Source organism: Hordeum vulgare, chromosome 3H (genome assembly GCF_904849725.1).
Source record: "Hordeum vulgare subsp. vulgare chromosome 3H, MorexV3_pseudomolecules_assembly, whole genome shotgun sequence".
Lineage (NCBI taxonomy): Eukaryota > Viridiplantae > Streptophyta > Magnoliopsida > Poales > Poaceae > Hordeum > Hordeum vulgare.
Window position 1 is genome coordinate 509,587,272 of NC_058520.1, and position 72,089 is coordinate 509,659,360.

General features: G+C 43.2%; 2 protein-coding genes across 2 annotated transcripts; both read right to left on the reverse strand.

Annotated features, from left to right (window-relative positions):
* Positions 1-7,519: 7,519 nt before the first annotated feature.
* Positions 7,520-17,910, reverse strand: LOC123440332 (expansin-A8-like). The gene is made up of 2 exons (XM_045116904.1): positions 17,734-17,910; positions 7,520-8,136 (listed from the first exon to the last, which is right to left on the reverse strand). Exons 1-2 carry the CDS (start codon positions 17,855-17,857, stop codon positions 7,520-7,522), a joined length of 741 nt encoding a protein of 246 aa, XP_044972839.1. The 5' UTR covers positions 17,858-17,910.
* Positions 17,911-40,159: 22,249 nt separating this feature from the next.
* On the reverse strand, positions 40,160-41,404 carry LOC123440333 (expansin-A8-like). The gene is made up of 2 exons (XM_045116905.1): positions 41,228-41,404; positions 40,160-41,128 (listed from the first exon to the last, which is right to left on the reverse strand). Exons 1-2 carry the CDS (start codon positions 41,349-41,351, stop codon positions 40,503-40,505), a joined length of 750 nt encoding a protein of 249 aa, XP_044972840.1. The 5' UTR covers positions 41,352-41,404; the 3' UTR covers positions 40,160-40,502.
* Between the last annotated feature and the right edge of the window lie 30,685 nt (positions 41,405-72,089).

The window sequence follows — 72,089 nt, forward strand, 5'->3', positions numbered from 1 at the left end:
CTTTGTTTCAAGAGAAATGTCATGGTCTTCCAATGGGCGAGGTAAGTTTTAAGGCTTTTCTTTGATCAAAGGTTATGAAAATTGCATAGGATAGCAATATGTTCCATTTGAATCCTAAAGATCAATTTCTCTTTAGTTGTAGTGAAACAATTTTCCTTGTTGCACATTGGCAAAGCCGTGGGAGAACATATATGTCATAGTTAATTTAGGGTTTCTTGATCAATTCATAGGATACGAAAACTGCATAGGATAGCAATATGTTCCATTTGTGAATCCTATGGGAAATATCAATTCCTCTTTAGTTGTAGGGAAAGAATTTTCCTTGTTGCATATATTTATTCTTTTGATTCATATATGAAAATTGCATAGGATAGCAACATCTAGGGCTTCTTCTGATTCCTCTTTTGTTATAGTGAACGAATTTTCCTTTATAGTTGCATATTATACTTGTGCCAAAATATACTTGTTATGATTCTTAATTATTATACTTCTGTTGAAATATACTTGTTTTGTAGCAGTATGTAACATCTGTTCCATTTTAATTTGTTGATGTTGCAGTAGTGACAAGCACTGTCCAATACTCATGGACTTCCTTCGCAGTGGCATACGTTTTGCTAGCGTTGATATAAGGAATGACAAGCTCAAGATGAGGCACATCTTCGGTATTGAGTGATACGTCTCCAACGTATCTATAATTTTTGATGGTTTCATGCTATTATCTTGTCAAACTTTGGATGTTTTGTATGCCTTTTATATATTTTTTGGGACTAACTTATTAACTCAGTGCCAAGTGCCAGTTCTAGTTTTTTCCGTGTTTTTGACCCCTTTCAGAGGAGGATTTTAAACGGAGTCCAAACGGAACGAAACTGCCAAAAAGATTTTTTCCGAAACAGATAAAGATCGGGAAGCGTGAGAATCAGGGCAGGGGGACTGCAGGGACCCCACAAGCCCCCTAGCCGCGACCAGAGGGGGCCCCGCGCCTCCCAGGCTCGTGGGCTCCCTGGGCCACCTCTGCCCTAGGTCTTTCGCCTATAAAATCCCTAAAATCCTAGATAAAATCAGGAGATCATCGGAAGTACTTTTCCGCCGCCACAAGCTTCTGTCTCCGCAATATCCCATCTGGAGCACGTTCTGGTGCCCTGCTGGAGGGGGATTCGGATACGGAGGGCTTCTTCATCAACACCATGACCTCTCCGATGATGTGTGAGTAGTTCACCATAGACCTACGGGTCCACAGCTAGTAGCTAGATGGCTTCTTCTCTCTCTTGGATCTTCAATACAAAGTTCTCCAGGATCTTCATGGAGATCTATCCGATGTAGTCGTCTTTTGCGGTGTGTTTGTCGAGATCCAATGAATTGTGGATTTATGATCAGACTATCTATGCATCTTATTTGAGTTTCTTCTAATCTCTCTTATGCATGATTTCATATCCTTGTAATTCTCTTCGAGTTGTGGGTTTTGTTTGGCCAACTAGATCTATGATTCTTGCAATGGGAGAAGTGCTTGGTTTTGGGTTCATACCGTGCGGTGACCTCACCTAGTGACAGAAGGGATAGCAAGGCACGCATCGTGTTGTTGCCATCAAGGGTAAAAAGATGGGGTTTTCATCATTGGTTTGAGATTATCCCTCTACATCATGTCATCTTGCTTAAGGTGTTACTCTGTTCGTCATGAACTCAATACACTAGATGCATGCTGGATAGCGGTCCATGTGTGGAGTAATAGTAGTAGATGGAGAAAGTATCGGTCTACTTGTCTCGGACGTGATGCCTATATGTATGATCATTGCCTTAGATATCGTCATGACATTGTGCGGTTCTATCAATTGCTCGACAGTAATTTGTTCACCCACCATAATATTTGCTATTTTGAGAGAAGCCTCTAGTGAACACTACGGCCCCCGGGTATACTCCACACCATATTGCCAGCCTTACTCTTTTCTTTGTTTCACTTTCCGCCTTCAGATCTCACTTTGCAATCAATCTTGAAGGGATTGACAACTCCTTTATAGTGTTGGGTGCAAGCTCTTTGTGTTTGTCCAGGTACTCTGGACTTGACGAGATTCTCCTACTGGATTGATTCCATGGTTCTCAAATTGAGGGAAATACTTACTGCTCCTATGCTGCATCACCCTTTCCTCTTCAAGGGAAAACCAACGCAAGCTCAAGAGACGACAGAAGGTTTCTGTCGACGTAGCATTGAGCTACCAGCTGACTTCCACATTGATATCCAAGACGTATTCAGGCTTCAACAAACGAGGACTTTGATGGCTCATATGGCAGTCGCCATGATCGACGAGGAGTACGCTGGTATGAAGACCAATTTCCCCTGGGATCATCACAAAGAGTGGGAGACGACCCTACTTGACGGTACCAACATTGAGTATCCAGCATAAGATGCGTACGTTGCATACGAGTTGTACCATAGGATTCGAATCATGAACTATGGCAAGCGTCACCTCGTACATCAGGCACCACCATCACCACTACCAATTTGGGGATATTCTGATTTAGACGAGTAGTGTTCGCAATGACGAACACTTCTATTTCTAGCTATTATTATGTACTGCTTGGGGATCTCTAGCTCGGACGAGTATTTTTATTTATGTCCCTGTTTAAATATGATGTGAGCAAGATTTCTGGAGCATTGTGATGTATGATACCATGCCAAGTTTCAATCTTTTTGGAGTTCATTTGTAGTGCTTTTTAATTTCAGGGTCATTTACCTAAAAAATATATCATTAAATGCATGAAAAATAGCAACTGAAGTTAGAAACTGTTCAAATTTGAGGATGTGGCTTGGAATGGTGCATATTGAAAGCATAAAAAGTCTGGAGTTGAAACAAGTTAACAAAAATGAAATGCCCGTGTAACATAAATTTCAAATAATTTAAATTTGAAAACTACTCGCACTAAAAGAAAGTTTATATTTTTTTACGTAAAACAAAAATATTCAAAAAGAAACTCTAAATATAGCAAAAAAACAGCTCAGAAACAAAAGAAAATAAAAAAGCAGAAAAAATGAAAAATAAATTAAAAAACCCCTCCTACTCGGCCACAACGACGTGCATACGACTAGAAACCTAACCTGTAGTTGGGCGAGGATGCAGGCCCACAAGGCCGAGTACGCCCACCACGTAGAAGAAGTGAGGTAGGCCCAAAGGCATGCATTAGAGAGGAGCTCAATGCATTGCCGCCGCCGGGGCTTATAAACAGGTGCCGACTCGCCTCAACTAGCGAGGTGGGACTAAACATCCCCCGCGCCCCTCGCCAACCCCCGCCACCCCTTTAGTACCGGTTGGAGCCACCAACCGGGACTAAAGGGGTGGCGGGGGCTGGAGGTTTCGCGCCCTTTGGGCTCACCAAATTTACCTTTTGACCCGGTTGGTGGCTCCAACCGGGACTAAAGGGCTGGGCTATATAAGAGTGCCCTTCTTCCTCCCCGAACTTCTCCGTTTTCGATCTCGCGCGATGACGCACGCTGCCCCGACGCCCCGATGCCGAACATGCCACCGCCAGGCTGCCGCGCGCAACGCCCTCCGACGCCCTCGCTGACACCCTCCTCCCCCCACCGCGGCGTCCCCCATCCCCGCGGCGCCACTCCCTTCCCCACCGCGGCGCCCTGCATCCCCGTGGCGCCACCCCGGTGCCACTCCCCTTTCCCCACCGCCGACGCCACTCCTTCCCCACCGCGGCGCCACCCCCCTTCCCCGCCGTAGAGCCCCCAATCCCCACGGTGCCACCCCTTCCCCACCGCCGGCGCCTCCTCTAGTACTGTGAGTTCTTTTTTTTGCTTTTTTCATTTTATTGCATCCATTAGGTTAATTAAGTTAGTTTAGGGCTCTGTTACTGTTACTTTAGGTCAGAGTTAGTGTCAAATAGGTTATTGTTAGTTTAGGTTAAGTAGGTTATTAGTGCAAAAAAACAAGAATTTGGTTTAGGTTTTTATTTGACATATAAGTGATTTAGGTTTTAGAGTTGATTTGCTTTTCTGTTTTGTTGCAATTTTATGCATCCAAGTATGTTAGTGTGATATATGGAATTGGGGTAGAATAACCCAAGGAATCCAATGGTGGAATTAGATTTCACTTTTGTGCAAGTTCCTAAAAATGTCATTTTCTGATGAGGTGGCATTTTGTCATTTTCGTAGGAATTATTCTGTGTATGCTTTGAAGTTTGTGTCAACATGAAAGTTGTAGATTTTTCTAAAGTCTAAGGTCTGGTATTTTTGTTGGGCATGGTACTCCAGTAGATAAGTGGATACCTTGCTGATAACATGTGTAGAAAATATTGTTGTTTGCATAGCTAGAAATATTTCTAAGTGTTGGAACAATTGTTTCCACGGATGTGTTGCTCTTTGGTGGTTGCACCAATGGCATGAATTGTAGTGGTTGAACTCCTCTACAACTTGGTGCCACAAGTTTGTTCATAGGACTTTTCATCATAGTTTTATTCTTTGTCAAAGTTGTTATTCTGTTGGAAATGACAGCAAGTGAAATTCTGTTATTATTTTCTTGTCCTGTTATTTTCATGCTAGTAAGTTTTTTGTGGGGATTTAGCCCAAGCTATGAACTAACGATAGAGACTACACAATCGTGACGGGTCTGGTCGACAGGTAATTTCGATCGTTATCGAACTATATGTCAGCCTCTTTAGTTAATTTCCTGATATCAACTAATTAATAACTCCGTTATTCATTTTCTTTGCCGGCGGGCAGGGCTTGGGAAAAGTTCATCAAACAGGTTGAAGGCCAATGGAAACAAAAACTAAAATGGGTGCGACCCAGGGTAATTAATTAAGTACTAATAATATATATACACACAACTAATATATTCATATTGATCTTCTTTTTTAATAAAGATGAAAGGCATGCAGGATCAGCTCCAACCAACGGATCGCGTACAAGCAATTCAAGATGAAATAGCGAGATTTTATCTCGACCAGGTCATAGATCCCAAAGGAGAATACCATTACAAGCTGTAATGCCTCCATGTAATGATCTGCAAATTGTAGGAGAATTTGTATATATACATGTGTATGTGTGAATGGTCGTGCGAGAAATTCGATGATATATATATGATCGGTCCTATGAGAAATTCTATTTTTATATATGCATAACGTGTACAGTATGTAGAAGCGTAAAATATGTTTGAAATGAAAAAGAATTAAATGGAAAACACAAAATTAAAAGGAAAAAATAATCTAGAAGCCCAAAACCAACCGGGACTAAAGGCCCCAAGACCCCTGGCGCTGGCTCGTGCCACGTGGTGGGCATTGGATCCCGGTTCGTGATGAACCGACACTAAGGGGGGTGGGGGCTTTAGTTCCCACCCTTTAGTGTCGGTTGCAGAACCACCACTAAAGGTCCTTACGAACCGGAATTATTGCCTGATTCTACACTAGTGTAATCATCGTTCCCCCATCAATATAATCAAGTAGGACGTAGGGTTTTACTTCCTCAAGAGGGCCCAAACCTGGGTAAATATTGTCTCCCCTTTTCTCCTGCAATCCATCGATCCAAGGTCCATAGTTTGGGACTCCCTACCCGAGATCTGCCAGTTTTGACACCGACAAACACAACCATCACGCTAGACGTGGATGTGACGGAGCAGAAGGCGCTGCTCGACTACCATCGCTTTGCCCGCGACATCTGTCGCGCCCTGACCGCTGGCGGTACTGCATCTGTCAGGCAGAATTATAGGAAGCCTACATGAAGGTTGATAAGGAGGCGGATGAGATGTTTGGCAAGAGCGACTACAAGGAGAACATCGTCAGCTCCGCCACGGCCATGCCGCGCCGTCACGACCACGAAGCTAACACGTCAGTGTACGTCGCCGAAAGCGACAAAGAGTAGTGCATGTTAGGTCATTGTCGCTCGAGTCCTAAGAAGGCCAACACTCCATACCTCCTGCTAAAGCTAAGCCTAGCAAACGGATCATCGTCAGCCGATTAGCAACTGGTGGCGGAGGCTACGGAGTTAGAGGTGGAGAGCATCGACGTGGAACTGGAGAAGGTGAAGGCAAGAGCCGGAGGCTTCACTTCTCGAGGCTCATGACCGTAAATGCGAACGTGCACTAACGAACATTTAGAATAGGATTAGATTACGGTTCAGTAAAAGATTGTCCAAAATGTAATGAATTTCGTCCGGTTTATTGAAAATCAGCCGGTTTACATGAATTTCTTGTCGCCGTTGATCACCACTGGTTCTATCTAACTTCCCCATTACTTATTTCTATAGTATTTCTTGTCGTGAGTTTTCTATCTGAGCTGTGAGAGTTATATTTCACAGAAATATGCTTTCTGTTCTATCATGTTTTCTTTTCATAGTTTTTCTTTCATAGAATTACGTATGTCTAGTTTTATTTTCCCTTTGTTGTGTTGGGAATATTTAAGTCTTTGGAAAAAATTAATCTCCAATTCACCCTCCTCTGGTCAATATACTCCGGTCCTACACTAATAATCTAATATCCGTACTGTATAACCATGCGTCTATAGTTGAAGTTATAGGATACAAACATGCATATAATGCTCCTTTATTTCGAGATTGGCAGCAACATGCTAACTTCGAATAGCTTCCCATACGGGGCCTTAGATGGCGTCCCTTTTTTCCGAGAATCAATGGTGTCCCTTCTAAAATATGTGGATGATGCACATGGCACATGATTCAAAAAAAGTTGCAAGTATGAAGCTTATGTTTGTTATTTTTCAGTAAGTCACAAATGGGATGTGATTTTGACGAAACATGAAATCAGAAAACAAAGTCGAGTCATGTGCATGAAAGTTTTGTATGGATTTTTTAGATGTCAGAAAATAGATTTTTGGATATCATTGACACACCTGACTACGATATCACTTGTTAGAATAGGAAGCACGTGCTGATTTTTGAGAATAGGTGAAGCAACCACACGATTTGTTTACCGGTTCAACTAACAAGCATGACTATGGTTCTCCTAATCGGCATTGCTACCACCACAACACTGGGCCACCGAGCATCCGCTCCCCCTTAACGGTTTCAGGTGTATGTAGTTCGGGGAGGTCGCCGTCCATATAACCATGGCAGAGTTTAGAGAGATCGCTAGAGGCGGCAACACATGCACGATAGCATCATCAACCAAGGTTAGCAGGTACATGCGGTTGGTTGGCAATACATACAAGTGGGTATTTTGTTAGAGAAGGAAGAAGCCGGAGGAGGAAGATGTCCCAACCGTTGTATTTCAAAGCAAAAGCAAAGAAAATCAACTGAAATTCAGGCACAAATAGGCGATCCCATGTTAAACACTAGAGATTTGATGGAAGATAAGTTACTCTTCCAATGTTGGGCACACATATATAATCTTATGATCTTATGCCACAAGATAGTTAATGGAAGCTAGGTACATAAACTTGGACAAGCAAAAGAGAGATACAAATATATAAAGAAACAAAAGAGGAGATACAGCCTCGGACGAAATCATCGGGCATGCCTATTTGAGTACCCTCAGATGAGTACCTACATCAACCTCACAAGATGTTAGAACTGCTACCACGAAGTGTAGGTGCCACCGAACCACCAGCTGTACGGCGCGACATTGTCGGCCGTGATGACCCGACCGTCGTCGGTTTGTACCTTGAAGGACAAGCTCTGGCCATTGAGGTAGGCATTGCTCTGCCAGCTAGCGCCCCAGTTCCTACTCATTGCCATCCAGTCGGTCTTGGACCCCTTGATCCACATTTGGGACACCACACCGCTGCCGCCGACATTTGCCACCGTCACAAGCTCAAAGTAGTCGTTCCCGTTGATGGTGAACCTCATGCCCCCACTCCTCTGGCACGGAACCCTCTTGTAGTTGACGGGCACAATACCGGCTTGGTAGATGGCGATGGTCTCCCATGCAGGCTGCGACATGTCGAAGTGCTGCCGCGGCGGGTTGCACCATCCGCCGTTGTCGCTGGCCAGGGCGTAGTTGGGCGGCCAGTAGTTGGTCGCCGTGATGGTGATGGACGTGCCCTGTTGGCATGACTGTGTCTTGCTTGCGTCGCAGGTGATAGTGAAGCACATGCCGCACGACGCACCGTTGTTGAAGAGCGCCGTGCTCAACGCAGCCGAATTAACCCCGTACCCTGTGTTGTACAAGTTCCCATACCCGCATGCACCACCTGCATTTTTGTGTAAGTTGCGTCGTGCTTAGTAAAAGAAGATCCAAGATGTGCGGCATCTGAATAATGGATGCAGCTCAAGCATAAAACACTAGTAGAAAAAGGGCCTTTTGTCCCGGTTCGTAAGGGCCTTCTGTCCCGGTTTCGGAACCGGGACTAAAAGGTCGTTACTAATGCCCTTGGCCTTTAGTCCCGGTTCTTACACGAACCGGGACAGATGGGCCTCCACATGGCCGGTGCGGCGAGCCCGGGAAGGGGGGCCTTTAGTCCCGGTTGGTGACACCAATCGGGACCAAAAGGCATCCACGCGTGAGCATTTCAGGTGATGGGTTTTTTTTGAAAGGGGGGGGGTTAGGGGGTTTTGAGGGGTTAATTTAGGTGTTTCATATATTGTGTTAGCTAGCTAATGAATAGAGAGAAGTGTCCTCTCTTATCTCCGTGCTTGGTCGACGCTGCATACTATACGTATAGAGAGGACTAGACACGCTAGCTAGTAAGCAAATGAAGGAAACAGAAGATCGTCCTGAACATATGCATACAAAGAGAAGTGATATCGACCACCTCTCCTTCTCTGAGATATTGGTCGAACAACAAGTTCTCGTATATCTATCCGACGCTACTGGCTACATATATACAATATAATTATCTCTTACTATATAATCTTCTAATTAAAATTCAACTCATTAGGGTTCACATGGTATTCTCGGTGTTTAGCGATCACGTGGTCAAGAAAGAATGCCGCCAATTCCTCTTGAATTCCTCACATACGATCTGCTGGTAGGAGTTCATTCCGCATCCGATATATCTAATTTTAAGAAGGGGGTCAATACATATATATGAATAAATGAAACTGAACACAAATGATGGTAATAAAATAAAATTGTGAATATTATTGTTTACGCATGTCATATTGTTTGTCAGAGTAGCCCCGCTCACAGGTCACGTGGCGAATGGACTCGCAAATGTAGTATCCACAATAATCATTCCCTGGTTCCTACCAAAACCACTTTACAAGAAATAGAGGTCAATCAAACTGATAGTTAGCAAGCATGCTAAATGGTATTGATGAAACTAGCGCTTGAATCACTAGGAGATGCGTAGAACATGCTACTATAGTACTTACTTTTGGGTGTCTAAATTGCAGCTTCTTCGGCAGTCCCGGAGTTTTTGCGGTGAATTTTTTCCAAACCCTGTCAGACAAACAAAACAATTACTTGATATCAGGAAACGAACAAAGTTGCCGATATGGTGCGATAATGATCGATTTAACTTACTTCTCTAGAATTTCAGTCATGTCCGCATACTCGTTGGGATCTTTTCGTCTCGAGTCTAAGACGGTTACTAGTCCCTGCTCAAGCTTAATCTCTAGGAGAATATAGTGGAAGCTGCGCACGCATGCATAACTCATCAAATATATTACTATAACCTTGACTAATAAGGGAAACCGAATATGCACACGACAGTAACACTCACTGGAATTCGTAAGGGAAGAGTATTATAGCTTTGTTTTGATTCAATACAAATGATTGTAGCATGTTGGCCTCGGTATCTTTGGCCTGAGATTTAATCATAAATGCATCTACGAGATTTGTGTTAATGAACCCAATATCACCGATTTGTCTTTTCTTCAAGTCGACGATCTTCAATCTGCATATAATATAGTGAGGATAATTAAAAATACATGCAATGAAAGAGTTGACCTATATATAGAGACTTAATGACAGAAGTAGTACTACTTACAGGAAGTAGAGCAAGTGATCATTAATTTATCGAGGGCATTTAGATTGAAAAACGGGAAGAACTCCTCAAATGGAACCATCACCAGTTCAAGTCCAACGAGGTCATGCTCCTTTCTAACTCCCAGCGCCAAAATATTACTCCCCCAGACTCTTTGCAAGTTTTCATGTACCAATCATGGAATCTTCGCATAAACGTTGTTAGAGATCTTTCATCTTTGACGAGAGGCTTCCCGTACATGTATTTGTGTTCGTCCACCTCCAATAAATCAAAATGTGCATCATCGGGCAGGTAATCTGCAAGATTGGTACCGGGCAACAAGATCCCCGGATGATTAGCGACGATATCGCTAGACACCTTGAGTGGGGGGAACGATTGGTTCGCTTGTTCGCCGAGCTGGGCAACTTTTTTCCCAGCTCGTCGTTGTGCTAACCTTTGATCACTGACAGTACTTCCCGAGTGCTGCGCTTCGATAAATGACTTTGTAATAATGCGCTCATAGTTGCCTTTCGTCGGAGACTTTGGTGGTTTCTTCAGGGCAGCGAGAGTACGCTTGGCTTTTACCGGATCTATCTTCTCCTCCGGAGGTGGATGTTTTTTTGCTTTCACCCCTTCAAAGAAATTATTCACTTCGGCTTCCACGATCTTCTCGTTTTCCTTCGGGCTCCTCTCGTATGGTAACTTCTCTAGAGGCTTCAGAGAAGGACCGTATTTGTATTGCCTGCCTCTTGTTGTACTGCTACACGTCAGAGCAGACGGAGCGGCTGCGACTGTCTTTCCTTTCTTACCAGGCGGAGGAGAAGGACTACGCGCCGGAGGAGCCGGAGCGGTGGCGGGTCTCTTCAGCCCTTGTTGACGAGGCAAAGAAGGAGGAGGCAGCTGGCTGCTCATGCGCGCCGACGCAGGCGGAGAAGGAGGCGGAGTGCCGTCACGCGCCGGAGAAGGAGGCTGAGTGCCCTGATCACTCACCGGAGGAGGCGGAGGAGGAGGCGAGCCCTGACTCGCCGGAGGAGGAGGAGGCGGCGGAGGCGTCCACTTCACAAGGTGGATGAGCTCCTTCCGCCATAGGCATGGAGTCTTGAGAGAAGAACCCAGCCGAATCTCCCCTTCACCCGTAGGGTGGTCAAGCTCAAGGTCCTCAAATCCTTCCGTTATTTGATCCACCATCACCCTAGCATATCCTTCTGGAATCGGCTGGCCGTGGTAGGTTGAGCCAGGTTCATTAGGTATAACAGAGCCAACAGCCGCCTTGACTTTGAATGTCATCCATTGCGTCATAAGGTAGCAATGGTGAGACTCTGTGATAGCATCCATGGGGTAGCACGTGAAGACAGGCTCCAGCTGCTGAGTCTGCTCGGTGGAAGCCACGCTGCTTCTCCGCTGAGATGGCGGGGTAGCTTCAGGGGAAGCTTCGGCAGGTCGTTTGCTGCGATCTGCTTCTCGTTCCTCTAGCCCTTGTACCCTTTCATGCAGCTCCTGCAGTTGGCTATGCTCCGCTTTCTTCCTCCTCTCCTGGGTTTTGTAACCCCCTGCGTCCGGAAACCCAGCCTTCCACGGAAGGGAGCCTGGCGTGCCTCGTGTCCGTCGAGGGTGCTCAGGATTCCCGAGGGCCATTGTGAGCTCGTCATTCTCTCTGTGTGGAATGAACGCCCCTTCCTGTGCTGCGGCGATATAGTGCTGAAGCTTCCTGACGGGTATTCGCAGTTGCTCTTCCGTCCAAACGCACTCCCCTGATACAGGGTCCAAGGTTCCGCCAACCCTGAAGAACCAAGTCCGGCAAAGGTCTGGCCATCTCAATGTCTCTGGTTCGACCCCTTTAGCAATCAGGTCATTCTCAGCCTTGTCCCACAAAGGTCGGGCTTTGAGGTAACCACCTGACCCCGTGCGATGGTGATGCTTCTTCTTCGCAGCATTTTTCTTGTTTGTCGCTGACATCTTCTTACTCTTTTCCGATGTCTTGTGGGCCACAAATGCGGGCCATTGATCTCTGATCTTCTCAAACCGGTCGGTGAATTCTGGTGTCTCTTCTTTGTCGGCAAACGTTTTCAACTCATTCTTCCACCTCCTGAATAGTTCTGCCATCTTCTTAAGAGCATGAGACTTGATCAATTCCTCTTTAACTGGCTTCTCTGGATCCTCCTCTGGCGGTAGGGTGAAATTTTCCTTAAGCGTTGTCCAAAGATCTTCTTTCCGTTTATCGGAGACATAAGACGTCGGCACCTCAGGGTCTTCCTTCTTTGGCTTTAACCATTGCTGGATACTGATCGGGATCTTGTCCCTAACAAGAATCCTACACTGAGCACGAAATGCATCCTTGTCCGGATGGGTTCAATCGGCTTGCCATCGCGCGCGATTGCTGTGATCTCAAACCTTTCATCCGAGCGCAAATTTTTCTTCGGGCCTCGTTTCTTTACCGAAGTTGAGGTCGATCCGGAGGGCTAGAGAAAAAATAAGAAAGACGAGAGTTAATTAATATGTGTACATATGAAAACAATGAATGCATCAATTAACTCGTCAGCACGGGCTTAACTAATATATATATATACCAGGTCGGACTCGGTTCGGTCAACGGAGCCGTCATGAACGCCCTCTTCTTCACCCGGTCCTTCCAGATCATCATGAACGCCCTCTTCTTCACCCGGTCCTTCCAGATCATCATGAACATAGCCCTCTTCTTCACCTGGTCCTTCCATACCATTGGTGTCTCTGAGAAATGATGCAATGACATCACTTCCTTGTGCGATTATCTCCCCCAACACCGCTTCTTCCTCTTCGTCTCGGGAGTGATCCATAGTTTCTGCAAATATTTACAACATGTCAATTATTATTCAAACATGGCACAGATGGATATATATTAGTGGAAAACGTAGAACTAGCTAGCTAATCACAATAAGGAATCATGTTAGTGACCTCGACGCTGCTTCTGTAGGGTTTGGGGTGGCCTAGACAACGCTTCAAGGGTTTGGGGTGGCCTCGACACAACGCTTCAAGGGTTTGGGGTGGCCTCGACGACAACGCTTTTTTAACTTGGTGAATTTGGGTGGCCTCGAGAGAGTTTGTCGGGTAGGGGCGCGGCGGGAGGGGGTAGGAGACCAACATCGTTTTTTCTCTAGGGTTTGGGTGTCCTCGAGAGTTTTGGTCGAGCGAGAGGGCCGAGGGGGGTGCTCCCGTGGTATAAGTTATCACGGTCGAGAGTGGGTATATATATCGACCGCCCCTCATGTCGAAGTTATCCGGGAGGGGGTTATATCGACAACGACGCGACATAAATATACATGGGAAAATAATGTTATCGGGGAGGGGGTATATCGACAACGACATACCCGATAAAAAATAAGAAGACAAAAGAAGAAATAAAAAGAGGAGAAGAAGAAAGGAATAGAAGAGAAGCAATCAAATAAAAAAACAAGAAGAAAAGGAGAAGAAGAAAGGACTACAGGAGAAAGAAGAAAAAAATAATTTCTATTTTTTTCTTCTTTCTCCACTATTCCTTTCTTCTTCTCCTCTTTTTTTCTTCTTTTTTCCTCTTCTTATTTATTTCTCCTCTTCTTCCTCTCCTCTTCTTCTCCTTTCTTCCTCTTCTTATTTTCCTTTTTCTCCTCTCATTCTTTTTCTTCTTCTTCGTTATCTTCCTAGCTATATATAATACTTTTCTTAACTTTTGCATATATAAAACTTTTTCTTCTTCTTCCTTCTTCCTTCTTCCTTCTCTTCCTTATTTTCCTAAATATATAAAACTTTTCAAAAAATGAAACTAACTTAAAATGTACTAAATCAGAGAACATATATAGATAAAACTAACCTAAAATGTACCCAAATGTACTAAAAATCTAACTTTTATATGCACAGAGAACATACATACATATATACATTTTTATAAAAATACAAAAAACAAATCATCATTTATATGAACAAAGGAGAGGACAGGGTGGGCGGCGCCGGCCTGACCAAGGAGAGGCACGGCGCCGGCGTCGGTGTAGAGGGCGGCAATGGCGGCGTGGTCGGGGCAGGGGCGATGGCGATCGACGGGACAAAGGGCGGCGACGGCGTCGACAGGGCGGGTAGGGGCGCGGTAGAGGCACGGCGAGGGCGCACGACGTGGTCGGGGGGCAGGGGCGACGACGGCGTGGTCGGGCCGGGCAACGGCGGCGTGGCCGGGGGCAGGGGCGACGACGGCGAGCTCGGGCAGCCTGGCGTCGTCATCGGAGGAATCGAAGAAACTGACGAAATTTTCACAACTGCTGGCTTATATAGCAAAGCCATTGGTACCGGTTCGTGGCACCAACCGGTACCAATGCCCCCTTTAGTCCCGGTTGGTGCCACCAACCGGGACTAAAGGGGGCATTGGTACCGGTACCAAAGACCCCTGTGCTGCCCGCGTCGCGGCCAAAGTTTAGTCCCACCTCGCTAGTTGAGAGGGGCGCGCAGTGGTTTATAAGCCCCACTGCCGCACCCCTCTCGAGCTCCTCTACGCTGTAGGCTTACGGGCCTACTTGCTAATGCTTTGCCTGATGGGCCTTCTGGGCCTACTGCGGGCCTGAATCCTAGCCCATTGATGGGTTTCTAGTCGTATTCAGGCCGTGGTGGCCCAGTTGGTGGCAATTTTTTTTATTTTTTCCCAGTTTTTTTGTTTTCTTTTTTTCTTTATTTATTTTATTTCTTTTTTTGCATTGGTACCGGTTGCGTGCCACAGCCGTGGTGCGGTTGACTGTTTAGTCCCACCTCGCCAAGCGAAGGGCTTCCGAGTCTGTTTATAAGCTTCGCCGCGGCTGCAACGTGGAGAGGAACATCTATTTTTTATTTTTTTTCCATTTTTTTTGTTTTGTTTTTTCTTTATTTTTGTTTTGTTTATTTTTTTAGTTAGCTTATTTTTTTTTGTTTCTCCTTACAACAAAATACTTATTTTTTTATTTTTTGTTTCTAATTACTTATTTATTTTATTTTATGATAATTCTTTTTGCCATTAAAGTTTCTAACAAAAAAAGTTCTTTATGAAAATTATTTTTGCTTTCAATGATTTTTAACAGAAAATACTTTGATAATTTTAGTTGCATTTACCAATTATTTTTTCTTCTATTTTTTGTTTTGTTTATTTTGTTTTGTTTCTACTTAAATTCAAAGTGCTAGTTAGCTTATTTTGTTTTGTTTCTACTTACAACAAAATACTTATTTATTTTATTTTATTTTGTTTACAATTACTTATTAATTTTATCTTATGATAGTTCTTTTTGCTATTAAAGTTTCTCTCATATATGGTGGACACTCCCTCACCTGATTTTTTGACCGTCGATAATGGCCGCTGTTCCTTCTTCCCCTCATGCATAACAAATATCTAGCACAAGGAGAAGAAGAAAGAGCGACCCCCATAACAACAGTCGGCATTTTTCTTCTCTCATATGCATGAGCTAGAGTGGCAAGAGCATGGCATGCATGCTCACACCTCCACGCCCAAAAACACAGAAGAGGGGTGGCAGGGGGAGGGTTTATATAGGCAATCCTTTAGTCCCGGTTCGTATCTAAAACCGGGACTAATAACATATGCGGCATGCCACGTGTTTGCGCGGCACACCACGTGGTTTTGCTAGAAATTTAGTCCCGGTTTTTGTCCTGAACCAGGACTAATAACATATGTGGCACGCCACGTGGTTTCGTTGGATCTTTAGTCCCGGAAACTCGTCTGTTACAAAGGGATTTCATTTTTTTGAACTTATTTGAACTCCATAGTATTTCTGTGTTCAAAATGCACCATTCAAAGACACATCATCAATTTACAAACCTTTCTAACTTCATTTGTTATTTTTCATGCATTTACTGACTATTTTGAGCTATAAGACCATGAAATTAAAAAGCATTTGAAATGAACTCTGAAAAGGCTCCAAGTTGGCATGGTATCATCGTTTCACCCACATAGCATGTGCGAGAAATTTGAGAGGGTTACGGCAAAAACTAGATGCACTTCGTGTACAAAACGGACAATCTCTTTCGAAGTATGAGGGTTTCATACGGAAACTCGTCTGTTACAAAGGGATTTCATTTTTTTGAACTTATTTGAACTCCATAGTTTTTCTGTGTTCAAAATGCACCATTCAAAGCCACATCATCAATTTACAACCCTTTCCAACTTCATTTGTTATTTTTCATGAATTTACTGATTATTATGAGCTATAAGACCATGAAATTGAAAAGCATTTGAAATAAACTCTGAAAAGGTTCCAAGTTGGCATGGTATCATCATTTCACCCACATAGCATGTGCGAGAAAGTTGAGAGGGTTACGCCAAAAACTGGATGCACTTCGTGTACAAAACGGACAATCTCTTTCGAAGTATCAGGGTTTCATACGGAAACTCGTTTGTTACAAAGGGATTTTATTTTTTTGAACTTATTTGAACTTCATAGTTTTTCTGTGTTCAAAATACACCATTCAAAGCCACATCATCAATTTACAACCCTTTTCGACTCGGGCATTAGTCCCGGTTCGTAATGTACTGCAAAGTGTGTCAGTCACCGTACATCCATTAGCGGTTCAACTCTATTATGAAATTAAGTATATATCAAAAAACCATTGCAGAACAAAATGAATAGAGAAATGACCAAATTAATACAAGTTCATCATCACATTAAAACCAAAGCATAATAGTGATCAAATGTTATTACTAAAAAATAAATACATAAAGTTCTCTCATAACACAACATACAACTATGTAAAACATTTAAATGCAACAACAAACGCGATCAAAATCGCAAGTAAGGTAACAATTGACCCAACAACATAATGATACCAAGCCTCTTTATCAATGGCATATTTTCTAATATTCCTAATCTTCAAGCGCATTTCATCCATCTTCAAGCGCATTGCATCCATCATCAACCGCATCGCATCGATCTTCATCTTGTGATCGTCAATGACCTCGGCAACATGCAACTCCATTTCCATATTCTTATCCTCAATTATTTTCAATTTTTCCTTCAAGTATTTGTTTTCTTTTTCAACCAAAGTTAACTTCTCGAGAAGCATTTCTAAGTGGGTTAGAATTTCCGGTTCACATACCTCCTAGATTAAAAATATATGTCACGTTGGTCATCATAATTGTCATAAACAATAAATGAACGAAATTGTTATGAAAAGATAATATATACCACATATGAATCATAGACAGGACGAGGGCCGACGGGGGCGGATACCAAAACCATCGCACTATATAATAACAAGATAACAAGGAATAATAAAAGTAAGAAAATTAGAGGAGTATCTATCTGAAGTCAGAATGTTTTTTCTTTCAGAAAGAAGATAAGAACAAGAGGCTCACCACGGTGGTGCCGGCGACGAGATCGGCGCGAGCGATCGACGGCGGTGAAGACGGGGCGGGGACGGGGCGTGACGGACCGCTAAATCTAGACAAGTCTCGTTGAAAATGGAGCTCGGAGGTCGAGTTTCGAGAGGAGAAAGCTTAACTAGTGTGGCTCGGGCATTTCATCGAACACCTGATGTGCATAGCAGGTGAACTAGAGCACCCAAATGCCCTCCTCTCGCCGGCTCGACAAAAACAGAGCACTGTGGAGTGCTCTGCCACGCCGGTGGGTATATATGTAAGCAACTTATTTGTCCCGGTTCGTGGCATGAACCGGGAATAAAGGTTGTGGGCCTGCAGCGAAGACCATTGGTCCCGGTTCGTGGCTCGAACCGGGACAAATGGTTCCACACCAACCGGGACCAATGCCCACGAGGCCCCTGCCGGCCCCCTAGGCTCACGAACCGGGTCTAATACCCCCCATTGGTCCCGGTTCTTGAAAACTGGGACTAATGGGCTGGCCAGGGCCGAACGATAGCCTTGTTTTCTACTAGTGAAAGATACATTACCCATGGTGTCGGAAGCGTCGCTGCCGCCGTAGAATGTTGCAAAGGCACGCGCCCATTGAGCAACGGAGGCCTTGAATGCAAAGGCCAACAAGGTGGTGAGAAGAAGCAGAGAAGGACTCTCCATTTCAGTTTTAGAGTACTCCTAGTAGTAATTAATGTAGCTAGGCAGACAAGTCCTCAAGGTTTTTGTCTTGTGCTTTGCAATGGTAATGGCTTTGCTATTTATAGTGTTCATATTATCAGAGCTTGCGTGCTGGTTGCTAATAATTCTAAGCTTGATTGATTATGGAGATTTTCTATGTGATGATTTTTGTTAGGATTGGTCAGCATAACAATTATTGGGATGAACATGCCTTGATTTGCTAGCATGACCGTTGGCTCTTGACGGTTAAGAACTTAAGATACCGTACACGTATACGCGGATTAAACAGCATCATACATTCATACCCATGTGCCGACTGCCGTACACCAGGCATTGCTTTGAAGTTCTCTTAGTGGATGGGATGTCTTGTACTCTGATGAAGTATGAACTTCTAGTAAGCCGGCCGGCAGACAGACGTATGATCTTTATATCGGAAAAAATAAAAGACAGGCTTGTGATGTTCTGCAGTTATGCTGATGGAATGGCAAAATATCTGAACTGGTGTAGGGGATTACCGTTGTCCTTGAAAGTTCACCATAATTCAGTAATGCTAGCTTGACGATTGTACCATATCAGAAAAATCATTCTTTTAACACTATTTAATCAAATGATTTACTAGTTTATAAGTTGGGGGGATACGATGGGGATAAATCTCAGATTGTATTTGGAGTCGAATACTAGAATAAATGTTCAAACTATGAACTGCTAGCACGTCATTGCTTACACTGCAACCATTTTGGAGTACAATTTACGAGCATACCTGCCAGTGTAAACGCTATTGTAGCATGTCAGGTTTACATATGGATTAATCGTGTAGACAATCCATAGTCAACCACATAACCACCGCGCCCATCACTTAGAAGTTAGAACATGCATGTTAGCCTAACAAAGTCTTTGGCAAGCATGTGCAAGTACATTTTATTCCACCGATAACCAATCATGCATGTGATAGTTTGCACTTTCTTAAAACAAAAAAAATAACCCATATGGGTCCACCAATAGAGCAATATCACTATTACAAAAAGTGCAAAGAAAACCCTGATTTCAGTTTCTCAAGCACACTTGAATTATTTTACGAGTGAGTTCAAATTGCCGGCTGGCATTTGTGATGATCTCACAAGAATGAAAAGGTAATATTGGTGTGGCATGGAGAATGGTAAAAAGAAGATAATTTGGGTTCTTGCTTTGATTCTCCAGGAATTCCAAGATGACATGGGTCTAACAGTAAGGTTATTTAACAATGCCTTATTGGCTCGGCGGGTGGATAATCCGGATAGTTTATGTGCTCAATTCCTGAAGGCGAACCAGCATAGAAGCGGCAAGATCACCACCTTTGAAAACTGTAAAAGAACTTCATTTTCTAGACCTGTGGAATAGAACTATGACGATAATAAAAATCACAAACCATGTTAAACAATCGTATACGTAGAGCAGCGTTCATTGATAGTCTCGGGCGCCCTCGGTTAACTATATGAAGTATTTATTTATTTTTGACAACCCATATGCAAACTATGATGACCCAATGGATCTTCGATACAAAAAAACAAAAGGTAGCGATCTGTCGTACCCGTCTTTTAAAGAAAGTTCACCGAGCACACTCCACCACGCTCGATGGATACGTCAAGTTTGGCTGTCTTGCCTGCATAGAATCCATTGCCGAGTAAGTTAGTGACCCCATTCATGTGGTTTTCCTATAACAGCTCCAAATGAGTGACCCATTTGATCCGTCATAGTATGTTTGAGTCGTCACGGACAAAAGTGAAGGTCCAACGCGCTGATCCATTCTCAAAACGCGTCCATTCTCCATGCGTGCGGACCCATTTCATGTCAATTTTAGGGCTTAAATACATCAGCGCCGACGCGAAGCGGACGCGCCGCGCGCCTTCTCATGTCTGCGCCCCTCCACACATGCACTACAGGGAGCACATACTTTGCCGTCTGCCATGGCGGACGGCAAAGGGGGCCACCCCGAACGGCAAAGGCCTTTGCCGTCCGTCAGCAAACGGCAAACTGGACGGCAAACAAAAATCCGGTGAAGGGCTTCTTTGCCGTCTGCATTGGGACAGCTGACGGCAAAGGATCTTTGCCGTGAGGGGGCAGACGGCAAAGAATATGGGACAACACATCTGCGGGCACCTCCGTCAAGTCGTGTTGGTGGGCCCACAGATAGTTTCCCGTCTGCCCTTTGCCCCTTTGCCGTGTGTCGTGCTGTTAGACTGACGGCAAAGGCACCGCCAAAGCCCCTATCATTTGCCCCTTTGCCATCTGCCCTTTGACCCTTTGTCGTCTGCCCTTTGCCCCTTTGCCGTCTGTCGTGCTGGTGGGATGACGGCAAAGGTACCACCAAAGCCCCTCTCATTTGCCCCTTTGTCGTCTGCCCTTTGACCCTTTGCCGTCTGCCCACCAGCATGGCAGACGGCAAAGGGGGCACCAAGTTTGATTCAACAGGCCAGTCTGGGCCCTTTGCCGTCCGTTGTAGATCCTTTGCCGTCGGTGGGCACACGGCAAAGGCTCCAAACTACCACTGTTTATTTTATTTTTAATAATATCCAACAATTTTCACACAAATCAGGAATATATTTCACACAAGCTGCCACAAATGACATAATATATTTCACACAAAGGCTCCAAATGACATAATATATTTCACACAAACTACCCATACTCATAACCATATTAAAATAAGTTTCATCCATAATACATACATATTATGCAAGTTTCATCCGTATCAAACCATATATTACACTAGTTTCATCTATACATACAAAGTTTCATATCCATTTACTACAATAGTTTCAATCCAAGCTTCCGTGAAGCCATTTTAGAAGAAACCATATTGAAGCACCCCATCAATATAATCCAAGCTTCCGTGAATTGAATGTAATCTGCAAAATGGGAAATAAGTAAGTTAGAAGAAGAAGACTAGATGAAGAGGAGAAGAAATAAGTAAGTTTCATATCCATTTAGCTCCAAAAAGACATACTTCGCTAATTTATCTCCAAGAAGAGGAGAAGAGGAGAAATGAAAAGAAGGAAGAAGAAGAAGAAGAGAAGAAGAAGAGAAGAAGAAGAAGGAGGAGGAGGAGAAGAAGGAGAAGAAGGCTCCTCCTTCTCCTTGTCCTTCTCCTTCTCTTCTCCTTCTCTTCTTCTTCTCTTATTCTTCTTCTTCTTCCTTCTTTTAGTTTCTCCTCTTCTCCTCTTCTTGTAGCTAAATTATCTAAGTATGTCTTTTTGGAGCTAAATGGGCTGATTATGTCATTTTAGAGGAAAACAAGCTAAGTATATAATATTCATGAGCTAACCAAGGTTCTTATGCCATTATGAGATTATTATGTAATTTTGGAGCTAAATTAGTCATTTTAATGAGCTAACCAAGGTTCTTATGATGTTTTTACCTAACTAAACTAATTATGTCATTTTGGAGGATAATTAGCTAAGTATATCTATGTTGGGGAAAATAAGCTACGTAGAACAAAAAGAGAAGAAGAGGGGAAGAAAAAGAAGAAGGAGGAGGAGGAGGAGGAGAAGGAAGAGGAGAAGAAGAAGAACAGAAGAAGGAAAATAAGGAGGAGAGAAGAAGGAGGCCCCTTCTCCTTCTTATTCTCTTCTTCTTCTTCTTCTTTCTTCTTTTCATTTTTGCTCTTTCTTCTCCTCTTGTCCTCTTCTTCGAGCTAAATTAGCTAATTATGCCTTGTTAGAGCTAATTTTGTCATTTCGGAGGATAATTAGGTAAGTATAGGTCATTTTTTATTAAATAGAACATCATGAGCTTATTATGTCATTTTGGAGCTAAATTAGTCATTTTAATAAGCTAACCAAGGTTCTTATGATGTTTTTACCTAACTAAGCTAATTATGTCATTTTGGAGGATAATTAGCAAAGTATGTCTATGTTGGGGGAAAATAAGCTACGTGGAAGAAGAAAGAGAAGAAGCAAGAAGAGAATAATAAGAAGGAGGAGTAGGAGGAGGATAAGGAGAAGGAGAAGGAAGAGGAGAAGAAGAAGAAAAGAAGAAGGAGAAGAAGAACGAAAAGAAGGAGGAGAGAAGAAGAAGGAGGGCTCCTTCTCCTTCTTCACCTTCTCGTTCTTCTCCTTCTCCTTCTTCTTCTCTTCTTCTTCTCTTCTTCTTCTTCTTCCTTCTTTTCATTTTTCCTCTTTATTCTCCTCTTGTCCTCTTCTTCGAGCTAAATTAGCTAATTATGCCTTTTTGGAGCTAATTATGTCATTTTGGAGGATAATTAGGTAAGTATAGGTCATTTTTTATTAAATAGGCCATTATGAGCTTATTACGTAATTTTGGAGCTAAATTAGTCATTTTAATGAGCTAACCAAGGTTTTTATGATGTTTTTACCTAACTAAGCTAATTATGTCATTTTGGAGGATAATTAGCTAAGTATGTCTATGTTGGGGGAAAATAATCTACATAGAAGAAGAAAGAGAAGAAGCAAGAAGAGAAGAAGAAGGAGAATAAAAATAAGGAGGGGGAGAAGGAGAAGGAGAAGGAATAGGAGAAGAAGAAGAAAAGAAGAAGGAAAAGAAGGAGGAGAGAAGAAGAAGGAGGGCTCCTTCTCCTTCTTCTTCTCTTCTTCTTCTCTTCTTCTTCTTCTTCCTTCTTTTCATTTTTCCTCTTTCTTCTCCTCTTGTCCTCTTCTTCGATCTAAATTAGCTAATTATGCCTTTTTGGAGCTAATTATGTCATTTTGGAGGATAATTAGGTAAGTATAGGTCATTTTTTATTAAATAGGCCATTATGAGCTTATTATGTAATTTTGGAGCTAAATTAGTCATTTTAATGAGCTAACCAAGGTTCTTATGATGTTTTTACCTAACTAAGCTAATTATGTCATTTTGGAGGATAATTAGCTAAGTATGTCTATGTTGGGGAAAATAAGCTACGTAGAAGAAGAAAGAGAAGAAGCAAGAAGAGAAGAAGAAGGAGAAGAAAAAGAAGAAGAAGGAGGAAGAGGAGGAGGAGGAGAAGAAGAAGAAAATAAGAAGGAAAAGAAGGAGGAGAGAAGAAGAAGGAGGGCTCCTTCTCCTTCTTCTCCTTCTCCTTCTTCTTCTCTTCTTCTTCCCTTCTTCTTCTTCTTCCTTCTTTTTATTTTTCCTATTTCTTCTCCTCTTGTCCTCTTCTTCGAGCTAAATTAGCTAATTATGCCTTTTTGGAGCTAATTATGTCATTTTGGAGGATAATTAGGTAAGTATAGGTCATTTTTTTATTAAATAGGCCATTATGAGCTTATTATTTAATTTTGGAGCTAAATTAGTCATTTTAATGAGCTAACCAAGGTTCTTATGATTTTTTTACCTAATTAAGCTAATTATGTCATTTTGGAGGATAATTAGTTAAGTATGTCTATGTTGGGGAAAATAAGCGACATAGAATAAGAAAGAGAACAAGAAATAAGAGAAGAAGAAGGAGATGAAAAAGAAGAAGAAGGAGGAGTTGGAGGAGGAGAAGGAGAAGGAAGAGGAGAAGAAGAAGAAAAGAAGAAGGAGAAGAAGGAAAATAAGGAGGAGAGAAGAAGAAGAAGGAGGTCTCCTTCTCCTTCTTCTCGTTCTCCTTCTTCTTCTTTTCTTCTTCTCTTATTCTTCTTCTTCCTTCTTTTCATTTTTGCTCTTTCTTCTCCTCTTGTCCTCTTTGTTGAGCTAAATTAGCTAATTATGCCTTTTTGAAGCTAATTATGTCAGTTTGGAGGATAATTAGGTAAGTATAGGTCATTTTTTATTAAATAGGCCATTATGAGCTTATTATGTCATTTTGGAGCTAAATTAGTCATTTTAATGAGCTAACCAAGGTTCTTATGATGTTCTTACCTAACTAAGCTAATTATGTTATTTTTGAGGATAATTAGCTAAGTATGTCTATGTTGGGGAAAATAAGCTACGTAGAAGAAGAAAGAGAAGAAGCAAGAAGAGAAGAAGGAGGAGGAGGAGGAGGAGGAGAAGGAGAAGGAGAAGGAAGAGGAGAAGAAGAAGAAAAGAATAAGGATAAGAAGAAGGAAAAGAAGGAGGATAGAAGAAGAAGGAGGGCTTCTTCTCCTTCTCTTTCTTCTTCTCTTCTTCTTCTTCTTCCTTCTTTTCATTTTTCCTCTATCTTCTCCTCTTGTCCTCTTCTTGGTCCTAAATTAGCTAATTATTCCTTTTTGGAGCTAACTATTTCATTTTGGAGGATAATTAGGTAAGTATAGGTCATTTTTATTAAATAGGCCATTTTTGAGCTAACTAAGCTAATTATGTCATTTAAGTGGAAGCCAAGCTAAGTATAGGCCATTCTGAGCTAACTTGGGTAAAATATGTCATTTTGGAGACAACTATGATTATTAAGGCATTTTGGAGCTAAATTGGCTAATTATGTCATTTACGAGGAGAAGGAGGAGGAGGAGGAGAAGGAGAAGGACACCATTATGGAGCTAACTTGGGTTAAATATGCCATTCACGTCGATGTTGTGTGGGCAAAGGAGGTCTTTGAAGTAAGGCAGATCCCATAAGTATGACTTGTGAGTCCAAGCGTGTTCCGTATTATACCCTTTGAAGTATTCAGGATGCAAAGGATCAGGCTCAAGAGTGTTTAACTGATCAAGGGTCTGTTGGCCTGTCAACGCAGCCCGTCCAGTGTTTTTGACAACTCTACCTTTGATGAAATTCTTCTTGTCTTTTTTGAACTTATGGTCAGGATCCAGGAATTTTCTATGCATATTGAAGCAAGAAAACTTGCGACCAGCCTGTAGTCAACGGAACTGAAGAGCTGCCTTGCATGTGGTGCACGGGAACCTTCCATGCACACACCAGCTAGCGAATAGCGCAAACGCCGGATAATCATGCGTCGAGTACATGTACCACACATGCATTTTGAAATTTGTTTTGGTAGCGGCGTCGTAGGTCTTGATCCCATTATCCTAGGCTTCTTGCAACTCATCCTTAAGAGGCTGCATGTACACATTCATATTCTTCCCCGGATAGTTGGGCCCTGGAATTATCAATGTCAGGAAAATGTTCTTTCTTTTCATAATCTCTGTGGGTGGGAAATTGAGTGGAATGACAAATACAGGCCAACAACTGTATTATGTTGCCATCATACCATACACATTGAACCCATCTGTGTTGATGGCAACTCTAGGATGCCTTGGATCCTCCGATTTATCCTTATGTAATGCATCGAAGTGCCTCCACGCAGAACTATCTGAAGTGTGTACCAGCATCTTGTTCCCATCTGCATCTAGTTTAGTTCTTTTGCCCAATTCTTGCCATGTCATCTGTCTGGCCATATCTTCGACCATGAAAGGACATTGAAGTCTTGGTACGATTGGCAGATACCAAAGAACACTAATGGGGATTTTGGTCTGATTCTTCTCACCCATACCGTTGTCCACCACAATATACCTGGAAGAATTGCAAATGGGGAAATAGTTCAAGGCCTCATACTCAAGCCTAAATAAGGCACATCCATTCTCACCAGCATGCATCTTCTCATAGGGCATCTTAAGTACACAAAGGATTTTCTCTAACTGGTACAGGTTTGCAGGCAGAACATGGCCTTTGGGTAGAAAGCGTCCAAATATCGTCATCATCGCGTCGTAGCATTCTCTGCCTAGGTTGAATTGAGCCTTTAGAGCCATTACTTGCGCGATGGCATCCAGCTGACAAAGCTCGGTCTGCTCGTGGAGAGGACGTTTTGAAGACTCCAACATTTCATAGAAGGCCTTTGCAGATTCCTCCATCTCATCGTCTGAATCTCGAACATCATCAAAGTCTTGCACCATGTTTTCGATCCCGGTACCATGCTCGTCGATGCGACGATGAATCACCTCAGCTCTGGCACGTTGGTCAGACTCAGCATGAAAAGTCCACACCGTATAATTAGGCGTAAAACCCCACTTCTGGACGTGTTTACCCATTTCAAACTCTGTCTTCTTTTTCCAGTTGTCGTAGTTGGGAGAGGGGCACCATGTTTTTTGCTGGCAATTTGCAAATGCGGCTCTCACAAACCCCCTGGTTTCCGTTAACCATTCATTGGTCATGTCTTTCTGACTAGGGTGACCAGTGTACATCCAAGCACGATCACTCATGTTGCCTAGCTACCTATGGGCGCATAAGAAATAAATATATAATTCATCATATATATTCATCCGCAAATCAAGTTTGATAGTTTTATTCCGTCCATGCAACCTACACGCTAATAGGTAAAGATAGGTCCTAATCCCACCCGAGTATGTGTAGATTGGGTTCGTTTTCCCTTGCTCTGCTCCAGATCCGACGCAGAATTTCGGCAGCACCTCCCCGCTGTTCTCCTGATACACGTCTCGGCAATAAGCAGAGAGGATGTGTACCCAGAGAACAAAAGGGAGGCACTGACGAAATTTCGCATCGGATCCGGAGCATAGCATATGGGAAAACGAACCCAATCTACACATACTCGGGCTGTCCATGGATAACGTTGGACAATTTGAAAGGATGGCGGTTATAAATATGCAAAGACATGTATATTTATATATGTCGCCCTTTCGAACGGGAGACGCATACCGGTCACGCATACTCGTGATTGAAGAAACCTATAGCTAGCAAGTTCCATCGGCACGAAGACCGGAACAGAGCAAATTAAGGGGGTAGGAGGAGAAGTCATTTGTGCTCACCAACAAACGCAGGGGCGGAGCTCGTCCAACGCACGTGGAGGTCGTCGAACAACTGCACATTGAAATTACCCGATCAACACAAACATGATGTTTTTATAATTAACATAATCAGAAAATATGTGACCGAACTCATAATTTACAAAACTATGACCCCGTCAACCTCGGGGGTTAGTGACGTCCGTAGTTGGGTGTCGGTTACGTCGGGGGTTGAGGGTCACTGGCGTTGGGGGTCGGGGGTCTTTTCGGTCAACAGGAGGCCGATGAGGTGTCAAGGGTCGGGGGTTGGGGTCAGTGGCGTCTGGGGTCGGGGGTCGAGGGTCGAGGGTTAGTGGTGTCGGGGGTCGGGGGTCGAGGGTCAGTGGCGTCGGGGGTCGAGGGTCAGTGGCGTCGGGGGTCGGGGGCCAGTGGCGTCGGGGGTCGGGAGTCGGGGGTCGGGGGTCGGGGGTCAGGGGTCAGTGGCGTCGGTTGTAGGGGGTCGGGGGTCGGGTGTCAGTGGCGTCGGGTGTCTGGGGTTGGGGGTCGGTGGCGTTGGGCGTCGGGGGCGGAGGTCGGGGGTCGGGGGTCAGTGGCGTCGGGGTCGGCCACTACTTATTTTACCTTTTCTTCTTCTCCTTCATCTTCTTCTTCCTCCTTCTACTTATTCTTCCTAGCACTAAACAAATCTTGCACTAAACCTAACACTAACCTAATCTTATCTAACATTAAAACTAGCACTAAACTACATACATAATCTAATCTAACAATTAAACAGCAAAAAAGAAAAAAAACAGGAACAAAAACAAAAAGAAGAAAAACACTCAACGGAGGGCGCCGGGGTCGCCGGCACAGGGGAGGTGTGGCTGGGGCGACGACCGGGAGGGAGGTGGGGCTGGGGCGGCGACCGGGAGGGAGGTGGGAGGGGGCAGCCGGGAGGGTGGTGGGAGGTGGGCGGCGGCCGGGAGGGAGGTGGGAGGGGCGGCGGCCGGGAAGGAGGTGGAAGGGGGCGGTGGCGGTCGGGAGGGTGGTGGGAGGGGGCGGCAGCCGGGAGGGAGGTGGGAGGGAGCGGCGACCGAGAGGGAGGTGGGAGGGGGGCGGCGGTGGCCAGGAGGGAGGTGAGAGGGGGCGGCGGCCGGGAGGGCGGCGGCGCGGGTGGCTAGGGATGAGCAGCTACGACGGCGGCCGCGGCCGCGGCGGGTGGGCAGGGAGGGGTTTGGGTACGACGAGAGAGAGAGGCGGGTGGGCGGGCAGGGGCGAGCCGACCGTTAGGGGAGCGGGCGGGGGCATGGGGAGTCGTTAGGGCCACATCCCCTTGCCGTCTCCAAAGGGTGGGTGGCGGACGACAAAGGGGTGGGGTGGGGTGGGGTGGGGTTTCGGACGTTTGGGGGGGGGGGCTTTGCCGTCTGCCCACCCTTTGTCGTCCGCATAGGGGTCCTTTATCGTCTGCCAGCAGCCGGCAAAGAGGTGGCCGATGGCAAATAAAACCTTTGCCATCAACCACCTCTTTGCCGTCAGCATTGTACCAGCTGACGGCAAAGAGTATCTTTGCCATGCGTCAGCACACGGCAAAGGCAAGGCACACGACAAATTTCTCAATTCCAGTAGTGATGGCGTCCGGTTGGCGTCTTTATTAACGACGACCGCCCACCACGGGCTCACATGCCAACAACCCCAGGCGTCCTTTTTTAATCCGAGCGTGCGGTAGGGTCGGCCTCATACTCTTCAGAAATCGTCTCCATCTAGCCACCCGCTGCCCCCCCCCACCCCCACCGATGACAAATCCTAGCCACCATCATGGGTTTCTTCTCCGGCTCGAGCTGTGGCAAAAACAAGGGCAAGTCCACCGACATCCCTGTCCGCGCGCTCCCCTTGACGGCGTCTTCCCTCCGCCTCGGCAACAGATCAGCGTACCAGTGCACTAGGCGGGGTGGCACTGGGAGCACCGCTTCAACGCTCCCCTATCCCGATGTCACGCTGTCGAACGACTAACATTTGGATCTGGAGAGAATCCTAGTGCGAGCAATGTCGCGGTCGGCATAGGCGCATGAGAAGGAGATGAGGCGCCGGCAGTGGCAGCTGACGCCAGAGCAGCGGCGCAACCCCGTGTACGCTGCAGACTCCCTCGAATGGGAGGCCTGATTTGCGTGGGAGCATGACGAGCAGCGTCGGCGTGGCGTTTGCGGCGTGGTGGTTCAATCGCCACTGCCCCTCATCATGCGTGAAGAGGACCATGAGGTGGAGGCCGCGTACCAGAATGCGGTGGCGGTCGTCGTGCGTGCAAGCGAGGATGAAGCTCTCCTCAAGGAGGAGGAGGATGAGGCTTACCAGGTGCAGATGGTGGAGGCCATGGCACTCTCCGCTGCCGGCGAGTGCATCATGCCGCCGCTGGCTTCGCCGCTGCCCGCCAATGCTGAGCCAGGGAATGCCGAGCCAGGGCCGCTAGCCCTTAAGCCCCAGCAGTATGTCTAGGACGGGGTGGTGAGCGAGTGGGTCAGCGCGCCACCCGTCTGGTTGGGTGCGAATCCGGAGCAGGAGGTGACCTACCTAGAGCACTGGCGGCAGCGGCTGTTGGCAGAGGAGCGCGTAGAGGCCAAGCGGTTCGAGCGCCTGGAGCGTGAGGCCAAAGCTGAGGAAGAGGAGCGTCATACTGCCCAGTCAGCGCCAGTATAGCCACTGGCGAACGACATCACCACCGCTTGGGAGACGGCCTTCCCCTGGGCTAGCCCGAAGCCAACGCTCGTCGACCTCATCGGCCCCGACAATGACGACAAGGAGGACGCCTAGGGCAGCGCGCCTCCTCGGTTTTAGCGTACCTAAAATTTTTATTTAATGTAGTGTGGACTCATGGAACTACCGCTAGTCTTTCATGCCAGCATTAATGTTTAATTAACTTTTTTATATTTTCAAAATATTTGTTATATTTTTCTCGCGTTGCCTAAAAATGGATCATGAGCGTGTTGGGTGCAAGCGCCGACCCAATTACAAAAACGAACATGGATGTCCGTCGAACCGACCCAAACATACAAAATACGGACAAATCACGCGTCCGTTTGGGTCGCACGGTTGGAGTTGCTCTTAGTCTCCCATCCAGCTTCTTATCTATAACTTGTTTTATTGACCGATACTTCTTAGGGATGTTGTCCGTGGTTTCGTTGTGAATGGAATGGGACCCGCGGTGAGCCCCGTTCATAAAAAAATGATTCAACACAAATACCGAAGTTACTTTTTTCTACAGGAAGGCCTTCATAGCTACCTTTATTAATCTGCTAAACATTTAGCAATAAACTCGGAGTGCATCAATCAAAACAGATGGATTGTTTACACGTCCCCAGTCAGACAGCTTATGAGCCATGACATTTGATTCTCTATTACAATTCTCATATTAACTCTCTGCAATCATCCAATAGAGGAACTGCCACCATAGAGTAACCCTCATTAAGACGTAGGGCTTCGACCACAATGATATTATCCATCCTTATTTGTACATTGTTACATCCTAGTCTTTGGAGTAGCTTCAATCCTTCATGAAGCGCTGCAGCTTGTGTTGACACAACATGTGCCACATGTGCCACATTAACATAGTCTAATCACATGATATTTCCACTAAAACATGCAATGGAGACGTACTCGGAGGTCATTCCTTTGTGATCAAGAGAGGACGAGAATTATGTAGGTCTAAACAAGCACACCTTAGAGTTCGTAGTTCTCATCTATGGATTTCCCAATGTCACCGGGGCCATCCAAAAAGAGTACCACAATCACCACAACGTATCTCAAGGATAGTCAAAGACAAGCACCAAGAGATTCTCAATCTTCAATCAATTCACAAAAGAGGAAATCACTCATGAAAATATTCTTCTAATCCATGTCCGATAGACCGTTGTCACCATGGTCTCGGGGATTATACTAGATAAGATCAAGTGAGTACATCAATCCAATACATAAAAGAAGGGGAAACATCATGGCATCACCCTAGATTAACATAGCATATGATCACAATCAAGATCACATCATGCGATAGAGAATTAACCACATAGCTACTGTAGAAGACCTCAACCCCGAGGAGGAACTACTCCCGCTTCATGGAGGGAGGAACCAACGTCAATGGCGATGAATCCAAAGGCACTTCCCCGTCCCGGCAGGGTGCCGGCACAGGAATTCTGGTCCCCCGAAACTTGTTGGCGATGGCGGCGGAGATCGAATTGCTTCTGGAGAAAAGGGTTCCGGAATCAGCGTTTCCTCCTGATACGTCTCCAACGTATCTATACTTTTTGATGGTTCCATGCTATAATCTTGTCAACTTTGGATGTTTTATATGCATGAATATGCTATTTTATATCATTTTTGGAACTAACCTATTAACTCAGTGCCTTGTGCCAGTTTATGTTTTTTCCGTGTTTTTGACCTTTTTCAGAAAAGAATAATAAACGGAGTCCAAACGGAATAAAACCTGCGGGATGATTTTTTCCATAACAGAAGATACGCACGGGACTTGAGAACCAAGGCAGGAGACCTCTTCGGAGGTCACAAGCCCCCTAGGTGCGTCCTAGGGGGCGTGCCTGGCAGGCATGTGGGCCCCACGTGGCTCCTTTGCCCTACCTCTTTCACCTATAAATTCTCTAAAATCCCGAAACCAAATAAGAGAGCCACAAAAATACTTTTCCGCCACCGCAAGCTTCTGTCTTCGCAAGATCCCATCTCGGGACCATTCTGGTGCCCTGCCGGAGGGTGATTCGGACACGGAGGGCTTCTTCATCAACACCATTTCCTCTCCGATGATGCGTGAGTAGTTCACCATAAACCTTTGGGCCCATAGCTAGTAGCTAGATGGCTTCTTCTCTCTCTTGGATCTTCAATACGAAGTTCTCCATGATCTTCATGGAGATCTATCAAATGTAACTTTCTTTTGCGGTGTGTTTGTCGAGATCCGATGAATTGTGGATTTATGATCAGATTATCTATGAATATTATTTGAGTCTCCTCTGATCTCTTATATGCATGATTTCGTATCCTTGTAATTCTCTTCGAGTTATGGTTTCGTTTGGCCAACTTGATCTATAATTCTTGCAACAGGAGAAGTGCTTGGTTTTGGGTTCATACCGTGCGGTGTCCTCACCAAGTGACAGAAAGGGTAGCGAGGCACGCATCGTGTTGTTGCCATCAAGGGTAGAAAGATGGGGTTTATATCATATTGCATAAATTTATCCCTCTACATCATGTCATCTTGCTTAAGGCGTTACTCTGTTCGTCATGAACTCAATAGACTAGATGCATGCTGGATAGCGGTCGATGTGTGGAGTAATAGTAGTAGATACAGACAGTATCGGTCTACTTGTCTCAGACGTGATGCCTATATGTATGATCATTGCCTTAGATATCGTCATGACTTTGCGCGATTCTATCAATTGCTCGACAGTAATTCGTTCACCCACCATAATACTTGCTATCATGAGAGAGCCTCTAGTGAACACTATGGCCCCTGGGTCTACTTCACATCATATATTCAGATCTAAAAAAATACCAAAAATACTTTGTTGCACTTTTCACCTTCAGATCTCACCTAGCAAATAATCGTGAAGGGATTGACAACCCCTTTTCCACGTTGGGTGCAAGTTTGTTTGTTTTTGCGCAGGTACATTGGTGCCTCATCTTGATACTCCTATTGTATTGATACCTTGGTTATCAAACTAAGGGAAATACGTATCGCTACTTTGCTGCATCACCATGTCCTCTTCAAGGGAAAAACCAACGCAAGCTCAAGAGGTAGCAAGAAGGATTTCTGGCGCCGTTGTCGGGGAGTATTCAAGTGACGTATACCAAGTAACTATCGCAAACTCATCTCTTGCATTTACATTATTTGCCTTTTGCCTCTCGTTTTCCTCTCCCCCACTTCTAAAACTATTTTTCAAAAACACCAAAAAGAATTTCTTGTTTATTCGCTCTTCTTCCGTTCGCCTTTTTGTTGCTATGTTTGCTTGTGTTGCCATGTGCCTTCTATTTGCTTGCATCTTCGCTTGCTAAAAATCCATTGATATGGATCCTCATCCACTTGCTAATCTCTTTAAGAGATCCAATTATGTTGAACCAATTGCTAGTGAGTTTTGTGCACTAGATTATCTCTATGAAGTTTTGCTTGAGATGTGTGAATCTGAAATTTTTGATGAAGTGTTGAAAGAAGAAAATTATAAAGTGGTTCATGATATCTTCTTGAATTAAAAACATGATTGCCATGTTGTTAGTATGAATTCTCTGAATATCTATGATGCTAATGATATGCAAAACCACAAGCTTGGGGATGCTATGCTTGATGAAGATGATATTTTTTGTTTCCCAAGTTTTGCTGATGACCCTTATGCTATAATTAATCATGAAAATAATGCTTTGTGTGATAGTTATATTTTAAGATTCCTTCATGATGTTACTGAAAATTACTATGAGAGAGGAAGATATGCTTTTACATATTGCAATAATATCAAGCTTCCTCTCTATGTGTTCAACGTTTTGAAGTTATGCTTGTTTTGCCTTACTATGCTAGTTAATTCTTGTTCCCATAAATTGTTTTCCCACAAAATCCCTATGCATAGGAAGTGGGTTAGACTTAAACGTGTTTTTTTCCATTCATGATGCTCTTTTGCATATCTTAACTACTACTTTTTATGTGAGCATCATTGAAATCGTTAAGACTAGCTAGGGGCGTTAAACGATAGCGCTTGTTGGGAGGCAACCCAATGAATAAATTTATTTTTGCTTTTCACTTTCTGTTTTGTTGAGTCCACACCATCATAATTCTGTTATGATTGTGTTTTTTATGTTTTAATTAGTGTTTGTGCCAAGTAGAACCTTTATGATTAGTTTTGGTGATAGGTGTTTAATCATCGTGAAAAAGACAGAAACTTTGTGCTCACGAAACTATTCTTAATTCCTATCCAGAAAGAGATTTTGAGTTGATTCTTTTTTGCTTCTGATTGATATGCAAATTTCCCTAATTTTCATAATTTTTCAGAATTTTTGGGATACCAGAGGTATACGAAATATACATATTTTCACAGACTGTTCTGTTTTTGACAGATTCTGTTTTTGTTGTGTTGATTTCTTATTTTGATGAAACTATGGTTAGTGTCGGGGGTACTAGCCATGGAGAAGTGAGAATACAGTAATATAACATCAATCTAAATGGAAATCAAGTTTACTATAGTACCTAAAGAGTTGGTGGTTTGTTTTGTTATGCTAATGATATCACGAGTTTCTGTTTAAGTTTTGTGTTGTGAAGTTTTCAAGTTTTGGGTGATGTTATCATGGACAATAGAATAAAGAGTGGAAAGAGCTTAAGCTTGGGGATGCCCAAGACATCCCAAGCCAAATTCAAGGACACCTAAAAGCCTAAGCTTGGGGATGCCTCGGGAAGGCATCCCTCTTTCGTCTTCAATCCATCGGTAACGTTACTTGGAGCTATATTTTTATTCACCACATGATGTGTTTTCCTTGGAGCATCGTGTATTATAGGAGTCTTTGCTTTTTGTTTTGTCACAATCATCCTTGTTGCACACCTTTTTGAGAAGGACATGCACTCATCGTGAGTTTGTTAGAATGCTCAATAAGCTTCACTTATATCTTTTGAGTTAGGCAATTTAGCTCGCATGTGCTTCACTTATATATTTTGAGATAGATAATTTTGCTCTAGTGCTTCACTTAAATCTTTGTAGAGCATGCGGTGTCATATTTTGAAGAAATGAAAACTCTCGATCTTCACTTATATCCTTTTGAGAGTGATCTCTCTAAGTAACTTGGTAATTGGCGTGTGTTATGAAATTAGTCCCAAATATGATAGGCATCCAAAGAGGATATTATAAAAACTTTCATATTCAAGTGCATTGATTAGTAAGATAAGTTTGATTCCTCACAATTAGTTTTGACATATGGATATGGTAATATTAGAGTTATGTTAGTAGGGTGTTGTGAATCTAGAAATACTTGTGTTGAGGTTAGTGATTCCTGTAGTATGCACGTATGGTGAACCGCTATGTTAGAAAGTCAGAGCATAATTGATTTATTGATTGTCATCCTTTGTGTGGCGGTCGGGATCGCGCGATGGTTAATATCTACCAACCCTTCCCCTAGGAGTATGCGTTTAACACTTTGTTTCGATTACTAATAAAACTTTTGCAATAAGTATATGAGTTCTTCATGACTAATGTGAGTCCATGGATTATACGCACTCTCACCCTTCCACCATTGCTAGCCTCTCTAGTACCGTGTAACTTTTGCCGGTGCACAAACCCACCATATACCTTCCTCAAAACAGCCACCATACCTACCTATTATGGCATTTTCATAGCCATTCTGAGATATATTGCCATGCAAATCCCATCGTTCCGTATCATGACATGTGCCGTCACTTTCATATTGCCATTGCATGATCGTAAGATAGCTAGCGAGATGTTTCAACGTCATACGCTAAGCTAGATCGTTGCACATCCCGGTACACTGCCGGAGGCATTTCATATAGATTCATCATTTTTCTAAGTATTGAGTTGTAAGTAAATAAAAGTGTGATGATAATCATTATTAGAGCATTGTCCCATGTGAGGAAATAAAGAAGAAAAAAGAGGCCAAAGATGCCCACCAAAAAAATGAAAAAAAGAGGCCAAAGAGCCCAAAAAAATGAGAGAAAAAGAGAGAAGGGACAATGCTACTATCCTTTTCCACACTTGTGCTTCAAAATAGCACCATGTTCTTCATGATAGAGAGTCTTTTGTTTTGTCACTTTCATATACTAGTGGGAATTTTCATTTTATAACTTGGCTTGTATATTCTAGTGATGGGCTTCCTCAAAATTGCCCTAGGTCTTCGTGAGCAAGCAAGTTGGGTGCACACCCACTAGTTTTCTTTTTGAGTTTCCATACACTTATAGCTCTAGTGCATCCGTTGCATGGCAATCCCTACTCATTCACATTGATATCTATTGATGGGCATCTCCATAGCTCATTGATACGCCGAGTCGATGTGACCATCTCCTCCTTTTTGCCTCACAACCTCCACCACACTCTATTCCACCTATAGTGATTTATCCATGGCTCACGCTCATGTATTGCGTGAGAGTTGAAAAAGTTTGAGAAAGTAAGAGTGCGAAAAAAATTACTTGGCCAATACCGGGGTTGTGCATGATTTAAATTCGTTGTGTGGGGATGATGCAGCATAGCCAGACTATATGATTTTGTAGGGATAACTTTCTTTGGCCTTGTTATTTCAAAAGTTCATGATTACTTTGCTAGTATGCTTGAAGTATTATTGTTTTCATCTCAATAGTCAACTATTGTTTTGAATCTAATGGATCTGAACATTCATGCCACAAGAAATAAGTTACAAAGAACAAATATGTTAGGTAGCATTCCACATCAAAAATTCTGTCTTTATCACTTCCCTACTCGAGGACGAGCAGGACTTAAGCTTGGGGATGCTTGATACGCCTCCAACGTATCTATACTTTTTGATGGTTCCATGCTATTATCTTGTCAACTTTGGATGTTTTATATGCATGAATATGCTATTCTATATATTTTTGGGACTAACATATTAACTCAGTGCCTCGTGTCAGTTTCTGTTTTTCCCGTGTTTTTGACCTTTTTCAGAAAAGAATATTAAACGGAATCCAAACAGAATAAAACCTGTGGGATGATTTTTTCCATAACAGAAGATACGCACGGGACTTGAGAACCAAGGAAGGAGACCTCTTGGGAGGTCACAAGCCCCCTAGGCGCGCCCTAGGGGGCACGCCTGGCAGGCTTGTGGGCCCCACGTGGCTCCTTTTCCCTACCTCTTTCGCCTATAAATTCTCTAAAATCCAGAAACCAAAGAAGAGAGCCACGAAAATACTTTACCGCCGCCGCAAGCTTCTGTCTCCGCAAGATCCATCTAGGGACTGTTCTGGTGCCCTGTCGGAGGGGGATTCGGACACGGATGGCTTCTTCATCAACACCATTGCCTCTCCGATGATGCGTGAGTAGTTCACCACAGACCTTCGAGTCCATAGCTAGTAGCTAGATGGCTTCATCTCTCTCTTGGATCTTCAATACAAAGTTCTCCATGATCTTCATGGAGATCTATCCGTTGTAACTTTCTTTTGCGGTGTGTTTGTTGAGATCCGATGAATTGTGGATTTATGATCAGATTATCTATGAATATTATTTGAGTCTCCTTTGATCTCTTATATGCATGATTTTGTATCCTTGTAATTCTCTTCGAGTTATGGATTTCGTTTGGCCAACTTGATCTGTAATTCTTGCAATAGGACAAGTGATTGGTTTTGGATTCATACTATGCGGTGTCCTCACCCAGTGACAGAAAGGGTAGCGAGGCACGCATCGTGTTGTTGCCATCAAGGGTAAAAAGATGGGGTTTATATCATATTGCATGAATTTATCCCTCTACATCATGTCATCTTGCTTAAGGCGTTACTTTGTTTCTTATGAACTAAATACACTAGATGCATGATGGATAGGGGTCGATGTGTGGAGTAATTGTAGTAGATGCAGACAGTATCGGTCTACTTGTCTCGAACGTGATGCCTATATGTATGATCATTGCCTTAGATATCGTCATGACTTTGCGGGATTCTATCAATTGCTCGACAGTAATTCGTTCACCCACCGTAATACTTGCTATCATGAGAGAACCCTCCAGTGAACACTATGGCCCCCGGGTCTACTTCACATCATATATTCAGATCTACAAAAATACCAAAAATATTTTATTGCACTTTTCACCTTCAGATCTCACCTTGCAATAATCGTGAAGGGATTGACAACCCCTTTTCCGTGTTGGTTGCAAGTTTGTTTGTTTTTGCGTAGGTACATTGGTGCCTCATCTTGATACTCCTACTGGATTGATACATTGGTTCTCAAACTGAGGGAAATATTTATCGCTACTTTGCTGCATCACCCTTTCCTCTTCAAGGGAAAAACCAACGCAAGCTCAAGAGGTAGCACCTCCACGGGGGTAAAAATAGGAGCCAAGGTAGGGCACCAGAGGAGGTGGGGCCCACCCAGGCGACCTGTGGGCGCGGCTAGGGGCCAGGCCGCGCCGGGAGGCCGCCTGGGCAGCCCCTGGCTCCCCTCTAGCCCATCTTTGGTGATGTGGAAGCTTTTGTCATGCTGATTTTTATATATTTTTCTCGGGATTTTTGGGAGTCTGTAAATTTGGGTAAAATTCCTTGCAAAAAAGACATGAGCAGACAGGAACTGGCACTGGGTGTACTGAGTTAGTAGGTTAGTCCAAATATATGTAAAAAGATATAAAAGTGTAGCAAAACATATAACAATGTCACCGAAAAGATCATGGAACAAGCAGAAATTATAGATACGTTTCGGATGTATCAGCTGTTTTTTGATAATGGGATCACATCATTTGGAGAATGATGTGATGGACCGACCCAACTATAAGTTTGCATATGATCGTATCATTTAGTTTAATTGCTACAACTTTCTTCATGTCAATTATGTGTTCCATTGACCATGAGATCATGCAACTTCCTGACACCGGAAGAATATTTGGGTGTATGAAAACGTCACTTCATAATTGAGTGATCGTAAAGGTGCTCTAGAGATATCACAGAAAGTTTTTGTTGGGTTGCATGTATCGAGACTAGAATTTGCCACTCTATACGATGGAGAGATATCTCTGGGCCCTCTCGATAACATGATATCCAAGGTAGCTTGCAAGCGTGTGACTAATGAGTTTATTCATGGGGATACTGTATTACGGAATGAGTAAAGAGACTTGCCGATAACGAGACTGAACTAGGTATGGCAACATCGACGATCGAATCTCGAGCAAGTAACATATCGTTGGACAAAGGGAATTGTATACGATATTGTCTAAATCCTAGACATAGTGGTTCAAACCGATATAGATCTTCGTTGAATATGTGAGAGTCAATACGGGCATCCAAGTCTCTCTATTGGTTATTGACCAGAAAGGAGTCTCGGTCATGTATGCATGTTCTCAAACATGTAGGGTCACACACTACGTAAGGACGCAACCAGGATGAGTTGGTGCCGCCCTTCTCGTTGGTCCAGACCAACATCACCATCAGCAAGGCCCGTGCCCGCTATAGGACATGGTGCAGGAGGAGCGGGAAGCCAACTTCCGACAGGCGCAGGGCGACCAGGCCTACAACCTTCATCTCCTCGATGAGCATCGGCGCACGGAGGAGCAACACGATGTCGGCACAACCATCACGCTAGACGTGGACGCGACGAAGCAGGAGGTGCTACTCGACTCCTACCGCTCCGCCCGCGATATCTGTCGTGCCCTCACCGTCGACGATACTGCATCCGTCGGGCGGAATTATAGACCGCCTACATGAAGATTAACAAGGCAACGAACAAGGTGTTTGGCAAGAGCGATGATGAGGAGAACACGTCAGCTGTGCCACGGCCATGCCCTGCAGCCACGACCACGAAGCCGACACGTGAGTGAACTCCACTGGAAGCAACGGGGAGTAGTGCATGGTAGGTCATCGTCGTTCGAATCCCAAGAAGGCCAACACTCCTTGCCTCCTACTGAAGCTAAGCCTAGCGGACGGATCATCGCCAGCCGGTTAGCAGCTGGTGGCGGGGGCTGCGGAGGTAGAGCTGGAGAGCGCCGGCACGGAACTGGAGAATGCGAAGGCAAGAGCTAGAGGCTTCACTTCCCGAGGGTTACGACCGAACATGAGAACGGGTGCCGACGATCATTTAGAATAGGATTAGATTATGGTTCAGTAAAAGATTGTCCAAAATGTAATAAATATCATCCGTTTATTGAAAATCAGCCGGTTTGCATGAATTTCTTGTCGCCATCGATCACCACTGGTTCTATCTAACTTCCCCATTACTTTCTACAGTGTTTCATGTCGTGAGTTTTCTATTTAAGTCGTGATAGTTACATTCCCGAGAGATGTGTTTTCTGTTCTATCACATTTTCTTTTCATAGTTGTTTTCTTTCATAGAATTAGGCATGTCTAGTTTTATTTTCCCTATGTTGTGTTGAGAATATTTAAGCTTTTGGAAAAAAATCACCAATTCACCCTCCTTTGATCAATATACTCTGGTCCTACACCAACAATCTAATACACGTACTGTATAACCATGCGTGTAAGCTTGAAGTTATACCATACAAACATTCATAGAATGCTCCTCTCTATTTCAAGATTGGCAGCAACATGCTAGCTTCCCATAGCTTCCCATACGGGGCCTTACATGGTGTCCCTTTTATTGAGAATCGTGAAGTCCCTTCTAAAATATGTGGATGATGCACATGGAACATGATTAAAAAAGGTTGCAAGTATGAAGCTTATGTTTGTTATTTTTCAACACGTCACAAATGAGTAGTTATTTTCACGAAACATGAAATAGGAAAACAAAGTCAAGTCATGTGCATGAAAGTTTTTTATGGATTTTGTTAGATGTCAGAAAATAGATTTTTGGGTATCACTCACACATCTGACTATGATATTACTTGTTAGAATAGGAAGCACACGGTGATTTATTAAGAATAGGGAAAGCAACCACATGATTTGTTAACAAGTTTAACGAACAAGCATGATTATGGTGCTCCTAATCGGCATTGCTACCACCACAACACTGAGCCACCGAGCATCGGCTCCCCTTTAACGGTTTCAGGTGTAAGTAGTTCGGGGAGGCCCTAGGGGCGGAAAGGCATGTACGGTAGCGCCGAGAGCCACGGTTTGCAGGTACATGCGGTTGGTTGGCAATACATACAAGTGGGTATTTGGTCAGAGAAGGAAGAAGCCGGAGGAGGAAGATGCCCCAACCGTTGTGTTTCAAAGCAAAAGCAAAGTAAACCAACTGAAACTCAGGCACAAATAGGCGATCCCGTGTTAAACACTAGAGATTTGATTGAAGATAAACACTAGAGATCATTAAACAAAAGAGGATACACAGCCTCAGATGAAATCACCGGGCCTGACTATTCAAATACCCTGATGAGATGAGTACCTACATCAACCTCGAGAGATGTTAGAACTGCTGCCATGAAGTGTAGGTGCCACCGAACCACCAGTTGTACGGCGCAACATTGTCGGCCGTGACAACCCTACCGTCGTCGGTTTGTACCCTGAAGGACAAGCTCTGGCCGTTGAGGTAGGCATTGCTCTGCCAGCTAGCGCCCCAGTTCCTGCTCATTACCATCCAGTCAGTCTTGGACCCCTTGATCCACATTTGGGACACCACGCCGCTGCCGCCGACATTTGCCACCGTCACAAGCTCAAAGTAGTCGTTCCCGTTGATGGTGAACCTCATGCCCCCACTCCTCTGGCAGGGAACCCTCTTGTAGTTGACGGGCACAATGCCGGCTTGGTAGATGGCGATGGTCTCCCACGCGGGCTGTGACATGTCGAAGTGCTGCCGCGGCGGGTTGCACCATCCGCCGTTGTCGCTGGCCAGGGCGTAGTTGGGCGGGCAGAAGTTGGTGGCCGTGATGGTGATGGACGTGCCCTGTTTGCATGACTGTGTCTTGCTTGCGTCACAGGTGATGGTGAAGCACATGCCGCACGACGCACCGTTGTTGAAGAGGGCCGTGCTCAATGCAGCCGAATTAACCCCGTACCCGGCGTTGTACAAGTTCCCGTACCCGCACGCACCACCTGCATTTTTGTGTAAGTTGCATCCTGCTTAGTAAAAGAAGATCCAAGATGTGCGCCGTCTGAATAATGGATGCAGCTCAAGCATAAAAGATACATTACCCATTGTGTCGGAAGCGTCGCTGCCGCCGTAGAATGTTGCAAATGCAGGCATCCATTGAGCAATGGAGGCCTTGAATGCAAAGGCCAACAAGGTGATGAGAAGAAGCAGAGAAGGACTCTCCATTTCAGTTTCAGAGTACTCCTAGTAGTAAGTAATGTAGCTAGGCAGACAAGTCCTCAAGGTTTTTGTCTTGTGCTTTGCAATGGTAATGGCTTCCCTATTTATAGTGTTCATATCATCACAGCTTGCGTGCTGGTTGCTAATAATTGTAAGCTTGATTGATTATGGAGATTTTCTATGTGATGATTTTTGTTAGGATTGGGCAACATAACAATTATTGGGATGAACATGCCTTGATTTGCTAGCATGACCGTTGGCTCTTGACGGTTAAGAACTTAAGATACCGTAGACGGATACGCGGATTAAACAGCATCATACATTCATACCCATGTGCCGTACACCAGGCACTGCTTTGAAGTTCTCTTAGTGGATGGGATGTCTTGTACTCTGATGAACTTCTAGTAAGCCGGCCGGCAGACAGACGTATGATCTTTATCGGAAAAAATAAAAGACAGGCTTGTGATGTTCTGCAGTTATGCTAATGGAACGGCAAAATTTCTGAACTGGTGTAGGGGATTACCGTTATCCTTGAAAGTTCACCATAATTCAGTAATGCTAGCTTGACGATTGTACCATATCAGAGAAATCATTCTTTTAACACTATTTAATCAAATGATTTAGTTTATAAGTTGGGGGGATACGACGGGGATAAATCTCAGATTGTATTTGGAGTTCGAATACTAGAATAAATGTTCAAACTATGAACTGCTAGCACGTCATTGCTTACACTGCAACCATTTTGGAGTACAATTTACGAGCATACCTGACAGTGTGAACGCTATTGTAGCATGTCAGGTGTACATATGGATTAATCGTGTAGACAATCCATAGTCAACCATATAACCACCGTGCCCGTCAGTTAGAAGTTAGAACATGCATGTTAGCCTAACAAATTAAGTCTTTGGCAATCATGTGCAAGTACATTTTATTCCACCGATAACCAATCATGCATGTAATAATTTGCACTTTCTTAAACAAAAAAAAATAACGCATATGGGTCCACCAGTAGAGCAATATCACTTTTGCAAAAAGTGCAAAGAAAATCCTGATTTCAGTTTCTCAAGCACACTTGAATTATTTTACGAGTGAGTTCAAATTGCGGGCTGGCATTTGTGATGATCTCACAAGAATGAAAAGGTAATATTGGTGTGGCATGGAGAATGGTAAAAAGAAGATAATTTGGGTTCTTGCTTTGATTCTCCCTGAATTCCAAGATGACATGGGTCTAACAGTAAGGTTATTTAACAATGCCTTACTGGCTCGGCTGGTGGATAATCCTGATAGTTTATGTGCTCAATTCCTGAAGGCGAACGAGCATAGAAGCGGCAAGATCACCACCTTTGAAAACTGTAAACGAATTCTATTTTCTAGACCTGTGGAATAGTAACTATGACGATAATAAACATCACAAACCATGTTACACAATCGTATACGTAGAGCAGCGTTCATTGATAGTCTCGTTGCGCCCTCGGTGAACTATATGAAGTATTTATTTATTTCTGACAACCCATATGCAAACTATGATGACCCAATGCATGGTTGATACAGAAAAACAAAAGGTAGCGATCCGTCGTACCCGTCTTTTAAAGAAAGTGCACCGAGCACACTCGACCGCGCTCGATAGATACGTCAAGTTCGGTTGTCTTGCCTGCACCGAATCCGTCGCCAAGTAAGTTAGTGACCCCATTCATGTGGTTTTCCTACAAGAGCTCAAAACGAGTGACCCATTTCATCCGTCATAATATGTTTGAGTCGTCACGGACAAAAGTGAAGATCCAACGCGCCGATTCATTTTCAAAATGCGTCCATTCTCCATGCGTGCGGACTCACTTCAGGTCAAATTTGGGGCTTAAATGCGACGGTGCAGACGCGCCGCGTGCCTTCTCATGTCTGCGCTCATCCACACATGGCGTCCGGTTGGCGTCTTTATTAGCGACGACCGCCCACCATGGGCCCATGCGCCAACGACCCCAGGCGTCCTTTTTTAATCCGAGCGTGTGGCAGGGTCGGCCTCATCCTCTTCCAAAAATTGTCTACATCTAGCCACCTGCCCCTCCCCCCCACCGACAACAAACCCTAGCCACCATCATGGGTTTCTTCTCCAACTCGAGTTGTGGCAAAGACAAGGGCAAGTCTTCCGACGTCCCTGTCCGCGCGCTCCCCTCGACGGCGTCTTTCCATCCACCTCAGCAACGGATCAGCGTATCAGTGCACCAGGCGAGGTGGCACTGGGAGCACCGCATCAGCGCTCCCCTATCCCGATGTCACGCTGTCGCACGACTGGCATTTGGATCCGGAGAAAATCCCGGTGCCGCCGTCGGCACGGGCGCATGCGAAGGAGGTGAGGCGCTAGTAGTTGCAACTGATGCCAAAGCAGCGGTGCAACCCCGTGTACACTGCAGACTCCCTCAAATGGGAGGCCGGGTTTGCGTGGGAGCATGAGCAGCAGCGCCGGTGTGGCGTTCGTGACGTGGTGACCGGCACTGCCCCTCATCAAGCGCGAAGAGGACCAGGAGGCGAAGGCCACGTACCAGAATGCGGTGGTCGTCGTCGTGCGTGCAAGCGAGGATGAAGCGCTCCTCAAGGAGGAGGAGGAGGAGGAGGCTTACCAGGTGCAGATGGCGGAGGCCATGGCGCTCTCCGCTGCTGGCGAGTGCATCGTGCCGCCGTTGGCCCCGCCGTCGCCCAACAATGCTGAGCCAGGGCCACTGGCCCTCAAACCCGAGCAGTATGTCTAGGACGGGGTGGTGAGCGAGTGGGTCAGCGCGCCACCCGTCTGGTTGGGTGCAAAGCCGGAGCAGGAGGTGACCTACCTAGAGCACTGGCGGCAGCGGCGGTTGGCACAGGAGCGTAGAGGAGCGCACAGGCCTAGCGGTTCTAGCGGGTGGTGCGTGAGGCCAAAGCTGAGGAAGAGGAGCGTCGGGCTGCCCAGTCAGCGCCACTATAGCCACCGGCCAACGACATCACCACCGCTTGGGAGACGGCCTTCCCTTGAGCTGGCCCGAAGCCGACGCTCGTCGACCTCATCGGTCCCGACGACGACGAGGAGAAGGACGCCTAGGACAGCGTGCCTCCTTGGTTTTAGCATACTTAAAGTTTTTATTTAATGTATTGTGGATTAATGGAACTACATCTAGTCTTTGAGGCCATCATTAATGTTTAGTTAACTTTTTTATATTTTCAAAATATTTGTTATATTTTTTTCGCATTGCTTAAAAATGGATCATGCACGTGTTGGGTGCAAGCGTCGATCCAATTACAAAATACGGACAAACCGCGCGTCCGTTTGGTCGCACGGTTGGAGTTGCTCTTAGTCTCCCATCCAGCTTTTTGTCTATAGCTTGTTTTATTGACTGATAGTTCTTACAGATGTTGTCCGTGGTTTCGTTGTGAATGGAATGGGACCCGGGGTGAGCCCCCGTTCATAAAAAAATGATTCAACACAGATACCGAAGTTTTTTTCTACGGAAAGGCCTTCATGGCTACCTTTATTAAAAATCAAATAATATATTTACATCATCCGCTAAAAATTTAGCAATAAAACTCGGAGTGGATCAATCCAAACAGATGGATTGTTTACACATCCCCACTTAGCCAACTTATGAGCCATGACATTTGATTCTCTATTAGGAAACGCTTAGTAGCAGTCGTGTGATACCAGACGTTTACCAGACCATGCACGGTCCGTCCATGTATTTTCATCTTACGGTTAAGATAGCCTTCAAAAATCCTTTTATTCGTTTTCAAAATAGCACAATTATCTAGCCAGATCATCATCCATAACCCCTCCCGTAATAATCTCACCTACCATAACTGCTTCTGTCTCCTCGTATCTACATCGCGGACAGAGCCAATTTCGTCGCCGCCCTTGTTCTCTCCACCATGAACACACACCAGCGTGCCTGGTGCGACTAGCCACGCCGGTGCGCCGTCTCATCGTGTAGTTGGTCCCGGCATTAGCTCTGACGCGCACGACCAGCGAGCTCGCAGCCCCATCACCGACTCGGTCATCTACAACTGCTTCGAGTACCACGGCGTACACGGAAGAGCTTTGTCTCGATCAGCGGATGTATCTGTCAGGCGAGGAACATTGCTAGAGTCTCCCACAACCCCCCATCTGCAGGTACCATCCTCATCTCACCTATGTATCGATTATGGGAGATCTTGTTCCTGCAAGTCGATCTTGTTCGTAGATGAAGGGACCACACATGGCAGGTTGCACGAATGAACCTCCATACCATCCTCATCCAGCCTTGGTCCTCACTATCCTCATTCTATAGAAAGTATGTTGAGATTGCATCCATACCATGCTTCCTAATTCCTAATTTCCATGATTCATACATGTAGCACTACATCGGCGGTCCTTACAATTTGCATTATATTTACCATGCCAATGCTTCTACACTGGGCCAGTTTGCTTCTTAGATATCAAACTTGTGCTTCTACGTTGTGTTCATTTTTTCTTTGGCTCCGTGCAACATATGTACCTGTAGGCTTCATGTTTTACTTACATGACGACTAAATCATGCTTTCTAAAAACACATTCTGGACAAGATGCATGTGCCACCCCCTCCTTAATTATCTTAATTCTAACGGTTGGACAGAGATCTTTTGTATCCGTATTATAAATGTGCTTCCAATATGTTGAAGTTATGTTGGGATTGCACAAATACGATGCATCCAACTTTCATGATTCATTTGTATCATGTAAAAAAAGTATCATACATGTGTTTACTCATAATACACAGTCAGCTTCACACACATGATAGTTATGCTTCTTCTCTATGTACAGTTTGGTTTGTTAGTTCACACTTTTGTTTCTACATTATGTTCAGTTGACTTCATTTCCATGCTTCGTAATGTTTCATAGGCATCATGCTTGTTTCCAAATCAAACTACTCATGCTTCCTAAATTTTGGCAGGGCTAAGTTGAGAGGATGATTGTGCTTTACCAACTATGAGCATGTCAAGGTCATCAATGGTGGTCATGGCTTCCGATGTGAGATCAAGCATATCAATTGTGTAGCATGGTTTGTAGTGTTGGAGCTTGGAAGCATGGTGATTTTCATATGACGAAAGCAATTTGAGCACAATTGTATTTCTAGGAATCAGATCCCTAATATGCTTCAAGCATGTATTATGCGTACACGTGATAATGATTATTTTTTTATAGAAAGAAGATTTTATTTGGATAGAGCAATACTCTAGTTAGTTTAATCAGATTTTGTGTACTTCAGAAATATTGTGAATCAGATCTGTGTACATTAGAAATATTGTTGGAAACAAATTTATGCAACTTAGTTAGCATATTTTTCATTCGTTGAACATATATGATGTAATACTAGTAATTTTGGGACGGAGATAGTAGTTGTTATACTTTCTACTTGTAATATTGTTATACCAATATGATGTGTACACTTTATTGAACATAGTTTTTGGTATAACATTAGTGCACTATAAGCAGGAATATCATTTGAGGAAGTATGTGACATTTTTATTCTACCAAAGCATCGAAAAGCTTTATTAAACATGTGAGGAAGCATGTGCCTTTTCTGATTCTTTGGTACCGAAGCATCCAATGACAAAGTAGGGAATCATTATATCTTATGCATGAAGCAACTAAATGCAACATCTAATTTCTTAACACCAATTGTAATATGAGTGACATTGAAAAAATGGTCCCGACACGTTTGCATTATATTTCCATTAAACAACAAAAATATTCCCATGAATCAGAAAAGGTTAGCATTACTTGAGATGTGATACAATGCTTCCATGGTGTGTGAGAAATGTTGCGTAAATCTACATGCTTTGTTTGCATGGGGAAAGATGCTTTAGTCAAAACAGCTAGAAACCAGGAATAGTTCCCTTCATTTTTTGAAAAAAATATTATTCTCACATACATGCTATAAACATATGTTACAGATCGAAGCATATCACGAGGCACTAGCTAGATCTAAGCAATTCGCAGTTGCCATGGAAACAAATTTCATGGAGACTGAAGGAAACAATCTATGATGAGATGGAAGGAATCTCCATTTAGCAAACACTTCCAGAAGCTGGCTGAAAAAGAAGATCATGTGTAGTACTACAAGACAACTAAAGTTGCACCGGAAATAAGGTTCCTCACGATTGGAAACTAGTCTTTGTATGGAAGCAAATTGCTTGCATATGGAAGTCCATAGTATGGCACCTAATTAATCTCAATTATTTTCATATCCGTGATTTATAGTACTAGCAGTAGTTATTAAGAAAATAATTAATCATGCATGCAAATTATTAACGGATGCACCTTTTAATGAAGCAATCCAACAAATCGCGCGTGAGGCAATACTCCCAGATCCGGTGGCCATCATCCGACGGTCCATGACTAGTCTGCTACAAGGTGAAGGATCGGTAGTCTGATTCCTAGCGGCCTCCTTCTCTATTACAATGCTCGATAGTAATCTTCGTGAATTCTCGTATTAACTCTCTGCAATCGTCCAGTACAGGAGTTGCCACCATAGAGTAACCCTCATTAAGACACAGGGCTTCGACCACGATGGTATTATCCATTGTCATTTATACATTGTTACATCCCAGATTTTGGAGTAGCTTCAATCCTTCATGAAGCATTGCAGCTTGTGTTGACACAACATGTGCCACATGTTCCAGTTGTGAGGTGGAGCCAACAATGAATTGACCTCTATGATCCCTTACGATTGCTTCACATGATCCTGAGTGGAAGCCCTCAAAAAAGAGGCATCGACATTCAGCAGTTGTTGTGAGGTTAGAGCTAATGGCCATATGTTCTTCCTGGGAACAGGAGTTTCCTTCCCAGCCGCTATAGTAAAGTTCAACACTAGTGCATGTATGGCCACCGTTGATCGATGCGGGTTTTGCACCACCTCTCCTCATACATGTTGTCTTCGGTGCCATCATACATACCAGCAAGTGGTGTCTATTATTTTCGCCAACTCAATCACATCATCATACACTACATGGGTTGATTGATCAGAAAGGAGGAAATAAGGAATTCCAGAGCCAGAACGACCCAATAGACTAGCGTCTTCAATGGTTTGGTTAATACCCAGTTCAACCCATATAGCCTTAGGTCGTGTGCATGTGAAAAGAGATGTTTGATGTCGTCTGCGTCGGATGCACATATCAGACATTGAGATATATTGCCCACATGGAGATTTGCAAGGACACAGATACCGAAGTTAAACCAGTTTTCATGATGCACAAAAAATATCTTGCTAGTGATGAGTGACCTGGATTGCTCTCCCCACCCAAACCGGTTGGTCCCGCTAGCGCTGATGCAACAACATGTTTTCATTTTTTACACGCCCAAGGTATACATGCAGGTTCATGAGCGCACGAACCAAATAAAAAAGGACACTAATATGCATTGATGCTTTTGGATATTTTTTTCCTACCAAAGGCCCTAACTTAACTAAAATCAAGTGTTGCCCTCATTGTCATCGCCATCAAACGGAGGAGTTGTATAACTGCTCCCACGTGTTGGTCCACCCTAAACAGGCGCCGGCACCTTCTTGAACAAAGTGGGTATTTGGCAGCCGTCAGGCGGCAGCAGGGGCGCTCACTGGTGGACACATGCACAGAAGGACGGCCGACTCCTCCACGTAAAGTTCTAATTAGGACTCTGCATTGATCTTTTGTAGCACCTTGGCGGGAACCTGATTGGGGAGCTCGGGCAACACCGTCATCGACAAAGGTGGTCAGGATGGTGCGTGTGATGCGCATGAAGTCGTACACAACTCAATTAACGTCGACAATCGCTCGATGCGCCTCGCCCATTTTCGGTGATGGCAACATCGGACACGTGCCCTACCTCAAGTTGGCCCTCCGCTTGATGGTGCTCCTCCACGAGTTGGAGGTTTATACCATTGCTTCGCCAACAACTGTCTAAATGCGGGCATCGAATGCTCCTCAATCGATGGAGATGCTTGCTCCATCTCATCCGCCTCTGCGAGCATTATCTTGTAATGCTACTTTGGCCCTGTTTGGATCCTAGGGTTAGAGTTAGAGTTGGTTAGATTGAACTCATCTAACCCTTAAAAATTCAATCAGGTGGGTTAAGTTGGTTAGATGCATCTAACCCATCCAAAAAATCTAACCCACCCAAGAGGTGCTTTTTTGGGTTAGAGTTAGGTGGGGCCAGAAAAATTTACTTTTCTCTCTCCCTCCACCACACAAAATCCTAGATAAAGGAGTCAAATGATTGAAAAAAGTGCATTTATTGACAATCTAACCCTTACATCCAAACACCTCTTTGGTTAGAGTTAGTTTAGGGTTAGTCTGGAGTTAGAATCTAACTCTAACCTCTAACCGAGTTAGAGTATCCAAACAGGGCCTTTGCTTCAAACATGTTGATCCCGTACACCAGCGGCTCCACCGACGCGGGCACACGATGCAGGCTCCTCCTCCTCCATTGTCTTGGTTTCCTTCATCTTGTCCTTCATGGGATCGGCCTTCTCCATCTCCTCCTCTCGGCCCTTCCGAAAGTTGGGAGGCTCGCATGCAGCAACACAGTGTTGGCGCCAGACTTGCGTGCCATGGAGCTCCTTCATGACTCATGCCCGGTGTGAGGGTCCTATTGTTGGATATATGCCCTAGAGGCAATAATAAAGATGTTATTATCATATTTAATTGTTCATGATAAATGTTTATTATCCATGCTAGCATTGTATTGACCCGAAACAAAATACATGTGTGGATACATAAGTGAATATGGTGTCGCTAGTGAGCCTCTACTAGACTAGCTCTTTGATGAAAGACGGTTAAGGTTTCCTAACCATAGGCATGAGTTGTCATTTGATAATGGGATCACATCATTAGGAGAATGATGTGATGGACTGACCCAATTGTAAGCTTAGCATATGATCGTATCATTTAGTTTAATTGCTACAACTTTCTTCATGTCAATTATGTGTTCCTTAGACATGAGATCATGCAACTTCCTGACACCGAAAGAATACTTTGGGTGTATGAAAATGTCACTTTGTAATTGAGTGATCGTAAAGGTGCTATATAGATATCACAGAAAGTTTTTGTTGGGTTGCATGGATCGAGACTAGAATTTGTCACTCTATATGATGGAGAGATATCTCTAGGCCCTCTCGATAACATGATATCCAAGGTAGCTTGCAAGCGTGTGTGTAATGAGTTTATTCATGGGGATATTGTATTACGGAATGACTAAAGAGACTTGCCGGTAACGAGACTGAACTAGGTATGGCAACATTGACGATCGAATCTCGAGCAAGTAACATATCATTGGACAAAGGGAATTGTATATGAGATTGTCTAAATCCTAGACATAGTGGTTCAAACCGATATAAATCTCCGTTGAATATGTGGGGGTCAATATGGGCATCCAGGTCTCTCTATTGGTTATTGACTAGAAAGGAGTCTCGGACGTGTATGCATGTTCTCGAACATGTAGGGTCAGACACTTGACATTCTGTAATGCTAGGGAAGTATTGAGATATTGATAACAGCAAGAACTGAATATTGTACAGAGTCTCGTATGATATCCACGAAGTCACGAGGAGCTCCGAATTGGTTCGTAGGTAAACATTTATTTATGGGAAGTTATTTTTCTAGCTAACAGAAAAGTTTGGGGTTATTCTGGCAGTGTATCGGAGGCACCGAAGGGTTTCGGGGTCCTCCTACCCTGGGGTGCACATGGGCATTAAGGGGGCACCCTGGCATGTGTGGGCTAGAAGCTACAACCCCCACATGGACCATGCGGCTCGGGTGGGAAAACCCTAAGGGTGGAAGGCATCCCACCTGGCTTGGTTGGCAAGCCACCCCCTAGGGCCGCCACCCACTCCCTTGGAGGAGGGACTAGGGATCGCTGCCCCTCCCGCACCCCTATATAAATGGAGGAGAGGGGTTGGGTTCCATACCCCTTCACACTTGGCCGCCTCTCCCTCTCTCCCTCTCCACCTCGTCCTTTGGTTTCACTCGGCGACGCCCTGCCGGTATTCTGTTGCCAGCACCACCACCACATCGTCGTGCTGGATCAGATATTATCTACCCTTCTCCCTCCCTTGCTGGATCAAGTAGGAGGAGATGTCACCTAGCCATACATGTGCATATCTCACAGGTGACGCTCGTGTGGTTCTTGGATCGGGTTAGATCGAGGTGCGAGTATGACTACGCCAACCATGGGCTCTAGATCACTAACGCTTTCAGTCTACAAGGGTATGTAGACATCACTCCTTTTTATTGCTAGCATTTCCATAGAATTGGTATTGGGTGTTTCATAGGGAGAAAATGTTTTCTATGCAACATTCCCCAATAGTGTCATCATGCGCTAGGTCTATGCGTAGATGTTATTTGCATGACTAGAATACAAACTTGTCATGGGCATTGATGTTCAGATTTCTTACCTCCTTTGTTATTTTGGATTTGGTGCTATTTTGGGATGGGGTGATCCGTACCAACCTTATTTGTCCTCGGATAAGAGAATGTTTCCACAACTAACATGCAACTTGTATTGCATATGTGGTTGGCGGGTGTATATCTCTCTCACTTTAGTTGAATCTTATTTGACAATGGCGGTCCTTGTAGAAAGTTAAAAGGTAACTTGTATATCACTATTCTGGCTTTGCGTAGGTAAGAATTGTTCTTATTAGTTGCCCTAGGAGCCACGTAAAACATGCAATAACAAAGTAGAGGACATCTAACTTGTTTTTGTAGGGCATGTGATGCGATGCAGTATGGCCATGACGTGATATGATATATGTGATGTATGAGATGACATATATTTTTTAGTAGTTCCCGACTTGCATTGATAAGTATGGGAAACGACGGGAGACATAGGGTTGTCTTAACTTATTGTATGACCTCTGCGTCAATCATTAAACACCATGTAATTGCTTTACTTTATCGCTATGAGTTAGCAATAGTTGGTGGCGACAACCACATGAAGACACCTTCAAAATGATGGAGATCATGTTGTCATGCCAATGATGATGGAGATCGTGTCGATGCTTTCAAGATGGATACCAAAAGCACAAGAAGACAAAGGCCATATCATGTCACCTATTACTTGCATGAGATGTTTATCTTTTATTATGCGTCTTATTTTGCTTAGAACGACCGTAGCATTATAATATGATCCCTCACACTTAACATAAACATAAAAAATTGTTTTCCATTAGTATGAATTATTGCAAGAGTTTGTCGTTTCGAAGCACCTCGTGATGATCTGGTGTGATAGACTCTGTAAGCCAGTTTTACACATGACGAATTACTTTGGTTAGCTTGATGAGCCTAGGATGTACAGACATGGCCTCGGAACGCGGAGGGTAGAAAGGTCAAACATGAGTCATATAGAATATATGATAAACATCGATATGTTCACCATTGAAATTAACTTAGCTCACGTGATGAGAAGACTTGGGATAGTGGATTCAGATCATGTATCACTTAGCAACTTGAGGGGAGTTGATTTAAGTGTGAGTCCATTAGTAATTTGATTAATTGAACTAATTGTCTTGCACATAGTCCAAAAATGTATGTACAAATATGTTATAGATAAATAGCTTGTGTTTTAGCCCCTCTCAATTTTAGTGCATTCCTAGATAAACAAAAGTTGAAAGATGATGGAAGCAACTTTGTGGACTGGCTCTGTAGTCTGAGGATTATCCTCACTGCTGCACATAAGGCCTATGTCCTTGATGCACCGCTCGGTGTGTCACCGACCCTTGCGTTTATAGATGATATGAACATCTGACACACACGTAATGATGACTACTCAGTAGTTCACTACGCCATGCTTTATGGCTTAGAACCATGGTTCCAAAAAAATTGAACACCATGGAGCATATGAGACGTTGAAGGAACTGAAAATGGTGTTACAAACTCACACATGTGGGGAGAGGTATGAAGCCTCACATAAGTTCTTTAGCTCTAAGATGAAGTAGAACAGCTTCGTTAGTAAGCGCATACTCAAAATATCTGGGTACGCCAACGACCTAAATTAGTTAGGACAAATCATTTTTGACGAAGTTTTGGTTGAAAGATTTCTTCAATCATTTCCACCAAGCTACAAGGGCTTTGTGATGAACTATAACATGCAAGAGCTGAACAAGACACTCCCTAAGCTATTCTCAATGCTAAACACTACGGAAGTAGAAATTAAGAAAGAGCATGAAGTGTTGATGGTTAAAAACACCACGAGTTTCAACAAGGGTAAGGCAAAGAAGGGAAACTTCAAGAACAATAGCAAGACAGTTGTCGCTCCTATGAAGAAACCCAAGGTCGGCCCAAAACTTGAGGCTGAGTGTTTCTCTTGAAGGGGAATAGCCACTCGAAGATAAGTTGTCCCAAGTATTTGGCAAATAAGAAGGATGGCAACATCAACAAAGGCATATTTGATATACAAGTTATTGATGTGTATCTTACTAGTTCTCGTAGTAGTGCCTGGGTATTTAATATTAGTTCGGTTGCTAATATTTGTAACTTGAAACAGGAGTTGCTAAATAAACAAAGACTAACTAAGGACGAGGTGATGATGCACGCTGGAAATGGCTCTAAGTTGTTATGATCGCCATCGACATGCTCCTTCTGTGCCTACCTTCAGGATCAATTTTGACCCTAAATAATTATTATTTGGTGTCTCCATTAAGAATGAACATTATATCTGGATCTTGTTGTTGTGAGACGATTATTCATTTAAATATGAGAATAATGGTTGTTCTATTAATATATGTAATATATTTTATGGCCATGCACCCAATGTGGATGCTTTATTCTTGTTGAATATCGATAGTAGTGATACACATGTTCAAAATATTGATGCCAAAAGTTACACAGTAGATAATGTTAGTACCATATATTTGTGGCATTGTCGCTTAGGTCATATTGGTGTAAAGCGCATGAGGAAACTTCATACTAATGGACTTCTCAAATCACCCGATTTTGAATCGCTTGAAACACGTGGACTGTGCCTCATGGGCAAGATGACTAAGACCCTATTTTCCGGTACAATTGAGCGGGCAAGCAACTTATCGGAAATAATATATACTGATGTATGCGATCCAATGAGCGTTGAAGCATGTCGTGGATACCATTATTTCCTGACCTTCACAGATGACTTAAGTAGATATATCGGCATATTTAGTTGATGAAACACAAGTCTGGAACTTCAGAGTGAAGTATAAAATCATCCTAACTAGAAGATCAAATTTCTACAGTCTGATCGTGGTGGTAAATATCCGAGTTAGGATTTTATGCATTTATGACAACATTCAATTGTTTCACAACTCACGCCACCTAGAACACCACAGCATAATGGTGTGTTTGAATGTTGTAATCATACTCTATTAGATGTGGCGCATTCTATGATGTCTCTTACCGATTTGCCACTATCGTTTTGGGGTTATGCATTAGATAGCCACATTCACTTTAAATATATCCCCATCTAAATATGTTAAGACAATGACGGACAAATTATGGTTTGGCAAGAAAGCTAAGTTGTAGTTTCTTACAGTTTGGGGATGCGACATTTATGTCAAGAGGCTTCAGCTTGATAAGCTCGAACCCAAAGCGGAGAAATATGTCCTCATAGGATACCCTAAAGAAACAATTTTACACCTTCTATCACAGATCCGAAGGCCCGATCATTGTCGCCAAGAATGGATCCTTTCTAGAGAAGGAGTTCCTCTCAAAATAAGTGAGTGGGAGGAAGGTAGAACTTGATGAGGATATCACTACAAAATTTGCTCTATTTTGCAACACTTCACTTGTGTCATGTATAATCCTTTTTTTCGTCATGAAAAATATCCCTTGACTTTTCTCGATGTCACCCCACCACCATCGAAACACCGTCATAAAAAAATAAAATTTTGACGGTACCACTTTTTTGTCACGCAAGATCATATCTTAGGTGACGAACCAAAAATTATCAGTGATGGATTTCTGGGTGACGGCCCAGAATGCCACCTATGATGGCCCAATTTGTCATCTAACATCTTTTTGATGATGATAATCTCTCACGGGTGATCGGTCCGCATGTTTGTCCGGTCAAAGGTTCTCACAAGTGAGACAAGCAAATGTTGATGTGGATGCTTCCATGTGGGTCCGCCTTGGGTTTTATCATTCATACACTGCGAGTAATAAGTCGGACCTCAGCTTTGACGGGTCAACGCTGCTGACATATGGGCTGAGAAGATGTTGACGTAACTGTTTACATGTGGGTCTGGAAGATGCTGATGTTGCTGCTTACATCACGGTCCGGGCGGTGCTGACGAGGCTGCTTACAAGTGGGCACACGACTGTGGTGACGGTTTCAATTTCCATCACCGTTACCATCATAGATTTTATTATAGCATCAAATTGTGCATGGTTAATTTTGTTGGCCAATTTCAATTTGAATAAGAGAAAATTTAAAATTTAACATTGACATCAGAACTTTTATTATAGAGAGAATTCCTTATTTAACACTAGTTTAGTATGTTTTGCCTTATTTGACACTGCCAAAAACTTTCTTCCTTATGTATCACGAATACTAAAATGTGTTCCCTTTGTAACACTTCTGTCCATTTTGACCACTAGGAGTGTTAAATGACACATGAAAAGATGATTTTACCCCTCATGCAACTTGTGAGCAAAATTGGGCAATAAGTTTATTTGTTGTTCAATGCAAAATTTGGCACTACCTTCCCTCTAAACATGCAAAAATCCATATATTGGATTAAATTATTTCACAATTTAGTTTAAAAATTGGGTAGAACATCCCAGTTGAAAGGATCGATATGGTTGACTAGAGGGGGGTGAATAGGCAACTAACATTGTAAGCTTTTCTTTAAAACAAATTAGTTGTAGCAACAAATGGGTTGTCTAGATATGAAACTAGGTGAGCAACCTAAGTGATTCTAACAACAACAATAAGAAGAAATAAGTAAAACAAGTAACGGTAAGAAATAACCACAAGTGGAACCGATGAAGACGATGATGTCTTTCCGAAATTCCTTCCCTTTGAGGGGAACTGCGTTTCCGTTGGAGCGGTGTGGAGGCACAATGCTCCCCAAGAAGCCACTAAGGCCACCGTATTCTCCTCACTCCGTCACACGATGTGAGGTGCCATGATTCCACTAAGTGGTTCCCTTGAAGGCGGAGACCGGACCTTTACAAACAAGGTTGGGGCAATCTCCACAACTTAATTGAAGGCTACCAACGAGACCACGAAGCTTCACCACAATGGAATATGGCTTTGACGTGACCTCAACCATCTACGATACTCAAACACCCAAGAGTAACAAGATCTGCAAGGGATTAGTGGGGGGAATCAAATTTCTCTTGGTGGAAGTGTAGATCAAGGCCCGCTCAAGCAAACCCTAGAATATCAACAAGTTTTGTTGTCTAGGGAGAGAGATCGGGTACAAAATGGCATATTATAGAGCATATAGATAATGCATAGGGGGGTACCTTCGTCCTTTCTCTTTCTTCTGTCGTGGTCGGGCTTTGAATCTTACTCAAATTCACACCTTACAATAAAGGCAAGAACTCCTACTTTGACAAGTCCATTTTGAACTCCTTCAAACTCTTTTCAAGGTATGTATTCATTGAAAGTTTTATCAAGCGATCTTGATCTATCTCTATAGATCTTGATGCCCAATGTTCAAGTAGCTTAATCCAGGTTTTCCTTTGAAAAAGTCCTTTCAAACAACCCTTTATGCTTTCCAGAAATTTGCTACTTGTAAACTCCGTTGGATTTTTATCCCCGAAGAGGAGAGGATTATGCAGCATAGTAGAGTAAGTATTTCCCTCAGTTAAGAAACCAAGGTTATCAATCCAGTAGGAGAACAAAACAACACCGGCACCTGGACACACAACACAAACCTTCGCACCCTAAGCATACGAGAGGTTGTCAATCTCTCGACGGTCAAGAAACAAAATTAAATAATATATGATAGATTGATAAATAAATAAAAGATAAAAAATTGCAGTAAGTATTTTTCGTATTTTTGTATAAAAGTAGACCCAGGGGTCGTAGACAAGATTGGTATGTTTGGTATTTTTGTATAAAAGTATTTTTGGTATTTTTGTATAAAAGGAAACGAGATTGATCTTATAATAAAAGTAGACCCGTGGGCCGTAGTATTCACTAGTGGCATCTCTCTCAAGAAAATAGCATACGGTGGATAAAAAATTATTGTCGGGTATTTGATAGAAAAGGAAATAATCATGACGCTATCCAAGGCAATGATCATGATATAGGTATCACATCCAAATCAAGTAGTCCGACTCCTGCGTGCATCTACTGTTATTACTTCACACCTCGACTGCTATCCAGCATGCATCTAGTGTATTAATGCATTAAGAACGATGACATGATGTAGTCAAGACAAAAGCATATAAGAATTCATCCCAACTTGTTATCCTTAATGGCAACAACACATGTGTATCAACTCCCCTTCTTTCACTATGACTGAACACCGCAAGACCGAACCCATTACCGAGCACCTCTTCCCATTGCAATAAGATCTAATCTAGTTGGCCAAACCAAAGCAAAACTTCAGATAAGAAATATAAGGCTATACTAAATCATGCATAAAAGGGATCATCAAAGAACTCAAATAAAACAAGGATAGATTTGATCATAAACTCACAATTCATCGGATCCCAACAAACACACCGCACAAAGTCATTACATCGAATGGATCTCCATGAAGATCATGGAGACCGTTGTATTGAGATACAGAGAGAGAAAGAGAGAGAGAGAGAGAGAGATCTACTACCTGCAGACCCGTAGTTAAGTGGTGAACTACTCACGCATCATTGGAGAGGCGCCAAGGTTGATGTAGAGCCCCTCCGTGATGAGTTCCCCCTCTGGCGGGGTATCGGAAAAGGCCTCCAGATGGGATCTGACGAGAACAGAGGCTTGCGGCGGCAGAAAAAGTACTTTGTGGACTCCCTTGAGGGTTTTGGAATATTGCTGAATATATAGAGGAGGAGGTAGGGCAAATGGAGCGTGGAGGGGCCCATGCAACATTAGGGCGCCCACCCCCCCCCCCCCCGTGTGGCGCTCCCTGGTGTTGTGTGGGTCCCTTCGGCAAGATCTCCCTTTTCCTCCAAGTTCCAGGTGATCCTTATTTTCAACAAAAAATCCTCAAAAAGTTTCGGGACGAATTGATCTTACCTGATATTGATTTCCTGCGAAACAAAAACAGGGCACAAAACAAAACTCACACTTGGCACTAAGTTAATAGGTTAGTCCCCAAAAATGATATAAAAAGGTATAATGGTAATAAAACATCCAAGAATAATAATATCATATCATGGAACAAGCAAAAATAATAGATATGTTGGAGACGTGTCAAGCATCCCCAAGCTTAACTCCTTGTCCTCGAGTGGGAAAGTGATAAAACATATTTTTGATTGTGGAATGCTACCCAACATACTTCATGTTATTTTCATAGCATAGACATGAAGACTTAGATGATTCAAAGCAATAGTCTATATTTGACATGAAGACATAGATACTCAAGTCATGATATCAAGTAAATATGCCTTTCAACATAACAATTCTAAAGTAAATTATCCCTAGCCCATTATGCTCAATCATTGATCCATTCATGATGCACACACGAATATCAATCATACTCCCTGCATACACATGGACACATGACCCCCTAGTTGGTGCTTTTAAAGAGAAGACCCAACATAAAAATAAATAGAAAGGCCCTTCGCAGAGGGAAGCATTGATTTACAGAGGTCTCGGAGATCAAGTTTTAAAAGAGATGAAAAATTATTTTGGGTGGCATGATTTTCTCGTCAACGAGAATGACTTAAGGTTCCCAACACTTCTCACATTGGATACATCATTGGTGGTTCCCAAACAGAAAGTAAATATTTTTTATCTCCATTCCCTCATCATCATTTCAGTGTCAACAAGAGTTTGGTCTTTCTACTGTTACATCCAAGAGAATAAAAAAATTGTTTCTACCATTACTTCTCACAATCCATGGCTAACCAAATTCACGGGTGCCTTCCATACCATCACATTCCATTTATTTTTTGGACTGGGCATCCCTTTTACCGACACACTCTCGTGCAATGACAAGTGAATAAACACTCATCGTGAGAATGACATATCCAATAAAAAAATATTGGCCACCCTTCACCTCTTCATGAGTGATACGGGCATACAAAAGATAAAATATTTCTGAGATTTTTTTAGAGTTGGCACATGCAAATTTACTTGGAACGCTAATGAAATACCGCATATAGGTAGGTATGGTGGACACAAGTGGCAAAACAAGGTTTAAGGATAATGGATGCACAACCAGTATTCCCGCTTAGTACAAATGAAGGCTAGCAAAAAGATAGAGAAGCGCCCAACTAGAAAATCATAATGATGCACATGCATACATAAAACATAACCAACATCCAACAATACAGCACAAGTAGGATATAACTTCATTGCATAACTATTGACTTTTCATGCTTGCATAGGAAATCATAAACCTTAACATCAATATTCATACTAGAGCATAATTGACTCACTAACATAACTCACATATCATCATCTACATATCTCAAAACTATTACAAAGAATCAAGTTTTTCATGTCACTTAAAAAAACTGTATGCTAGTTTTCATTATTCTACTTGAATATTCATCACAAAGGGACCGAGCATCATATCTTGTACCAATTACCAAGACTATTTTCACACTCTCAAAAGATATAAGTGAAGCAAGAGTGGATTTCTTCAAAAAATTCTAACATTCTCAAAAAGATATAAGTGAAGCAAGAGACCGAGTTTCTTAAAAACATATAGCATTCTAAAAATATAAAAGTGAAGCATGAGAACAAGTTTCTTCAAAACATTCGCACCACCGTCCTCAAAAAGATATAAGTGAAGCACTAGAGCAACCACCTAGCTTAACAAATTTAAGTGAAGCACAAGAAGCAATTCTAACAAATTATGATGACGTGAGGCCATCTCAAGCAAATGTGCTCAGAGGTGATGATTGTGAAAAACTAATAAGCAAAGACTCGTATCATACAAGACGCTCCAAGCAAAACACATATCATGTGACGAATAAAAATATAGCCTCAAGTGTGTTACCAATAGTCGTTACAAGAAAGAGGGGATGCCTTTAGGGGCATCCCCAAGCCTAGATGCTTAAGTCTCCTTAGATATTACCTTGGGGTGCCTTGGTCATCCCCAATCTTTGGATTTTGCATCTCTTCAGTCCTTCATCCATCACGTCACACCCAAAACTTGAAAACTTCAATCATACAAAACTCAACAAAACCTTCGTGAGATCCGTTAGTATAACCAAACAAATTACTACTATAAGTATTGTTGCAAACCCATTAAAATTTTATCATTACATTATAGGTACTGTATTCCAACTTTCTCATGGATTGCGCCCCCCCCCGATACAATCCATAGATTCATCAGAATAAGCAAACAATGCAACGATAACAGAATCTGTCAAAAATAGAACATTCTGTAGCAATTTGTCGAAAAGCCATACTTGTGAAACTCCAACAATTCTAAAAAATTAGGACAACGTGTAAAATTTGTATATAAATCACATGTAAAAAATTAAGGCATATTCTATGCTCTTATGAATTTATAAAATTCCTGGACTGGGCATCAATGTTTCTGTTTTTCATAGAATTGCATTCACAAGCATCCCTATCATCCCAAAGGTCTTACTTGGCACAAACACTAATTAAAATATATAAAACCAACTAAAAACAGAAGCAAATAAATTAAAATAAAAAGAACATAAACAAAAATCAAAAAAAAAATATTTGTTGGGTTGCCTCCCAACAAGCGCTATCGTTTTACGCCCTTAGCTAGGCCTAAAGCAACACATCAAGTATTGTCATCCTTGGTTTTTACTCCATAGGTAGCCCTCATAATGGATTCGTAGGGCGGTTTAATCTTGGTCCTTGGGAAGTTTTCCATGCCTTTTTAAAAGGAAACTGGAACTTTATATTTCCCTCTTTCATATCAATCACCGCACCAATGATGCGTAAAAATGGTCTACCAAGAATCAAAGGGCAAGACGGATTGCAATCGATGTCAAGAACAATAAAGTACACGGGTACATGGTTCCTATTTTCAAAAATAATAACATCATTGATCCTCCCAAATGGCTTTTAATAGTGGAATCTGCCAAATGCAAATTAAGAGAATACTCATCCAATTTGGAAAACCCAAGAACGTCACAAAGAGACTTCAGAATAGTAGAAACACTTGCACCCAAATCACAGAAAGCATTGCACTCCAAATTTTTAATATTAACTTTAATAGTAGGTTCCTACTCATCATATAATTTTCTAGGAATAGAAATCTCCAACTCAAGTTTTTCTTCCAAAGTTTTCATTAAGGCATCCACGATATGTTTAGTAAAAGCCTTATTTTGTTCATAAGCATTTTGTGAGTTAAACATAGATTACAACATAGAAATACATTCAACCAAAGAGAAACTATCATAATTAAAGTCCTTGTAATCCAAAATAGTTGGTGCATCACTAGCTAAAGTTTTAACCTCTTCAAACCCACTTTTAACAATTTTTGCATCAAGATTTTCACCCTCCGAATCATGGAGACGGAATCTTATTTCAACTTTTCTTCCATAGAAGTGTTGAAAGCCTTTTGAGCATTGATAAATTCCTTAATACTATTCTCTAAATTAGAGGGCATCCTTTGGTTATTATGGGAAGAATTACCATAAGGATTGCCAAAAACATTAGAGGAATTTCCACGATAAGGCCTAGGACAAAATTTACTCTATAAGCATTATTATTGAAGTTGCAACAAGAGACAAAATTCACATCAACAAGATCACTATATTGTTCACTCAAAGTAGACAAAGGCAAATCATTGGGATCAAAAGAAGAATTCCTACTAGGGACCAGTTTCACAAGAGCATCAACTTTTTCACTCAACGAGATACTCTCCTCAACGACATTCACCTTTTTTGTTGTAGGTGCCCTTTTGGTATGCCATTGGGAGTAGTTAGCCATAATATAGTCAAGCAATTTAGTAGCATCGCCCAAAGTAATCTCCATAAAAGTACCACCTGCAGCGGAATCCAAAAGATTTCGAGAAACAAAATTCAAGCCAGCATGAATTTTTTGGATAATCATCCACAAGTTTAAACCATGAGTAGGGAAATTTCTCAACATCAATTTCATTCTCTCCAAAGATTGCGTAACATCTTCATGATCAAGTTGCTTAAAATTCATAATCTAGTTATGGAGAGAGATGATTTTTACTGGAGGAAAATACTTAGTAATAAAAGCATCTTTGTATCTATCCCAAGAATCGATGCTATTGCGAGGCAAAGAAGAGAACCAAATTTTCGCACGATCTTGCAAAGAAAATGGAAATAATTTCAACTTGCCAATATCATTGTCCGCATATTTTTTTTCTTTTGCATGTGACACAACTCAACAAAAGTGTTGAGATGTGATGTCGCGTCCTCGTTGGGACTTCCAGAAAATTGATCTTTCATAACAAGATTCAATAAGGCGACATTATATCAAAAGACTCCGCACCAGTGGCGGGAGGAACATTAGGAGTGCTAATAAAATCATTGTTGTTGGTATTGGAAAAATCACACAACTTGATGTTTTCTTGAGACATGATGTCTATGCAAAAAGAGAGCAAACGAACACAAGCGAACAAGAACACGACGAAGAAAAAGAGGCAAATAAAAGTGGCAAAAGAAAAGGCAAATATTTTTCTAAATTTTTTAGAAGTGGGGGAGAGGAAAAGAAGAGGAAAATATTTTTTAGAAGTAAATGCAAATATAAGAGTTGATAGTGTAGGTACTTGGTAGTGGCGCCGGAGATTGGCAAGTTGATGATGTTGGCTTGATCCTCCCCGCCGACGGCGCCAGAAAATCTTCCTGCTACATGTAAATTGTGTTGGATTTTAATCCCCGAAGAGGAGGGGATGATGCAAAACACTAGAATAAGTATTTCGCTCAGTTAATAAACCAAGGTTTTCAATCCAGTAGGAGAACCAAGCAATAACAGCACATGCACACACAAAGCAAACCTTCGCACCCAACGCAAACGAGAGATTGTCAATCTCTCGGCGGTCAAGAAACGAGATTAAATAATATATGATGGACTGATAGATTGATAAATAAATAAAAGATAAAAAGTGCAGCAAGTATTTTTGGTATTTTTGTATAAGTAAACGAGGTTGATCTTATAATAAAAGTAGACCCGGGGGTCGTAGGATTAACTAGTGGCATCTCTCTCAAGAAAATAGCATACGGTGGGTAAACAAATTACTCATGGGCAATTGATAGAAAAGCAAATAATCATGACGCTATCCAAGGCAATGATCATGATATAGGCATCACATCCAAATTCAGTAGACCGACTCCTGTCTGCATCTACTATTATTACTTCACACATCAACCGTTATCCAGCATGCATCTAGTGTATTAAGTTCATAAGAATGAAGTAATTCATTAAGAACGATGGCATGATGTAGTCAAGACAAAAGCATATAAGAATTCATCCCAACTTGTTATCCTTAATGGCAACAACACATGTGTATCAACTCCCCTTCTGTCACTAGGACTGAACACCGCAGGATTGAACCCATTGCCGAGCACCTCTTCCCATTGCAAGAAGATCTAATCTAGTTGGCCAAACCAAAGCAAAACTTTGGAGAAGAAATACAAGGCTATACTAAATCAAGCATAAAAGATATGAGCAAAGAATTCAAATAAAACAAGGATAGATGTGATCATAAACTCACAATTCATCAGATCCCAACAAACACACCGCACAAAGTCATTAGATCGAATGGATCTCCATGAAGATCATAGAGACTGTTGTATTGAGATACAAAGAGAGAGAGGGAGAGAGATCTAGATACTACCTACGGACCCGTAGGTCTGTGGTGAACTACTAAATCATCATCGGAGAGGCGGCAAGGTTGATGTAGAGCCCCTCCATGATGAGTTCCCCATCCGGCAGAGTACCGGAAAAGGCCCCCACATGGGATCTGGCGAGAACAGAGGCTTGCGGTGGCAGAAAAAGTATTTTTTGGACTCCCTTGAGGGTTTTGGAATATTGCTGAATTTATAGTGGAGGAGGTCGGGCAAATGAAGCATGGAGGGGCCCACACAACATCAGGGTGCCCCCCCGGGGGGGCGCCCTGGTGTTTGTGGGGCCCTCTAGTAAGATCTGTTGGAATTATGCCCTAGAGGCAATAATAAATATAGTTATTATTATAATTCCTGTATCAAGATAATCGTTTATTATCCATGCTATAATTGTATTGAATGAAGACTCATTTACATGTGTGGATACATAGACAAAACACCGTCCCTAGCAAGCCTCTAGTTGGCTAGCCAGTTGATCAAAGATAGTCAGTGTCTTCTGATTATGAACAAGGTGTTGTTGCTTGATAACTGGATCACGTCATTAGGAGAATCACGTGATGGACTAGACCCAAACTAATAGACGTAGCATGTTGATCGTGTCATTTTGTTGCTACTGTTTTCTGCGTGTCAAGTATTTATTCCTATGACCATGAGATCATATAACTCACTGACACCGGAGGAATGCTTTGTGTGTATCAAACGTCGCAACATAACTGGGTGACTATAAAGATGCTCTACAGGTATCTCCGAAGGTGTTAGTTGAGTTAGTATGGATCAAGACTGGGATTTGTCACTCCGTGTGACGGAGAGGTATCTCGGGGCCCACTCGGTAATACAACATCACACACAAGCCTTGCAAGCAATGTAGCTTAGTGTAAGTTACGGGATCTTGTATTACAGAACGAGTAAAGAGACTTGCCGGTAAACGAGATTGAAATAGGTATGCGGATACTAACGATCGAATCTCGGGCAAGTAACATACCGAAGGACAAATGGAATGACATACGGGATTATATGAATCCTTGGCACTGAGGTTCAAACGATAAGATCTTCGTATAATATGTAGGATCCAATATGGGCATCCAGGTCCCGCTATTGGATATTGACCGAGGAGTCTCTCGGGTCATGTCTACATAGTTCTCGAACCCGCAGGGTCTGCACACTTAAGGTTCGACGTTGTTTTATGTGTGTTTGAGTTATATGGTTGGTTACCAAATGTTGTTCGGAGTCCAGGATGAGATCACGAACGTCATGAGGGTTTCCGGAATGGTCCGGAAACGAAGATTGATATATAGGATGACCTCATTTGATTACCGGAAGGTTTTCGGAGTTACCGGGAATGTACCGGGAATGACGAATGGGTTCCGGGAGTTCACCGGGGGGGCAACCCACCCCGGGGAAGCCCATAGGCCTTGAGGGTGGCGCACCAGCCCTTAGTGGGCTGGTGGGACAGCCCAAAAGGGCCCTATGCACCTAGAAAAGAAAATCAAATAGAAAAGAAAAAAAAGAGGAGGTGGGAAGGGAAGGAAGGACTCCCACCCACCAAACCAAGTCCAACTCGGTTTGGGGGGGAGCCTTCCCCCCTTGGCTCGGCCGACCCCCTTGGGGCTCCTTGAGCCCCAAGGCAAGGTCCCCTCCCTCCCACCTATATATACGGAGGTTTTAGGGCTGATTTGAGACGACTTTTCCACGGCAGCCCGACCACATACCTCCACGGTTTTTCCTCTAGATCACGTTTCTGCGGAGCTCAGGCGGAGCCCTGCTGAGACAAGGTCATCACCAACCTCCGGAGCACCGTCACGCTGCCGGAGAACTCTTCTACCTCTCCGTCTCTCTTGCTAGATCAAGAAGGCCGAGATCATCGTCGAGCTGTACGTGTGCTGAACGCGGAGGTGCCGTCCGTTCGGTACTAGATCGTGGGACTGATCGCGGGATTGTTCGCGGGGCGGATCGAGGGACGTGAGGACGTTCCACTACATCAACCGCGTTCACTAACGCTTCTGCTGTACGATCTACAAGGGTACGTAGATCACTGATCCCCTCTCGTAGATGGACATCACCATGATAGGTCTTCGTGCGCGTAGGAAAATTTTCGTTTCCCATGCGACGTTCCCCATCAGTGGCATCATGAGCTAGGTTCATGCGTAGATGTCTTCTCGAGTGGAACACAAAAGTTTTTGTGGGCGGTGATGTGCGTTTTGCTGCCCTCCTTAGTATTTTCTTGATTCCGCGGTATTGTTGGATTGAAGCGGCTTGGACCGACATTACTCTTACGCTTACGAGAGACTGGTTTCATCGCTACGAGTAACCCCGTTGCTCAAAGATGACTGGCAAGTGACAGTTTCTCCAACTTTAGTTGAATCGGATTTTACCGAGGAGGTCCTTGGATGAGGTTAAATAGCAACGCATATATCTCCGTTGTGGTGTTTGCGTAAGTAAGATGCGATCCTACTAGATACTCGTGGTCACCACGTAAAACATGCAACAACAAAATTAGAGGACATCTAACTTGTTTTTGCAGGGTATCCTTGTGATGTGATATGGCCAACGATGTGATGTGATATATTGAATGTATGAGATGATCATGTTGTAATAGATAATATCGACTTGCACGTCGATGGTACGGCAACCGGCAGGAGCCATAAGGTTGTCTTTATACTAATGTTTGTGCTTGCAGATGCGTTTACTATTTTGCTAGGATGTAGCTTTAGTAGTAATATCATGAGTAGCACGACAACCTCGATGGCAACATGTTGATGGAGATCATGGCGTGGCATCGGTGACAATAAGATCGTGCCGGTGCTTTGGTGATGGAGATCAAGAAGCACGTGATGATGGCCATATCATGTCACTTATGAATTGCATGTGATGTTAATCCTTTTATGCACCTTATTTTGCTTAGAACGACAGTAGCATTATGAGGTGATCTCTCACTAAAATTTCAAGACGAAATTGTGTTCTCCCCGACTGTGCAGCGTTGCTACAGTTCATCGTTTTGAGACACCACGTGATGATCGGGTGTGATAGACTCAACGTTCACATACAACGGGTGCAAAACAGTTGCGCACGCGGAACACTCGGGTTAAGCTTGACGAGCCTAGCATGTGTAGACATGGCCTCAGAACACATGAGACCGAAAGGTCGATCATGAATCATATAGATGATATGATTAGCATAGGGATGCTTACCACGGAAACTATACTCAACTCACGTGATGATCGGACTTGAGCTAGTGTAAAGTGGATCATGAACCACTCAAATGACTAAGAGAGATGTACTTTTTGAGTGAGAGTTTAGCGTATAATTTTGATTAAAGTTAAACTCTAATTATCTTGAACATAGTCTAAGTCCACTTTGAATATATTTGTGTTGTAGATCATGGCTCACGCGACAGTCACCCTGAATTTTAATACGTTCCTAGAGAAAGCTAAATTGAAAGATGATGGAAGCAACTTTGTAGACTGGGCTCGTAATCTTAAGCTAATCTTACAAGCTGGGAAGAAAGATTATGTCCTTAATGCTGCGCTAGGAGATGAACCACCCGCTACGGCTGATCAGGATGTTAAGAACGCTTGGTTAGCACGTAAGGAGGACTACTCAGTAGTTCAATGTGCAGTCTTGTATGGCTTAGAACCGGGACTTCAACGTTGCTTTGAGCGTCATGGAGCATTTGAGATGTTCCAGGAGTTGAAGTTTATCTTTCAGAAGAACGCCCGGATCGAGAGGTATGAGACCTCCGATAAATTCTATGCTTGCAAGATGGAGGAAAACTCGTCTGTCAGTGAACATGTGCTCAAAATGTCTGGGTACTCTAACCGTCTAGCTGAGCTGGGGATTGAACTCCCGCAAGAGGCTATCACTGACAGAATCCTTCAATCACTGCCGCCAAGCTATAAAGGCTTTGTGTTGAACTACAACATGCAAGGGATGAACAAGTCTCCCGGCGAGTTGTTTGCGATGCTGAAAGTCGCAGAGTCTGAACTCCGTAAAGAGCAACAAGTGTTGATGGTGAATAAGACCACTAGTTTCAAGAGAAACAGCAAAGGCAAGAAGGGTAATTCAAATAAGAGCGGCAAGCCTGTTGCCAATCCGACGAAGAAACCCAAAGATGGACCTAAGCCTGAAACGGAGTGTTACTATTGCAAGTGTATGGGTCACTGGAAGCGCAATTGCCCCAAGTATCTGGCAGATAAGAAGGCGGCCAAAGAAAAATCAGGTATATTTGATATACAAGTTATTGATGTGTACTTAACCGGCTCTCGTAGTAGTGCCTGGGTATTCGATACCAGTTCTGTTGCTCATATTTGCAACTCGAAATAGGAACTGCGGAATAGACGAAGGCTGGCGAAAGATGAAGTGACGATGCGCGTAGGAAATGGTTCCAAGGTTGATGCAATCGCTGTCGGCACAGTTTCACTTCAGTTACCATCAGGATTAGTGATGAACTTAAAACATTGTTATTTAGTGCCTGCGTTGAGCATGAACATTATATCTAGATCTTTTTTATTGCGAGACGGTTACTCTTTTAAGTCAGAGAATAATGGTTGTTCTATTTCTATGAGTAACATATTTTATAGTCATGCACCCAATGTGAGAGGATTGTTCATATTGAATCTTGATAGCAATACACACATACATAACATTGAGACCAAAAGAGTTAGAGTTAACAATGATAGCGCCATATTTTTGTGGCATTGCCGCTTAGGTCATATTGGTGTAAAGCACATGAAGAAACTCCATGTTGATGGACTTTTGGAGTCACTTGACTTTGATTCACTTGACACGTGCGAACCATGCCTCATGGGCAAGATGACTAAGACTCAGTTCTCCGGAACAATGGAGCGTGCAAGTGACTTGTTGGAAATCATACATACCGATGTGTGTGGTCCGATGAGCGTGGAGGCACGCGGCGGATATCGTTATTTTCTCACCTTCACTGACGATTTGAGTAGATATGGTTATGTCTACTTGATGAAGCACAAGTCTGAAACATTTGAAAACTTCAAGCAATTTCAGAGTGAAGTTGAAAATCATCGTAACAAGAAGATCAAATTCCTACGGTCTGATCGTGGGGGTGAATATCTGAGTTTCGAGTTTGGTGCTCACTTAAGACAATGTGGAATTGTTTCACAGTTAACACCGCCTGGAACACCACAGCGTAATGGTGTGTCCGAACGTCGTAATCGTACTTTATTAGAGATGGTGCGATCTATGATGTCTCTTACCGATTTGCCGTTATCGTTTTGGGGTTATGCATTAGAAACAGCTGCATTCACTTTAAATAGGGCACCATCAAAATCCGTTGAGACGACACCATACGAACTGTGGTATGGCAAAAGGCCAAAGTTGTCGTTTCTTAAAGTTTGGGGATGTGATGCTTATGTCAAAAAGCTTCAGCCTGAAAAGCTGGAACCCAAAGCAGAAAAGTGTGTCTTCATAGGTTACCCAAAAGAGACAGTTGGGTACACCTTCTATCTCAAATCCGAGGGCAAAGTGTTTGTTGCTAAAAACGGAGCTTTTCTCGAGAAGGAGTTTCTCTCGAGAGAATTGAGTGGGAGGAAGATAGAACTTGACGAGGTTGTCGAACCTCTCATCCCTCTGGATGGTGGCGCAGGACAAGGGGAACCCTCTGTCGTTGCGACGCTGGTTGAGGAAGAAGTTAATGATGATGATCATGAAACTCCGGTTCAAGTTTCTGTCGAACCACGCAGGTCGACGAGACCACGTGCTGCTCCAGAGTGGTACGGTAATCCCGTCTTGTCAATCATGTTGTTGGACAACAATGAACCTGCAAATTAAGAAGAAGCAATGGTGGGCCCGGATTCCAACAAATGGCTAGAAGCCATGAAGTCCGAGATAGGATCCATGTATGAGAACAAAGTGTGGACTTTGGAGGTACTGCCTGAGGGCCGCAAGGCTATTCAGAACAAATGGATCTTTAAGAGGAAGACGGACGCTGACGGCAATGTGACCGTTTATAAAGCTCGACTTGTGGCAAAGGGTTTTTCGCAAGTTCAAGGAGTTGACTACGATGAGACATTCTCACCCGTAGCGATGCTTAAGTCCGTCAGAATCATGTTAGCAATAGCTGCATTTTTCGATTATGAAATCTGGCAGATGGATGTCAAAACGGCGTTCCTTAACGGTTTCCTTAAGGAAGAATTCTATATGATGCAACCCGAAGGTTTTGTCGATCCTAAGAATGCTAACAAGATGTGCAAGCTCCAGCGATCCGTTTATGGACTGGTGCAAGCATCTCGGAGTTGGAACAAGCGCTTTCATGAGGTGATCAAAGCATTTGGGTTTATACAAGTGGTTGGAGAATCTTGTATTTACAAGAAAGTGAGTGGGAGCTCTGTGGCGTTTCTAATATTATATGTGGATGACATATTGCTGATTGGAAACAACGTAGAGTTTTTGGAGAGCATAAAGGATTACTTGAATAAAAGTTTCTCTATGAAGGACCTAGGAGAAGCTACTTACATTCTAGGCATTAAGATCTATAGGGATAGATCAAAACGCCTGATAGGACTTTCACAAAGCTCATACCTTGATAAAGTTTTGAAGAGGTTCAAAATGGAACAGTCCAAGAAAGGGTTCTTGCCAGTTTTACAAGGTACGAGATTGAGTAAGACTCAGTGCCCAGCAACTGATGAAGATAGAGAGCATATGCGCTCCGTCCCCTATGCTTCAGCCATAGGTTCTATCATGTATGCAATGTTGTGCACTAGACCGGATGTTAGCCTGGCCATAAGTATGGCAGGTAGGTTCCAGAGTAATCCAGGAGTGGATCACTGGACAGCGGTCAAGAATATCCTGAAGTGCCTGAAAAGGACTAAGGAGATGTTTCTCGTGTATGGAGGTGACGAAGAGCTCACTGTAAAAGGTTACGTCGATGCAAGCTTTGACACAGATCCGGACGACTCTAAGTCGCAAACCGGATACATATTTATTCTTAATGGGGTGCGGTAAGCTGGTGCAGTTTCAAGCAAAGCGTCGTAGCAGATTCTACATGTGAAGCGGAGTACATGGCTGCCTCGGAGGCGGCTAAGGAGGGTGTCTGGATGAAGCAGTTCATGACGGATCTTGGAGTGGTGCCAAGCGCACTGAATCCAATAACCTTGTTCTGTGACAACACGGGTCACATTGCCTTAGCAAAGGAACCACGGTTTCACAAGAAGACCAGACACATCAAACGACGCTTCAACCTCATCCGCTACTACGTCGAGGGAGAGGACGTAAATATATGCAAAGTGCACACGGATCTGAATGTAGCAGAGCCGCTGACTAAACCTCTTCCACGGCCAAAGCATGATCAACACCAGAACTGTATGGGTGTAAGATTTATTACAATGTAATTCGCATGATGATGTGAGGGCTAGATTATTGACTCTAGTGCAAGTGGGAGACTGTTGGAATTATGCCCTAGAGGCAATAATAAATATAGTTATTATTATAATTCCTGTATCAAGATAATCGTTTATTATCCATGCTATAATTGTATTGAATGAAGACTCATTTACATGTGTGGATACATAGACAAAACACCGTCCCTAGCAAGCCTCTAGTTGGCTAGCCAGTTGATCAAAGATAGTCAGTGTCTTCTGATTATGAACAAGGTGTTGTTGCTTGATAACTGGATCACGTCATTAGGAGAATCACGTGATGGACTAGACCCAAACTAATAGACGTAGCATGTTGATCGTGTCATTTTGTTGCTACTGTTTTCTGCGTGTCAAGTATTTATTCCTATGACCATGAGATCATATAACTCACTGACACCGGAGGAATGCTTTGTGTGTATCAAACGTCGCAACGTAACTGGGTGACTATAAAGATGCTCTA

Bases quoted from the DNA above. Each gene is read 5' to 3' on its own strand.
- LOC123440332 (XM_045116904.1), bottom strand. From the start codon at position 17,857: ATGGAGAGTCCTTCTCTGCTTCTTCTCACCACCTTGTTGGCCTTTGCA. The intron at 8,137-17,733 runs GTAATGTATCTT...ACAAAAATGCAG, and splicing joins CGACGCTTCCGACACCATGG to GTGGTGCATGCGGGTATGGG.
- LOC123440333 (XM_045116905.1), bottom strand. From the start codon at position 41,351: ATGGAGAGTCCTTCTCTGCTTCTTCTCATCACCTTGTTGGCCTTTGCA. The intron at 41,129-41,227 runs GTAATGTATCTT...ACAAAAATGCAG, and splicing joins CGACGCTTCCGACACAATGG to GTGGTGCGTGCGGGTACGGG.